Below are 70,360 nucleotides of genomic sequence, written 5' to 3' on the forward strand. Positions count from 1 at the left end.
ATAAATAGTAATCAACAGAGAGAAGGCGCTAGAATTAAGAGGGATTGGGAAAGGCTTCTTGTAGAAAGGACTTCAGCTTGACGTCAAGGGAGGCATTGGTCTTTTCCCCCAAAATGGAAAAGAGTGAATGCAAAGGCCAGGGGCCAAAGCCTGTTCTTGGGGCTCTGCCCTTATGGAATTCTCTCTCTTGGGAGTGGAGTAAAAGCAATGGAGCAGAAGAACAGAAAGAATTGAGGCAGGAGAGATGGCAGAAGCCGCTGGAATGCATCCACCTCCAATCAGAGTGTCTCATTCACCAGGTGGTCAGTTGGCCAGAACCAGTTCCAGAATGTCTGCGCGTACCCCCTAAGGGTCTCTCCAAGAGACTTCCCTTGCATGGCATCATAACTCTCCTCTGAGAAGCTGCTTCTCCATATGGAGAGACTCATTCCAGGCATCTGCATGTGAGCCAGCCCCCATTATAGTAACAATTGACATATGTGTAGTGATTTAAGGGTTTATAGAGAACTTCATTTAGTGCTCACGTAACCCCGTGAAGTAGATGTTATGGACAAAATTATGCCCATTTTACAGATGAGGAAACCGAGACTAAGAGCGTTAAGAGTGGCTTGCCCAGGGGCAGCTAGGTGGTACAGTGGATAGAACACCAGCCCTGGAGTCAGGAAGACCTGAGTTCAAAGTTGGTCTCAGACACTTGACACTTACTAGCTATGTGACCTTGGGCAAGTCACTTAACCCCAATTGCCTTGCCCCCCCCCCAAAAAAAACCCAAAACAAAACAAAACAAAACCTCACAAACAAACAAATAAAAGAGTGGCTCGCCCGGGGTCACATAGCTAGTATATATCCACAGTGGTATTTGAACCCAGGTCCGGTATCCGTTATACAAAGATACACATCACTGGTACATGCGACTAATGTGGAAATATGTTTAACATGACTGTACGTATATAACCCGTATCAGATTGTTTGCTCTCTTGGGGAAAGATGAGGGGAGGGAGGGAGAAGAATTTGGAACTCAAAATCTTATAAAAATGAATGGTGAAAACTATCGTTACATGTAATTGGGGAAAAAATAAAATACTATTAAGGGGAGGAAACCACCCCATAGGAAACTCTAAAAAAAAAAATCAGCTATTACGAGGGGAGAGGATATAGGTGAAGTGGTGGATAGAGTTTTAGATTTGGATCAGGAAGTCCTGAGTTCAAATTCAACCTCAGATACTTACTAGCTATGTGGCCCTGCAAAAATGACTTAATGCCTCTTTGCCTCACGTGTCAATTGAGCACAATCATAATATACCCTTGCCAGGGTTGTTGTGAGGAGAAAATGAGATGGTATTTGCAAAGCACTTTGCAAACCTTAAAGGGATATATAAATGCTAGCTAGTATTAAATGCAAAGGAAAGATCCAGGCAAAGTACTGGGAGATATTTGAGCAGGGAGATTCCTAGGAAGACCCTTTGGAGGAGAGGCCACCAGAGTTGAGCCTTTAAGAAGGTATGGATTTCAATTGCTGGAGAAAGTGGGAGAATCCATTTGAGACCTGAGGGACAGTGGGAATAAAGGGGATGTAGCAGAGGAGAGAGACTGAGATGGAGGGCAGAAAGTGGTCTCATTGGAACACACTAAATGGAGGAAACCAGTCTGCGGAAGGCCTTGAATGCCAGAGTCAGGAGTCTATGCTTTATTCAGTGGGAAACTGGGAGCCTGTTTTTGAGTATGAGAATGACGCGATCACAACTGTCAGCTTCAGGGATGAAATGGCAGGATTAGAACTAGGACAGGCAGGGAAAATTTCTAACCACTTTTTTTTTTTTGGTGGGCGGAAGAGGCAGTGCGGGTTAAGTGACTTGCCCAAGGTCACACAGCTAGTAAGCTTCTGAATTGAATTTGAATTCAGGTCCTTCTGACTCCAGGCCTGGTTCTCCATCCAGTATGGCGCCACCTAGCGACCACTTCTCATATTTCCTTTTCACCTCCAACAAGTGCCAGACACATGATGGGATCTCAAGAATACGGAAGCAGGCTTTGAGTACTGACTTCCCCTAACTTGCTAACTACTGTGTGACCTTGGACAAGTCACTTCTCTATGAGATTTGGTTTTCTCCTTTTAATGTAGCAGTTGTTACTACTCCTTCACTCATGAGTCCCCCAGAAAGGCTTTCCCATATCCTTTGTGGGCCTATCCGCTCGCAAGGAATAGTCCAGACCCCACTAATATCTTTATTCTTACTCCTCAGGCAGAAGACACAATAACCATCCCCCAAAAAAGGACATTTAATTAAAAAACATATTAAGAAAAGTGGCAAGAAAACATTTTGTATCTGGGCCACCCTTTCCTATGATTTCACTTCAGTGGGAAGATATGAAAGGCATATTGATAGAGGCACGCCCCCTTGGAAGGCCCAAGACCCTGGCTAGAGTCTGCATAGATACACAGTATTATGGAAAGCTTTTGAGATACTGATTCAAGGTGCTGGGAGGCCTTGCCCCTGCGAAAATCTAGACTCTCTCTTGGGGAAACAGAGGACCTGGCCTTTGTAGCTAATCAACAAGAAAGAAGCCTAGACTCCCAAGGGACTTCAAACTTGACATAGCCCAACCCATTCCTGAACAGAAATTAATCTACAATTGGTGGTCATCCAGAATTCAGTTCCACCCAAAACCAATCTTAGCTCCATTATTTTGTTTTTGTTTTTTGGGAAGCAACTGAGGTTAAGTGACTTGCTTAGCATCACACAGCTACTAAGCATCTGAGGCTACATTTGAACTCAGGTTCTTCTGACTCCAGAGCCAGTGCTGTATAGATTATGCCAAGCCCCCATTGTTTTAAATTGTTGAATCCTTTCTGATTCTTTGTGATAACGTTTTTTTTTGGGGGGGGGGCAAGGATATTGGAGTGGTTTGCCATTTCTTTCTCCAGCACATTTGACAATGAGGAAACTGAGGCAAACAGGGTTAAGTGACTTACCTCGCTCAGATCACCCAGCTAGGAAGTGTCCGAGGCCAGATTTGAACTCACAAAGATGAGTCTTCCTGATTCCAGGCCTGGCACTCTATCCACTATGGCGCCACCTAGCGACCCCTACTTTAAACTACAGAGGAATAGGGAAGCTAGAAAATGATTCTTTGGAGGAATTGAAAAGTAGCCCCAACAGGGCATAACTTCCTACTTTTCAGAATAAGAACTCAGGTATGAGAATGCATCTCTCCTGAAAGAAGTGGGGGTCTATGGGAGTAAAACACTGCATATACTAAATGTTGGTTAGTTTCTCTGAACTGCTTTTTTTCCTCTCTTTTTATTCTTTGTTACAAGGGATGGCTCTCTGAGTTGGGAAGGGATATACTGAGAAATATATAGAAGATATCAATAAAAAACCTCAAAGTACAACTTGGACAGACTTGAAGAGAAAGCAGGGGAAAAAAAGGCCCATTGTGCTACGGTCCATGGAGTTATGAAGAATCAGACATGACTGAACAACAAAAAGTGGTTTTATTTTACAAAATCTTTTCCTTATAACATAGCTTGTGAAATTAATATCTCCATTTTAGAGATGAGGAAACTGAGGCCCTCAGAAAGAAGGGCCCGGCTGCCGCTGTAAAGAGTGTAAACAAAGAGTTCAGTCAAATGCCAGTAGAGCGTTAACACTCATGGATTTCACAGGCTGGGCTCAACATGTCCAAACCTGAACCCCTCCCCCTCCTGGTAGATCTCCTCATCCTGGAAACCTGCTCCTCCTCGTCCTCATTTCTCCATTTCTGTGGCTGGCACTGCCATCATCTGTTGCCCACATGCCAAGCCAGGGAGTCATCACTCACTCCTCCCTTACTGTCACCCCCACTCCCCACACGAGTTACCAAGAAGCATTGTTGATTAAAGTGACCTCCAACATGACTCTGACATCTGTTCCCCTAATTCAACCAAACAAATGAAGCATCTGGTATGTTTGGATGAAATCCCAGGTGTAGACCCTACTCCCCCCTCCCCCCAAAAAACAAAAACACCATCACAAGATACAAAAAAATGGAGGTCATATTGGAATGGTCAATGCAAAAATGCTGCTGCTGATTTTACAGGATCATAGAGCTACAGACTGAAAGGACCTGAGGCCATGGGACCCAACACCCTCATTTTACATATGGGGAAACTGAGGCCCAGAGAAATAAAGCATGATTGGTTCAAGGGATGGTATACATATAGAGCAGGAGGTGACCTATAGGGCCACTGGACCCAACTCTCTCTTTTTTTTTTCTCTGATGATATGATATGACAGGTGGTTATGCTCTGAAGTCTTCAAAGTGCCTATTTGTTCCTCACACAACAACCCAGAGGAGAGTCAGCCTTGGTATGGTGTTTGGAGGGCTGGCCTTGGATTCAGAAAGATTCTGTTCAAATACTGCCTGTGATATCTACTGGCTGTGTGATCTGGGGCAAACCCCTTAACCTCTCTGGGCCCTTGGCTGTGTGACTTGCCCAGGGTCACACAGCTAGGAAGTATCTGAGGCCAGATTTGATCTCAAGTCCTCCTGACTCTAGGGCTGGTGCTCTATCCACTGCGTCACCTATCTGCCCCTAGATATTGAATAGTTGAAGACAAATGTCATATTCCTTCTCTTCCTTCCAAGTCTTTTCAGAGCAAAACATTCCCAATTCTCTAACTGATCTGTGAAAGGCTGATTTACCAGTTACACCGCCCCACCCCAGGCTGGCCACTGGCTAGAACGCAATCAGCTTGTCAATATCCCTCTGAACCTGAGGATCATAAACTTGAAAAAAATACTTCGAGAATTACATTTTAATAGGTGTGGTTTTCTTTGGAACCCTATGTCTTGTGCAGTTAGGTGGCACAGTGGATGGAGCATGAGTCCTGGAGTCAGGAGAACCTCAGTTCAAATGTGACCTCAGATACCTATTATCTATGTGACCTTGGACAAGTCATTTAACCCTGATTGCCTCAACTGTCCCCCCAAAAAACACACAACAACCCCAACAAACTGTTCTCTTTTATGCATTTAAAAACATGAGCCTGAAATTGGTCCATAGCCTTCATCAGAGACTGCCAAGGCAGGGTCCAGGACACAAAAAGCTTCTGAGCCCCTGCTCTAAAACATGGTGCCCAGACCTGGGCATAATACTCTAGATATGGTTTGGGGAGGGCACACTACAACAGAACTAACATTTTCTTCTTTCTAAACCGTATGTGTCTAGGGGAGGCAGTGTGGGCTCTGAAGTCAGGGGGCTTGAGTTCCAATCTCATCTCTGATGCTCACTACCTTTCTGACTTTAGATAAATCACTTTATCACTGAGATATCTGGGTGGTGGGGAAGTGGATAGAGCTCTAGGCCTGGAGTCAAGGACACCTGAGTCCAAACCTGCCTGCAGACACTGCTTGTGTGACCCTGGGCAAGTCACTGAGTCTCTCTTTGACTCAGTTTCCTTTATCATGTGTAACCGTAGTACCAAAGAGCATTGGTATGGGGCTTTCTTCGTTGTCGGAGATGAGCGCCGGGGGCAGGGCAGAATCTGAGAGTTCCTTTGATTCTCCTGGTATCTCTGAGTTTTCTTCAAGCTCTGTAGTTCACACAGGCCCTTCTGGCTTCCAGCTTCCTGAGGGGAGAAGGAAGAGGCCAACCATAATTCAGGTTGGTGAAGGAAAAGGATCTTTTATAAATGTGTGTAAGAGGAGCTGCCAGTCTCTCTCTCTCTCACTCTCTCTCCTCTCTCTTTCTCTCTCATTCTCTCCCCCCCCCACATCTTCTCTCTCTCCCCTCCCCTCATTCTCTGTCTCCTCTCTCCTTCTCTTTCTTTCATTCTCTCTCTTCTGTCTCCCTCTTCTCTCTCTTCCCCCCCTCTCATTCTCTCTCTTCCCCCTCCTCTCTCTCTTTCCCCCCTTCTCTCATTCTCTCTCCTCTCTCTGTCTCTATCTTTCATTCTCTCTTTCCCTCCTTTCTCTCTCTCTCTCTCCCTCTCTCTCTCATTCTTTCTCTCCCCCCATCCTCTCTCTCTCCCCTCCCCTCATTCTCTCTCTCCTCTCTCGTTCTCTTTCTTTCATTTTCTCTCTCTTCTGTCTCCCTCTTCTCTCTCTTTCCCCCCCTCATTCTCTCTCCTCTCTCTGTCTCTGTTTCTCTGTCTCTATTTTTCATTCTCTCTCTGTCTCTCTCTCCTCCCCTTTCTCTCTCTCTCTCTCTCTCTCTCTCTCTCTCTCTCTCTCTCACACACACACACACACACACACACACACACACACACACACACACACATTCTCCTATGTAAACCTTCTCTGATCTGATTTCTCTTTTGCTGCCGATTTGGATAAATGGATTTTTCTTGGCTAAGTGCTACATATGTTCATTATGGAACTGGTATGGGAAAGGGGTCAAGCCTTGGATATAAAATTTGGGGGCCCCCTTTGTCCCATTAATGAAAGAAGCCATCAGAGTTAGTTTGAACCTGATCACATCCCCTAGGCTAACAACATTTAAGGGAGCAGGGAGCTATGCTTCCAGCCTGGTATCCCCTCTCTCTAAAGTAAACAGAGAAGCCTCTGGTCTCAACTTCCTGCTTCCCTTCCTGGCAGGAAGTAAAGTCTACCTTGCCAAAGGGGGCAGGGGAGGCTAGAGATGGCTAGTTGGCCTCCTTTCAAGCCACACCATGACACCTCTTGCTATGTGTGGGAGGCAGATCTCTCCACATGTAGGTGGGGATAATAGCAGCAACTACCTGGCAGGGTTGTTATTAGAATAAAAAGGAGATAATTTGTAAAGCGCTTAGCACAGTGTCAAACACATAGTAGGCACTTTATAAATGCTTGTTCTCTTCCCTTCCCACTTTACTTCCTTACATTTTGGGGGGAAGGCGATCAGGGTTAAGTGACTGGCCCAGGGTCACAGCTAGTGTCTGAGGCTGTTTTTGAACTGAGGTCCTCCTGACTCCAGGGCCAGTGCTCTATCCACTGCACCACCTAGCTGCCCCCCCACTTTACTTCCTTAGACCTCAGTTTCCTCATCTGTAAAATAAGGGGGCTAGACCTAAGGTCTGACTGGGTGGTTCTTCTGGCCACGATACATGGTTGACTCATCCCTAAGAAACCCAGGTCTTTTTTCACATCAGTTTCTGAAGGTCTTTTTCAGCTGAATTACTTCTTAGTAATTAGCCACATCTCCTCCATCCTGTACTTTCTGTGGACTTCTCAAACCACAGTGGAGGATTTTCTGTTTCTTCCTCTTAGAACATAAGTAAACATAAAAGCTCTTTGCAAATATCTCGTCTTCCCCACACGCGCTCTACCTTTTCTTGGATTATTATAAAAGCTGCTAACTGCTTTCCCTCCCTCTAGTCTCTCTCCTCCCTGATTCACCAAAGCTACACATGCTGCCAGACTAGTAGTATTCCTAGAGCACGCCTCTGATCCTGTCATTCCCCAGCACCAAGGGAAATTTATTTATTTATTTTTAAGCAGTATTTTATTTTTCCCTGTTACATGTAAAGATTTTAAACATTCATTTTAAAAAAGTTTTGAGTTCTAAATTTTCTCCCTCCTCCCCTTCCCTAAAAAGGTAATATATGTGCAATCATATAAAACATATTTCCATATTAGTCATGTTGTGAAAGAAGAAACAGATCAAAAGGGAAAAAAAACACAAAAAAGATAAAGAAAGTGAAAATAGTCTGCTTGGATCTGCATTCAGATTCCATCAGTTCCTTTTCTGGATGTGAATAGTGTTTTCCATCAGAAGTCCTTTGGAATTGTCTCAGATCACTGTATTGCTGAGAAGAGCTAAGTTATTAATAGTTGATTATCACACAATGCTGCTGTTGCTGTATACAATGTTCTCCTGGTTCTTCTCACTTCACTTTGTATCAGTTCATGTAAGTCAGTTTCATGTAAGTTTTTCTGAAATCTGCCTGCTTGTCACTTCTTATAGCACAATAATATTCCATCGCAATCACATAGCACAACTTGTTCAGCCAGTCCCCAATTAATGGGCACCCTCTTAATTTCCAATTCTTTGCTACATCAAAAAGAGCTGCTACAAATATTTTTTGTACGTGTGGGGTTTTTTTGCCTCTTTTTATTATGATCTCTTTGGGGTACGGACCTAAGAGTGGTCTTGCTGGATCAAAGGGTATGCAGTTTGATTGCTATTTGGGCATATTTCCAAAGCAAGGCAAATTTATTAACTATATTTATGCTGGATTTATTTTTATATGTCCCTCCATTGAAATGTAACCTCCTTCCAGGCAGGGATTGTTTCATTCTTTGTACTTGTATGCCCTGTGCCTAGCACAGTGCTTGGCACATAGTGAGAGGTCAATAGATACTTGCTGATTTATTGATTCTATATTTCCAGGGCTTGGCAATGCCCAAATGCCTGTGGTGACACATCTTTTCCACCAGAGGGAGTCATGAGGGCAGTCAATGGCTGTACCATTGGGTGCTGATGGGGCATTGAGAGCTAAGGCGTGTAAGGCAATTCACTAAGTTTCTACTATGTGGTAGGCACTGTGCTAGGGAACAGAATGGTCCCTGCCCTCAAAAAGTGTTTGTTTTACTGGGAAAGACAATACAAGTTGTGAACAGATTAGAAAATACAAAGTAATTTTAGGAGGGAGAATGTATTGATAAATAGGAAATGAAGAAAAGGCTTCATGGAAAAAGTGACTACTGAACTGAACCTTTTGAGAAGGTAAAGATTCTGGGAGGCAGAGATGAGAGGGATCAGCTAGCATTCCAGAAATGGACACAGCATATGCAAAGACTTAGAGGCAGGAAATGGCATGCTGAGTTTGCAGAACAGGAAGAAGGTCATTTTGGACAGAACCTAGAATGTGTGAAGGTGAGTGAAATGAAATGTCTGGAAGCAGGAACAAGATTATGAAACGCTTAATGTAGAAGGTTAAGGAATTTGTAATACCTAGTGGTGGCAAACCACTGTCATCTTCCCAGAAAACTCTTACATTTGAAAAAGATCTGGGGGGTTAAGTGGTTACTAAGAGCCAAAAGTTCAAAATGGCAGCCAAGAAATGAAGAGAGTCGGGGTGTTGGGGAGTGAATTGTTTAGGTAATGTTCTCTTCTTTACTTATCTGGGAATCTGTGCCCATTTTTAATATGGGCATTGAGAGTGATTCTATTGCTTGGTTTTCCCCTTTGCTACTGACCTTGTTTTGTGTTAAATAAAATGCTTTGCTCTTGGATTTATGTAAAGAAACAGAGAGACCAAGATAGAGACAGAGTATATAGGGCTAGGGAGGTGAATGACCCAATGTACTCTATGTTCTGTGCCTTCTTTCTGGGTATTGAAAGGCTAATCTTGGATCTGATGATCTCTGGAGATGGGATTAATTTTAATAACAGCAGGTTTCCATAGAGCATAAAGCATTCTTTCCTCACAAGAGCCTTACTTTGTGGGAGTAGTCTTGTCCTCACCATTGAGAGGTTAAGTGACTTGTTTTGTCACTTTCTCCTGATGTCACTTTCTCTTGACTCTCCAGAGCCATCAACCCTCTTCTTCCAGAAGCAGAGATGTTGTGCAGTAGAGCAGCAAAGGGCAGCTAGGTGGCGCCATAAGTGCACAGAGCACTGGACCTGGAGTCAGGAAAACTCTTCTCCCTGAGTTCAAATCCAGCCTCAGACATTTACTTGCTGTGTGACCCTGGTTAATTCACTTAATCCTATTTGCAGAAATGGCAAACCACTCTAGTACCTCTGCCAAGAAAACCCCAAATGTGACCACAAAGAGCACGACAGGACTGAAACCATGACTGAACAGAGTAGCAAAGGAATAAATGAGTAGCAGGAGCAGAGTAGAATCATCTTCCCTGGGTTCATATCTTGGCTCTGGAGACAGCCCAGAGAACACGAGATTTGGAGTAAAGGACCTAGATTCAAATGAAAATGGTTCAATTGCCTGTGTGACTTTGGGCAAGTCACTTAACCTTGTTGGTCAGTTTCCTCATCTGTAAAACAGGAAGAGGGTTTGGACACTAGATCTCTTCTAATTCCAAGATCCCAGGATCCTAGGTACTTGGACTCCCCGGTGACTTCAGGCCAAGTCACCCCCCCCCCCGCCTTGTGTCTCAACTTCCCCATTAGTAAAATAAGGAAATTTGGATTAGATGATGCGTTTCTTAAGATCGCTCCCATCTTAGCATCCTATGATTTCAATTTCATTATATTGCGGGCTTCCCATCTGTGCTTCTTGCTGTCTACTTGACTCGGGGTTGCTTTTCATAGGGGTGCGTGTGTGCGTGATGTTGGTCATGGTGACTTCCAGTGAGCAAACTCCCTCCACCCGTGCAGATGAGTACATGCTCTCACCAATACCCCGGGGAATTCTAATCTGGGCTTTACACATTTCCTAAGAAGTGCTTCGATGAAAGTCCCATAAAGGCACAAAAAAGGTTGGAGAGGAGGGAGGAAGATAAGGACCAGAGGAGCACAGAGAAAGTCCTGCTAAGGTTGCTTCAGAATGGAGTTCTGCGCTGACCCGCCTCCAAGCATCCTGTGAGGGTCTGCTGTTTTATTCGATTGTTTTTCCTAAACCAGTTTGGGAAGGTAATCCCAGAGCCTCCAGCCTGCCCATACTTTTCTCTGACCTCCCCAGGAGGCTTCCTCCCGGCCCCGAGCTCGCTCCCATTTCTGCTCTCCGCTGCTAACCTTCGCCCCCTGCTGGGGAGGGAGCTCTCTGCAGGCACTTGGTTTTCTCAAAGCCATCGATGCTCCATAAAATATTTGGGACACGAAAGGTGAATAGGGCCGTCAGATCTTTTTTTTTTTAAATTATATTTTAAAAAATGTTTAATTATTTATTTTTTGTCCCTCCCAAGTCACTCCATCAAAAAGAAAAGGAAAAACACAACCGTTGTGGAAAATATGCATAGTCAAGCAAAAAGAAATTCTCCTGTGGAGGGCTGGCCATGGATAGGAGCCCCTTAAAACTTTAAGAGATCTCGTTCAGTGGACTCTGTAGATTATATAGTGTGCCACTGCCGTCCGTGGGGTTTTCATGGCAAACGTACTGGAGGGGTTTGCCATCTCCTTCTCCAGCTCATCCTACAGATGAGGAAACTGAGGCAAACAGGGTGAAGTGACTTGCCCAGGGTCACCCAGCTAGGAAGTGTCTGATGCCGGATTTGAACTCATGTCTCCCTGACTCCAGGCCTGGAGCTCTACCCACTGTGCCACCTTTTTGCTGTTGAAGAGCAGCTAACATTGATGTAGTGTTTACTGTATTCGAGGCACTGCGCTGAGGGCTTTATCATTATCTCATTTGAACTTCACAACAACCGTGGGAGGCGGCTGCTGTTATCACCCTCGTTTTACAGTGAGGAAACTGAGGCAGACTGAGGTGAAGCGCCTCGTCCAGGGTCCCACAGCTAGGAAGTCGACCCGACTGCAGACCCAGCCAGCCTCGGCAGCGTGCATGCGATGACCTCATTCCTATGACAGTTTCCTAAGGCTGGCGTCCACCACCCCAAGAGCCGGAGCGTGTGAGAAGCTGTCAAAGGAAGTGGCTGAGGGGGCGGGTTGGGGTGAGTAGCCAGCCGGAGGTGGGCGCACTGCTGGGTCGGGGGTGCAGCCCGGGCTGGTGGGAACTGGGAGGGGGGCTGTAGGACACAGAGGGGCAGGGCAGGAGGGGGTGGGTTGCGGGAGGAGCCGGGTCACACGTTCGCTAAGCCCCGCCTACTCCTTCCTCCTCCCCCTCCTCCCCGGGGGGCTCCGAGGGGAGGGGGTGCGGAGTGTAGGCGGAGCCGTCGGGGCTCATGCAAATGAGGCTGGCGGTCCCGGGCCAATCGGCGGGCGCGCCGGGGGTCCGGCCGGCGGGCGGCGGCGGCCTGGGCTCGGCTCGCCAGTGCGGTCGCTGATCGTCCGCCGCTCGGGCTGCTCGGGCTGCGCTGCGCGGCGGAGGCGCAGACGGAGGCGAGGCCGAGGCGCGGGGAGCGCCGTGCCGCGCGGGCCCCTCCCGTTCGCCAGCCGCCGCCCGGGCGGGCCTTCGCAGCGTGCTCCATGCATCCGGAGCCCGCCCCGCCCCCGCCCAGCAGCAGCAGCCCCGAGCTTCCCCTCGCCAGCGGCGGCCGCGGCAGCTCCCCCCCGATCAGCGGCAGCCGTCGGAGCCGCCGCCGCAGCGGGGACGCCGCCGAGCCGCCCGGGGCCGCCCCGCCGCCGCCGCCGCCACCGCCACCGCCGCCGCCGCTGCCCGGGGCCGCCGTCTCGTACCCGGAGTGGGTGGGCCACAGCTACCAGGAGGTGATGAGCCTCAACGAGCACTCCATGCAGGCGCTGTCCTGGCGCAAGCTCTACCTGAGCCGGGCCAAACTCAAAGCCTCCAGCCGGACGTCGGCGCTGCTCTCGGGCTTCGCCATGGTGAGCCCTCCCGCCCCGGCCCAGCCTTCCGAGCCCGCACCCGAGGGGACAGAGAGCCGGCGTGCGGGGCTGGGGTGGGGGGGGGAAGATCGGGGGGGGGCATCAGCTGTGCCCTGGGGGGAGAGATCGAGGGGAAGCCACCAGTTGTGCCCTGGGAGGAGATGGGGCCACCAGCTGTGCCCTGGCGGGGAGTCTGCAGGGCGCCACCAACTCTGCCCTAGAGGGTAGACCAAGGGGCTACCAGCTGTTGGGGGGGAGTCCGCAGGGGGCCACCACTTGTGGCGGGGAGGAGGAGGGGAGACCAGGGGGTCAGCAGCTGTGCCCTAGGGGGAGTCTGCAGGGGGCCACCAGCTGTGCCCTGGGGGGGAGACCCGGGGGCCAGCAGCTGTGCCGCCCCCCGCGGGGTGGTGGTGGGGGTAGACCAGGGCCAGCTGTACCGGCTAGAGTTAGATGAAGGTGGGGTGCGGGTCCGGAGTAGACGCGGGTTAGGGACAAAGGGGGAATGGGGCCAGATGTACTCGGCCGGTGTAGACATAAACAAGTAGTTAGTGTTTGTGCCACAGTGGAGAGGAGTGGGATAGATGCGTGGTCTGGATAGTTACGGTTGGTGGAGATGTGGGCCCTGAATTTTTGATGCAGGAGTAGGGCTCGACAGGTGGCTTGAATGTGTGTGGCTGGCTGGGCTGTAAGAGTCCACAAGTGGTCTGTCGGGATGTGCCCTGGGAGAGGTGATGGAGTGGACATCTAGGGGCGGTTCCTGTCCTGCTTTTCTGCCCCCCCCCCCCCCAACGTGTATATGCTGGCAGGTGTGAGCTGCTGAGATGGAGAAGCTTTTGCAGACCCAGAGGAGACATCCGTCTTCCTTCTCCCCATAAGAGCTGGTGCCTCCTCTATTTGTCATCGCTGCTTCAGCGGGGCAGGCTGCAGACAGGGATTTCCAGCCCCCTGCCCACCCCCTGAGCTTTGACAGTTACTCTGTCTCATCCTCACTCTGTCTTCTTATCCTCATGCTAAAAGCTCAGCCCCAAGGCCCAGGCCAGCCAGTGGGCCAGCCAGCTGGAGAGTGGGAAGTGGGCCCAGTCTTGAATCTTGAACAAATGAGATACTCAGATGAAGACCTGCCTGCTGGCGGGCAGAACTCTCTGCTTGGTGAGGGTGGGGGGAGGTGAGATGGGGTGAATCAGAGGCCGGGTCAGCCTCCCGAGGGGTACAGCTTTTTCCTTTGCAGCAAGTGAGAGAGAGGGGAGGAGGTTAAGCTTGCTCATTTCATCAGTCAGATTAAAAAAAAAAAACCCAACCCACAAAAACACTTTCCAGGCAGTGACATCTTATAAGATAACTTGTGAAGAGGCCTGAACAGAAAACACTGAGTTTGGAACCAGATGGTTGTTTCTCTAAAGCAGAGCTCTTTGGGCAAGAGCCTCAGTCTCCCCAAGTAGGGATAGGAATCCGTGCCCTTCCTACTTTATAGGGTAACAGTGAGAATAGAGTGACCTCTGTTGGACCTTTCACAACTGCCTTGAACGGTTAGGCCTTTAATAGATGGTTGTTGGACAAACCTGTTATTTCATTCTGCAGGAAACTTCTGGTGTGGAAACTGCCTTCCACTGACGCAAACACATAACTTCATAATCTTAGAGAACTGCCTTGACCACTAAGACGCTAAGCGAGGAGCCCGTGGTCATACATCTAGTATGTGTCAGAGGAAGGCTTGAACCAAGGTCTTCCTGACCATGACCTTCCAGGGTCTTTTCCCTAATAATTATTTATTGAGTTGAAATAAAAGAACAGATGGACTAGCAGGCAATACTTAGCAGACTTGTTGCTCCCTTATCCCCAGTAGATAACCCGAAGGTAGGGGGCTTCCTGTGGGCCTTTGTGTCCTCTGGTCAGTGATATTGCTGGGATGATCTTTCTCCAGCTCTCAGGCCCCTTCCCCCACCCCCACCCTGATACACCCCTGGTGGAGAGCAGAGATTTGGATGCCAAGGCAGCACATCTGAATTCTGGGCTCTGGGATTTACTAGCTATTCGACCTTGGCCAGGTCACCCAATCTCTGGGAGTTACTTGGCTCATTAAATGAGATAGGGTTGCCGTAGATGATTAGGGAGGCAGTGTGGTGTAGTAGGAAGTTTACTGAACTTGAAGTCCAAAGACTTGGTGGTATCATTACTTTGGAGGAGGAGGAATTTGAGAGTTCAAATCTGGCCTCTAAAATAGACTCCCTGTGACCTTTGCAAATCATTTAATCTCCGTGGGCCTCAGTTTCAGCTCTGAAGTGGGGGAGGGGTTGGTGCTGAACTCATTGGCCTTGGAGATTCTAGATCTCCCATCCAGTGACTTGAGTTCAAATTCTGACTGGGCCACTTTCTAACTGCATGGCCTTCATCTTTCCTTCTCTTGTAAAATGAGAGGGTTTAACCTGATAAATTCCAAGGTCCCTTCCAGCCCTTAATCTCCGCCTGGTCCACTGAGGAGGGGCTTTCAGAACTGAGCTGCTACTTGGAGTTGGAAGGGGAGGGTAAGCCTTGGAGGAGCCCTGGAAAAGGGGGATTCCTCCCCAGCCTTCCCTCCTTTGGGGATGGGGGTGGGGAATGCACACTTGGTGGATTTCAGCCTGGATCTCCAGCCTTTTCCTTTGCAGCAAGTGAGAGAGAGGGGAGGAGCTTGCTGATTTCATCAGTGCCGGATTAAAAAAAAACCCAACCCACAAAAAACTTTGCAGACAGTGACATCTTATAAGTAACTGAACTGGAGGAATGAGAGATTAGGGGATGGGTGTGTGTGGAGGGGAGAATTGGGAACTCAGGGCCCAAGGCAAGAGGGGACCTAAACAGGGGTCAGCCTGGGAGCGGCTGGAACCCGTCTCCTTCCTGCTCTTTCTCTGGGGCTCCTGGTTCCCGCTTCAGGATGGGGGTGGGGGGACTCCCCACATCCTGTCCTTGCCCTGTGATTGATTGTTTCCCTTCATACTTAGAGACCCACTTGCTTTGCTGCCAGGTTGTTAGGATGACATTGAAAGGAAGAAAAGCTTATTCACCCTGCTTGGTATGAGATGGGAGGTGGGTTTTTTTGTTTTGTTTTGCTTTTTGGCCTCCCATATTAGCACAATTAATTGAATTGTGCCATCCTTGATCTCATTGGACTTTCTCTTCTGCCCTATGGGGTAGGCAGGACAGGAATGATCCCCATTTTACAGGTCAGGAGACTGAGGCCCGAGGCAATATAGTAGACTGGCCATAGATCACTTAAATTCCACAAGCATTGAAAATTTTAAAAATAAGTTTCTATTGGTACCTTTTTTTAAAAAAATCACCTATTTAATATATCCTCATCTGGCTGTACTCAGTGGTTAAATGAATGTTGCTCCCCTCTGGATAAGAACAAGACTCTCTCAGCCTCATCCAGCTTCAATTTCCTCATGTGCAAAGTGGAGCTAATTCCCCTAGTATTACCTGACTTTCCCCTTGCCACACTGGCCTGCTCAGCGTCCCCATGTAGGACAGTCCATCTCCTGCCTCCCAAGCCTCTGCTCAGGCTGCTTGCCATACCTGGAAGACCCTTCCTCTTCGTCGCCTTCTCTGGGAACCCCAAACTCACTTCAATCCTCAGCTCAAGAGCTGTGTGCTTCAGGAGGCCTCCCCTGATTTCCCCAATTAGTGCTGCCACTCACCTCCTCACCGTTCTTCCTTCCCTCCCTGTCCCTTGTATTGCATTCTTTCTCGTTGGTTGAATGTAAACTGGGCCTCAGTTTCCTCATCTGTAAAACGGGGTCATGTTCTCTCTGGTTGCTTCCAACTCAAGAGCTCCTTAAGGTCCAGGACGGGCTCACCTAGTGCCTGACACCTGGGGGGTACTCAGTCCAGCTTTGTTGGTTGACACTTGAGTGACCTCAGGAGACTATATATATGATACAATATATAAATATTATATTATGTAAAATTGTATAGTATACAATATACTTCATCTTTAAAAAGTGTAATATTTTTAGTTATAAGTAAATCGCTTTGTGGCTGTCATTATTAGCATTGAAAAGCATAATTGGAAAGGGCCAGGGTATCTACTACCTAAACACAGCTAGGTTATCTGCTCATTTGAAAACAGTGGTTTTTCTTTGGCTCCCCAGCGCTCCTTAGTACAGTGCCTGCCGTAAGTAAGGGCTACGTAAATGCTTGCTTCCTTGATTATGATGAAGGGGGGTCAAGGTCGGAGTTAGGCAATGGGCATTGCCCCATTCATCTTCTCTGCCCACACATCCCAAGAGCGGATCATGATGCGGTACTAGCTGGCTTTTCTGTCTGCCCTACTTACTTGGATCCTTTATTTCCACCAGTGGGATGCTGGGGCAGGGGCAGGGGGACATGGAGAAAGTCCTCTCCTTACCCTCCCTTACTCGATGATCAGATGAATGTCATCTACCCCTTCCTCTGGCTAAAAACAGCAGGCAGGGAGCAGGGGCCCCTGAAGAGTGACAGGCAGCTGTTCCGGTCTCTGCTGCCCCAGTGTGACGGACAAACAGATGGTCTGTCACCAGGGGAAGTTCTCCCTTTTGGACTCTGCTCCCCGCTCAGGGTGGGGAAGGTTTCCTGGCTTCAGTAGTACTGGCTGTGTTGTAGAAAGGATTTAGGTTTAGGGGCATGGTTTGAATTAGATGGGGCCAGACCAGTTAACGGGACTGGAAATGTTTTAGCTTAGGTAGGAGAAGATTCAGGCCGGGGGAGGCAGAATAGCCCCATTCAACTGCTCAGCACTTGGGTACCTTAGTGTTTCAAGCACTGGATCTGGGGTAAGAAGAACTGAATTTGAACCCTGCCCGAGGTACTCCCTGTGTGACCCTGGTCAGATCTAACCTCTCAGCCTCAGGTTCCGCATCTGTAAACTGAGGGTGATGATAATATCTCGATAGTGTGATGAGGATCCAGAGTGATGTTTGTAAAGTGCCTTGTAGACCTCAAGGGTTATAAAGATGTGAGTTATTATTTGAAGCACTGTCATGTTGGAGAGGCGTTACCTTTGTTGTTCAGACCTAGGGGCAGTAAGAGAAGGTTTGAAAGAGACTTGATATCAGGAAAAACTTCCTAACAATTCGAGTAATCCCTAGATGCTGTGGGTGGCTAGAGTTCATTCTCTGCCTGAAGCAGAGGCCAGGGTGGAGAGGGGATGCCTGTTGAAGTATGTGCTTGGGTCAGATGGTCCCTGAGGGTCTTTCTGACTCTGATATTCTGTGATTCTGTCTCCTCTATCTCTGAGAGTCTGTGACTTTATAATGGAATGACATTCCTGGGTTAGAGGAGGAAGGGGTGTGTGTGTGTGTGTGTGTGTGTGTGTGTGTGTGTGTGTGTGTGTGAGAGATGATAATGATGATGATGATGGGGTAAAACTTTGCTGACTCCATGTGTCTAGGGAGAACAGTAATGAAAGGGAGGGTCTGAAGGGAGATGTTATGATGGGAGGAGGTGTGGTGCTGCTCACCTTGCCCAAATTCAACCCGACTTCCTTGTGGTTAAAATCCCTCTTAAGAATAGGGCTGTGGTGGGGGACGGGGATGGTGTGCTTTGGCCCAGCTTGAGATCACCATAGTAACAAGTGCTAGCTAGTCACTTTCCAGGGCCAATCTCCTCTTGCCCATCCATGAGTCAGCAGAGCTGACTTCCCTGAAGGGACTTCTTCCTAACTCCCCACCCTTTGCAGGCCTTGAAGATGGCCTTTGATCTGGGGAAAAGAGGGGAGGAAAGTAGGTCACATGAGCAACCCCACCCTACCCCCAAAACCCATGTGCTTCTTAGACATAGGATTTGGAAAGAGCCTTTAGAGATCATTTAATTAAATGAGATAATAATTTTAAGGTGCTTAGCACAGTGCCAGGCACAAAGTAGGCTCTATATAGATGTGAGCTATTGTTAATCCAAACCCCTCATTTTGTAGGTACACAGTTGTCACTCCCCCGATCAAGAAGTTCAGTGGCTCCCATTTATTTGCCTCTAGGATAAAATCCAGACACCATAACCTGGCATCTGAAGCCCTTCACGATCCAGCTCAAGGCTGCCTTTTCTAGACTCATTCCTTATTACTGTCCTTCACAAACTCAATCTTCCAGCCCACATGGCCTGCGGGCCATTCCCCGTGTAGAACATCCCACCTCCACGCCTTTGCTCGGGTTCCTCACCTCTCCCTCCCTCCTAGGATCCTTCACTTCCTTCTGGGATCAGCTTGAGTACTTGATGAAGCTTTTTTCTGGTGTCTTTAGTTGTCTGAGCCCTCCTTTCTCCAATTAGCTTTACAAGCTAATCTTTCTCTCTTGCCTCCACACCAGTAGAATATAAGCTCCCTGAGGGCAGGAGTCATTGAGTCATTGTCATTGGATCCCTTTCAGTCCTGTTTGACTCCCCCGATCCCATTTGGGGTTTTCTTGGCAAAGATACTGAGGCAGTTTGCCGTTGCCTTCTCCAGCTCCTTTGACAGATGAAGAAACTGAGGCCAACGGGGTTGAGTGACTTGCCCAGGGTCACACAGCCAGTAAATGTCTGAGGTCAGATTTGAATTTGGGTCTTCCTAACTCCAGGGCTGTTGGTCTATCCCCTTTGCCACTTAGCTTACCCTAACACAAAGCAGGTGCTTAATAAGTGCTTGTTGGGTAAATGAGTGTTCAGAGTGACTTGTCCTAGGTCCTACCATATGACTTTTCTCATTTCTGCCTTTTGAAATCCTTCAAGGCCTTGCTCAGGTGCCACCTCCTCCCTAAAGCCTTGCCCAGGCTCGCCAACTAAAAAATGTCCACGCTCCAGAGCTGGAAGGGATTTAGGTGATCACCTAGTCCAGTGGTGGGAAACCTGTGGCCTCAAGGCCGCATATAGCCCTCTAAGTCCTCAAGTGCAGCCTTTGGACTGAATTTAAAACTTCACAGAAAGTTTGGATTCAGTCAGAGGGCTGCACTTGAGGACCTAGAGGGCCACATCTTGCCTTGAGGCCACAGGTTCCCCATCCCTGGTCTAGACCATAGCTCCTCTGATCTTCAGCTTCTCCTTCCGTAAAATGGGTATAGATAGTACTTACGACTTGCACGTTTCTCTGTTTCTTAGGCCTGTACGAGGCCTTCTTTCCTCCACAGACTTGGGGGATGCTTGATAGGTTTGAAGGTTTGGGGGTTTCTGTCGAGAAAACAGAGTCAGCCTCCACAGGGGAAGGGTTAATGGCGTGGTATTTCTCTGGTCAGCCATGTGCCCTCTGGCCGCCCCCTCTTAAGTTTCTGCTTTCTGTCCAGGATGGGCTGGTCAATAGACAGAATTCCTGTTCTGTGCAGGGCCTGGGGGAATGAGCTACTCAGGTCCTGCCTTTGGGAGTGAAGGGTCAGGATGTCCTGGTAAGGCCTCTGGCATCCTGCCCCCGGTGGAGGGCCTCAGAATCAGCACAAATGAAAACAGGCATCCTGGTGTTGACCTGGAAGGCAGCCAGAGACCAAACCCTTGCCCAGGCCCCGAGCTTCGGCTTCCCTCTGCTCACTATGTGGCACAAATGGGTAGCTGGGAGACGGACATCCTTGATATATGGGAAACCCCCCACCACTGCCCCATTGACAGTATAGGTCGGCAACTACTCCTAACTTTAGAAATAGGGGAAGGGATTTGCCCAGCATCATAGCCAGGGTGGATCAGAGACTGGCCTGTCCCCAGGTCTAACTACTTCAGAGGTCACGCTCAGTCAATCAAAGCCATCGAGTGCCTTTTAAGCACTTAATATGTACCTGGCACTGTACTAAAGGCTGGCACAAGAGCGTTAGTCAGGATGAGATAGTGGTTAGGGGGCTGAACTTGGAATAATCAGGAAAACCTGGGTTAGAATTCTGCCCTTAGACACTTCCTAGCTGCCTGCCTCCGGGCAGGTCTCTTAACCACACTTGACCTCGGTTTCTCATCTGTAAAATGGGCCCCGAATGGCCTTTCTGAATCTGTGAGCCTGTGAAAGTCCCCCTCTGCCTGTGATCCTGAGGCAAGCCAGAACCTCTCTGTCTCATCCTTAAAATTAGGGCGATAAGACTGGTATTATTCCCCTCCCAGGCTTGTTGTGAGGATCAAATGAGATCACGTCTGTAAAGTGCTTTGCAAACTTGGAAGAGGTTCAGATCCCAGCCCCGCTGATCACAGCCTGTGTGAGCTTCATCTCCCAGGCCTCGGTTTCTCATCTATAAAATGAGAAGGTCAGTGACCAGGTCACTCATTGTTGGTCAGTCTGCCCCCCTCCCCTAGGCATCCTTGCCTCTGAAGGTACCAGAGGTGCTGCTCAGGGGGTTCATCTGGGACAGTCGAAAGAGCATCAGCTCTGGGGTTAGAGGCCCTGGGTTCGAATTCTAGCCCTGGGACACTCTTCCTCTGGAGGCCTTGGTTTCTGTCTCTGAGAAATGAGAGGGTTGACCTAGATCCCATCCAAGGCCTCTTCCAGCTCTTAGTCTTCAAGCTTATGTTACAACGATGGAAACAGTCCAGTGTTTGGCTAAAGTTGGAGGGTTAGCTCGGGTTGGGGGTTGAGTCCTTATGTTCCTGCATTTTCTCCTTTCTCCCCTCACTCCCTTTGGAAGAAAACCCTTCAGGGGTCCAGACCCCATGGATTACAGAGCAGCCTCCATCCACTGACTCCAGCCTGTGGCCTCTCTTCACTCTGGGCCTCCATTTACCCAACTATAAAATGGGGAGGACAGTTCCCCCTCCCCTGTCCCCACATCCTGGTGAGGGCAGATTTGCCCTACAGCCACCCGGCAGTGAGTGGGTGAGGGCCATGGCAGCGTAAAGGTAGCCTAAGCCGAACAAAATTAGGAAGCGAAGTGCACACATTCCAAACCCCAAACATAAATTACTTTTGGATTATTCTCTCCCTCCCGCCATGGCCTCTGCTCATTCCCAGGGCCAGGTGGGAAGTTGCCTAGAATAGCTTTGAAAAAAATTTAGAAGGGAAAAAACCCTTCAGTAAACATAAGATGGGGGAAGAATGCTAAAAGTGGGAGGTTTGGGACCCTGGTTCAAATCTTGACCTTGCCATTTATTACCCATGTGACCTGCCTCAGGTCACTCAGCTCAAGGCCTCAGTTTCTCCATCTGTAAAATGGATCGGGGAGGGAGGGATTAGCTTAAGATCATAGATCTGATGACCAAAAATCTTTTCTAGTTCTTGATCTGCGGTCCTATGATGGAGCCGGGAGAGGAGGCTAATTAGGTCACACATCATTCTGTTTACATGGGTGAGCACAGGCCTAGGCAGTATTTAGAATGATAATCACAAGGAACCTCAGAGATCAGCTAGTCTGCTGTATAGCCTGAACAAACAGTCCCCTCCAGCACCCTCAGCAGGGGGTCAGTCACCCAAGCTGGCCTTCGGCAAAGAGGCCCCTGCCTGTTCCCCTTGGGGCCAGCCAGCAGGCAGGACCAGGTTTCTTCTCACAAGGTGCAGAAATTTGCCCGTCTTGACATCTTCCACCCATAGCTCTGTGTTCTGTTTTCTGGGGCCGAGCAGATGGGCTTTCCTCCGCTTGACAGTCTCTGAAATGCTCGACGAGAGTTCTGATTCCTTCCTCAGGCTTCTCGGGCTTGAACATTCCCGGTTCCTTCAGCTGATTTCATAAGACATGATCTTCAAACCTTCTGCCCTCCTGGTCACCGTCCTTTGGACACTGCAGCTCAAGCGTCCTTCCTCATCTTGGGTCCCCAGAACGTCTCCCAGTGAGGCCTGCAGTCCAATTACGCTTCTTGGCTTCTATATTACGCTGGTGACTCATAGTGAGGTCATATTGTTGAATTCTTATCGACAGCCGATGCTTCAGTAGTGTGTTAGGATTTAGAAAGCACTCCCTACCCCTAGACCCCCACCCTTGTGCCCTCCCCCCCCCCCCCCCCCCCCCCCCCCCCCCCCGTGCAATGGGCAGTGTAAATGTTGCTATCCCTATCTGACAGATGGGGAAACTGAGGCACCTGGTTATAGGTCGGGTAGGTGTTTTAATCAGGCTAAATTTGGAGTCTCTAAGTTAAACAGAGATCTTAGAGGTCTTCTAGGCTAACCCCTTACATACCTAGCACAATGCCTGGCACATAGTGGGTACTTAATAAATGCTCGTCACTTGATTAACTTTCCTGAACAGCAGACATCCCTAATAAGCACCGTACTGTTCAGTGTCTAGGGGTCAGAGGGTTCTGCTAGAACAGCTTCCTGAGCTGGGACAGAGTCGATTCCCTCTTGTTGGAGGTTCTTCAATCTAAGGATGAATGAGAACTGGCCAGGTGTGGGGTAGAGGTCAAGTACAGGCAAGATGGTGCAGGTGACCTTTTAGATTCTTTGATTCTTGGAAGAAAGGTCCAAGCATTTATAAAGCGCCTGTCACGTGCTAGGCATTCTAGTAGACCATGGGATAATAGTCACTGCCCTAAAGAAGCTTTTAACTTTATATTGAAGAGAGTTCTCAGAGTAGAGCATTTAACACTACCTCAATACACTTTTTATAGCAATTTAAAGTTTGCAGAACTCTTTACATGACTTCGTTTGACCCTCATAACAGCCCCACTTACTATCCCCGTTGTACAGGTGAGCAAACAGGCTCCATAGAGCTGGACAAACCCAGTCTTTTCAGGAGGGAGAGCAGTATGCTAGCTAAGTGGAAAAGATGGACTGAGCCTTGGTCCAAACCTTCCTCTAGAAAAGTTAAGTCTCATCTCCCCCACTGTTCCTGTTTTGGTCTAGATTTTAATACCCAGCAACAAGCCGACAGTCATTGTCTGTATTGGGCTGTATGTAGTAGAAGGAGCTGGGTTCTGGTCCTGCTTCGCCACTTGCTGGTTGTGTGATCCTGGTCCAGTCTTCTCACTCCTCTGAGTGTTGGTTTCCCCATCTGTAAAACGGGAAGACTATCACCCTTCCATACCAAGGCATGGTGCTGGGGAAAACACATTTGAATTATCAGATAGATGGCATTTTTGTTCCCCAAAGATCCTTGGCATCCCAGATTTAGAGATTCTCTAGTCATTGAATGGTAAGATTTAGCACTGGAAGGGGCCTTAGAGGCCGGCGCCTCATTTTACAGGTGAAGAAACTGTAAAGACCACAGAGGTTGACTTGCCCAAGGTAGGGTTTGAATCCGGCACTCTGTCCATGATACCATGCAGCCTCCCAAAAGAGACTTCACCAGCCATTGAACCTGGACCACAGTGGGGAAAGCAAATTCTAACCACTGGGTTAAACAGCTTGCCCAAGATTACCAGGAAGTAGAATCAAGATTGGAACCCAGCCTTTTGACTTCAAATATAACGCTCTTTCCACGAAACCATATTCCCCCCCACCCCGTTTCTCATGATGGGGGTGGATTTGATGTCCCCCCTGAGCAGTCATTTCTCAGAGCCTCAGTTTCCAGTTCTGAAAAATGAGGAGGTAGGAGTGGACAGCCTCCAAGGACCTTTCCTGCTCTAAATCTATGATTTTACGGAGGTCACTAGTACCCGAGGTGCCTGTGGGGAAGAGAGGATGGATGGGGAAAGAGAGTGAGGGGGTAGCAGAGGAAGGGAGTGGTGTCCAGGGACAGCCTTGCTTTCACTGCTTGCAGTTTATCTGGTGGGCATCCCTTGCCAGCGCCTACCAAGTTGGGGCAGAGAGAGAAGAGCATCTTGTTTTGGGGGGCAGTGCCTGTGGGAGCTTCTTCCCCGCCTGAGTGAAGCTAGCTCGGCTCTCAATATGCCTTTGGCTCACTTGGTGGTGTGGGGCTGTTTATTTTGAGTTAATAGGCCCAGTACTCCGGCTATATTTACTTTGTGGAGCAACTCAAGGTAACCTGATCTCTTGGGGACAGGCCAGGATGGGGGGTGGGGTAGGGAGGCCAGGAGCTCTGGCCACTGTGGCTTCCAAGGTCCTTGATCCTCCAACTTTGCCCTGGGCACCATGGAGATCGGTGGGAACTTGCCAGGCCTCGGGGGAATTGGGCTACATTGTTTTGAGAGCCACCTCCAGTCTTTTCCCCATTACCTCCAAGTCCCGATGTCTTCTTGACTCTGTAGAGGAGAGCTTGTCCCCAAGGGCCACCCCCAGCTGGGCCAGAAAGCTCATGGTGGTGCCATGGCCCCATCCAAGGCAGAGGATTTCCCTTAAATAAGTTTGAAAACTTTCTGATGGCTGGATGTGGGCTCCTGAGCTTTACTCCCTTCCCAGGCATTGGCCAGGGTGGGGGTGGGGGGTGGGGGCAGGGCGGAGGGAACAGAATGGGGCGGTGGAGGTGAAAGCCCCCTCTCTCCGGCCTGTTTTCAGGGTCCCTGAGCAACTGTTTCTGCTGTGAGAGCTTGGCCTGCTATAACGGACACCTGGGGGCTGGCCCTGAGCAAGTCTTCCTAGTCTGTTTCCTCTAAAATATGAGGGCATTAGACTACATGGTATCTGATGATGGCCCTTCTAGAACAACCCCAGTTCTAGGGGCCCTCCCAGCTCTGGCATCCCCTCTTCTAAGGCCCCTCCCAGCTCTGACATCCCCTGTTCCAAGGCTTCTCCCAGCTCTGCCCTCTTCTACCCTAAGGGCTCATGCTGTGCTAACATTACTTCTGCAGAATACTCCTGGGCCCCAGTGGATAGAATCTGCTCCCATGGGCCAAGATTACTTCACCCTCTGGGTCTCAGTTTCTCCTTTGGTAAAATGGAGGTAACAGCTCTAATGCCTTCTTCACTGGGCCTTTGTAAGGCTTAAAGGCTTGAAAGGAAGGGGCTTTGCCAACCTTGAAGCGTCTTAGGAACGTCCATCCTTGTCCTTGGCCTTCCGGCTCTAAGGACCCTTGGTTGGCTTAGTGGAGGTGTTCGGGGCTCCCACTTGCCGCCTCTGAGTCAGGGCGGGAGCAGATGCCTCTCTGGCCTCTGGGTCTGTGAAATCGAGGCCTTGCTCCTCCCTGCCTGGCATCTGCTTGTGTCCCGCAGTGCCCTGGGGGAGGCTGCCCAGACACAGGCTCTCACTTGGGATGGACAGGCTTTGCATTTTGTCCCCCTCCTCCCTGTCCTGGTTGCCCAAAGAGAGCCCAGCCGCTGTTGGAGGCCTGAACAGGCCCCTTCCTGGCTCTGTGGGGCTGAGCTATGGGGGAGGGAGGGGTTGGTTTGCTGCTGCTTCTGGAAAGAGGAAGTGCCTGGGGGAGGAGATGACAGAAGTGGGGAGCTGTGGGGACCGGAGTTAACAGGCTGACCCCAGTCGATGGCTTTCCCCATGTTTCTTCTGGTTTCCTAAGAGCCAGGAGCCTAGTCAGGCTGGAGACTCTCCCCCCTCACAGCTGTTCTGGTTTTTTAGTCTTATTCAGTCGTTTTTCAGGCATGTTCGACTCTTCACAACTCCCTTTGGGGTTTTCTTGGTAGAGATGCTGGAGTGGTTTGCCATTTCTTCCTCCAGCTCATTTTACAGGTGAGGAAACTGAGGCAAATAGGGTGAAGTGAGTTGCCCAAGGTCACACAGCTAGTAAGTGTCTGAGACCAGAAATGAATTCAGGGAGATGAGTCTTCCTGACTCCAGGCCCTGTGCTCTATCCACTGCACCACCCCACAAACATGCATATTTCTGGGAGGGCTATCAGGGAAGGGAAGAGGTCCTTCCACTGCTTAGATCAGGCCATGCTCAGCCCCAGTAGCCAGGAGGGTTCACAGTAACTGCCACAGTTCAGCAGGATGCTGAGGGGTAGGTTTGAAGAAGCATATTTGAACCTGCAACCTATGGACCCAGTGGTCTTAGAGTTGGGAAGACCTGAGTTCAAATCCCATTTCAGATACTTCCTGGCTGTGTGACTCTGGGCAAGCCGCTTAGCCTTTCCTAGCCTCAGTTTTGTGATCTGCAAAATGGGGCATAACAATAGCCCCTACCTCCCTGGGGTTGTTGGGAAAACAAACCAGAAAGTGGTCTGCACATGCCAGCCATGATTATTTTCCCCTCTCCCTTCCAGTTAGTGTTGGGGCAGTCTCTGCGTCTCCTCACTTTTTGGGTGAGGGTGGCAGTATGGGTGGCCATGACAGATTAGACGTGCCCCCTCTTGGGGCCCATGTGGCCCACTCCTCCTTTTGGCTTGAGATGGAGTAGGGAGCTTGCAGTTGGCCGACCTGAGCTGGGAGTCTCTTAGCCACCATTTTTTAGGTTGAGGGAGTGGGTTAGATGGGTCATCTCTAAGGTCCTTTCTAGCTCTAGCTGTCTGTGTAAGAGTGAACCCCTCCAAGGGCTGACTTAGAGCTGTGCCCTGGGGCCTTCTTCACTCTCTGGCCAGCTTGTGGGCCCTGGGCCACCAGCCCAGCCTCCCCTGCCTGAGGGGACAGGAAGAGGAAGCAAAGGGGGAAGTGGGAGGGAGGCTTTGGGCCTCTGTGGGTGACCCACTTTTCCCTCTTTCTGCTCATGTGTAGAAGAGATAGGCACGGGGCAGGCAGGTGCAGGAGGGTCAGATTAGAGGACAGGGAGGGGGAGGAGGCCAGCTGCCCTGCCAAGCTAAGAGCACTCAGAACCGGGCAGCTGGCTCAGGACAGCCCTGTCCAGTCTCCCATTGGTGTGGCCTCCCTGGGCTGGGCAGCTCTTCTCAACTCCCCCAATCCTGGCCCCCAGAGCAGGCCAGAAGCCTCTGACTTGTAGCTGATGATCTTAGGGATAAACATGACATTTGTCTTATGCCAAACGGTTTACAAAGCACTGGACACAGGCTGGAGCTCATTGGATCTTAAAACTCCCAATTTGGAGTTCTTGGATTCCAGTCCCAGTTCTGCCCCTCACTACCTATGTGACCCCTGAGGTATCCTCAGTTTCCACTTGGTTTTCTCCCATAGAATGTAAGCTCTTTGAGGAGAGTAACTGGTTCATTTTATTTTTTCTTCATATCCCCAGCCCCTCTCCTGGTGCCTGGCATACAGACGTTTAATAAATATTTGTGGGTTGTTCTTTAAAATGATGAGATTGTACCAGACTGTCTTTGAGGTCCCTTTTGGCTTTGGGTTCCATGGTGTTCGAAGGGGTACATTGATAGACAGCAGTTTACCTAAGATCCAGGGGATAGAAGCGTGCTGTTAGGAGACCACAGTATGAGTAGGTGTGGTGGTCTTGGCGTCCCTCAAAGCTTCTGGAAAGAAGAGAGCAGTCCTTTCCCTAGACCTGCTCTGATCACCACCCCCCATCCCCGTATTGTGTTCAGTGGTTTAGGAAGGGCATTGATAATCTGGAGAGGGGGACCACCAGGGTGGTGGAGAGCCCTGAGCTCCTCTTGTGGAAGGATCAGTGCAAAGAGCTAGGGAGATGAGCCTGGAGAAGAGAAGGCCCAGGAGGAGCCCATGAGAGGCCTCTTCAACGGTCTGAGGGGCTGACGCATGGAGGAGGGTCCTTGGTCTCAGAGAGTAGAACCAGGCCCATTGGGGGCAAGGTGCCCCAGTAGACCTGCTAGACGTCAGTAGACCTGATGTGGGGAAGCCCTGGAGGCCACCGAGGGCCCTTTCAGCTGTAAATTCTGTGCCTGGTCGGCCGGGGGCCTTCTATAGTTGGAATCCTTCATCTCAAAGCCCCTACCCACATCCCACCCTTGCTTTTCTGTCAGTGAGGGGTCAGAGCTCCTCTCCCTTCTCTCCCCCCCACATAAGCTCAGCCTGAGAGACATGGCCTGGGCTGTTCCTAGATCCAGCCCCGAGATAACAGCCCAGATTTGCTGAGCTGGCTGTTTTGGATAGGGGTGTTTTTAAAGGTCCAAGAGAAAGGGAAAGGCAGGGGAGGAGTGGGGCGGAGTGGGGCAGGATGGGCTAAGGAAGGTTCCTGGGTCTAAAGCATGTACCTGGTGACCTTCTGTGCGTGCCTCATCCCAAGAATCTGGAAGCCAGATGATTTGTCTCAGTCTTGGGGAATTGTAGCCCCACTAGAAATCTGATAGCAAGACCCCTGGGGCCATGTTTGCTGCTGGTCTAGTTACTTCCTTGGGGCTTCCTTTGCTGACCTGTGTTGCTGGCAGCAGGTATGGGTAGGTGTTCTCAGAAGCCTCTCTCTTCTCTTCCTGGTTATGGAGAACAAGGAGGGGCCCAGAGCCAGCTGGGGGGCAGTTGCCAGGAGCCCTTTGGGGTTCATACCCAGGGCACCATGCTAGGGGGTGCTTCTCTAGAGCCAGGCCAGCCACCCCCTCCCTCCAGTACAAGGGAAGGTTCTTGAGGAGAGGGATGATCTTGTCCTTTGTATCTCCAGGGCTGACACCTCTCATGTCTGTCATGTTATAGACACTTAAGTGCTTGTTGAGTTGCGGTCACTCCATCAACAAGCATTAAGGGCCTAGAAGTGCTGAGGGACGGAAGGACTGAGGATGAAGCCGTCCCCACTCAGCAGCTGCAAGGGCAGAGCCACTACCCTAGTGCCTGGCTGCTGCTGAGTGGGGCATGATTATATTTTTTAATTAACAAGTCTCTATGGTCCCTCCCTCCTACCTTCCCCTCCACTGGGAAAAAGGAAGAAAAACAAACCCTTGTAACAAATAGGCACAGCCAAGCAAAACCAATTCCCACGTTGGCTGTGTCCAAAAATGTCTGGCAGGGGATGGACGCTGTTCGTCATCAGTCCTTGGGAATCCGTTTCGGTGTTGTCTTATAGTATGGTCTGACTCACCTTCCTCTGCATCAGTTCATACAAGTTTTCCCAGCAAAGTAGGTAGAGGGAAAGACCCAGAGTCAGGAAGATGTGAGTTCCAATCTAGACATTGTCTAGCTGTGTCATCCTGGACAAGTCACTTACCCCTCTTTGCCTCAGTTTCCTCATCTGGCAAATGAACTGGAGAAGGAAATGGCAAACCATTCCAGTCTCCTTGTCAAGAAAACCTGAAATGGGGCCAATGAAGAGTCCGATAGGACTGAATAACCGCGACCAAGTGGGGAGAATAACGTCTATGTTGCAGGTTATTGTGAAGATCAAATGATATTTGTACAGTGCTTTATAAAGCTTAGTGTGTTGGATTTAATGGTAGCGATCCTTCCATTTGTCAATATAACAATCATATATTGACATCACCTTGTATTTATAGAATAGGTATTTTTGTTTATCTCTCTTTTATGTATATAACATGACATCATGACAATGATCGTTCTCACAATATAGCTTTTATCAATGGCTGCTGGGGGGGGAAGTTCATTTATGATTTATGATGGTGGACACACATATGACAGATGGGGAAACTGAGGCTCAGAGGGTAAGTTACCCGTGAGTGGGAAGGAATCTCCAAAGTCCATCTCATTTTGTCTACCAGAGCCTCTGCTTGACGCCCTCCTGTGAGGGGCAGCCCAGTCCCGGCAAGCCTAAATCTGCCCAGAAGCTCCCTCCCATGTCTTCTCTCTAGTTCAAGGAGGTTCTAGGTTCTTGGTTCTTAGGCCAAGGAGAACGGAGCCTATCATCCCTCTTCCCTGTGAGGGCCCTTCCAGTCCTTGGACAGCTCCCAGACACCCTACCACAGCCCAGGAGGATTCATTTCTCCAGCATTTGCAGTGTACAGATAAGCACCCTGTTGTTAATGTGGTGTGCTTCTTGGGTGGGAGGCGAAGAAAGGGCGGCGCCTTGGTCAGGGTCACACAGGTAGTGATTGTTAGCAGGAAGGGCCAGGATTCAAACCCTGACTTCTGTTGTTTTTTTTTTCCATTATGTCATCGGCCCTTTTCCAAAAAGGGAAAAAAAAACTGTTTCCAAGAAGCCAGCTCCCCTTAAATGAGATTGTGCCAAAGATATCAGCACCAGATGTAAGCGGAAGAGCTGTGGGTGGGGAGTCAGAAGCCTTGGATTCGAATTTGCTGTACTCTGGGGCCCAGTGGAAAGGGCCCTGGATCAGGGCTGTCAGCTGACACAGGTTCAAACCCTGGCCCTGCCAGTTACCATCTTCTAACCTCAGGCAAATCAGCCTCAGTTTCCTCAGGAAAAGAAAAGCGAACTAGATTCTTCAGGCTCCTCCCAGCTCTGGATGCCCTTGCTCCCTTGAAGGCACCTCCTATAGGAAGCCTTCCTGGATTTCCTTCCCCCAGTTCTTCGGGCTCCTCCTTCACCCAACTGTAAGAGTTTTGCATTATCTGAATACATTCTCTGCCCCCTCCCCTGAGTAAACTCCCTCAGGGTAGGGACTGTTGAGTTAAGATCCACCTTCCCTCCTCTGATCCTAGCTTCTGGCCAGCAAATCCTATTACTTCTCCCAGCCTCAATTTGGCCTCTTTAAAAATGGGGGTAATAAGGGTCTTCACGAGGGTTAAATGACAGGAGGCTGTGTGCGTGAGCCGTTGCTTCATCTCTCGAGTGCCGGGCTCTGGCCCTCTTCCCAAGCAGAGCCTCTCCCCTGGCCCCCCTCACCCTGTCTCTCCCCAGCGAAGCCTCTCCCTGGCCCCGCCCCCTCCCCAGCAGAGCCTCTCCCGGCCCCCCTCTCTCCTGCCCCCCCCCCCAAGCAGAGCCTCTCCCCTGGTCCCCCTCACCCTGTCTCTCCCCTGCAGAGCCTCTCCCGGCCCCCCTCTCTCTCTGGCCCCGCCCCCTCCCCAGCGAAGCCTCTCTCTGGCCACCCTCCCAAGCAGAGCCTCTCCCCTGGTCCCCCTCACCCTGTCTCTCCCCAGCAGAGCCTCTCCTGGCCCCCCTCTCTCTCTGCCCCTCCCCCCAAGCAGAGCCTCTCCCCGGCCCCCCCCCGCCCCCTCCCCAGCAGAGCCTCTCCCTGCCCCCCCCCAAGCAGAACCTCTCCCCTGGTCCCCCTCACCCTATCTCTCCCCAGCAGAGCCTCTCCCCGGCCCCCCCCAGCCTCCTCCCCAGCGGAGCCTCTCCCCAGACCTGTCTCTCCCCGGCCCCCCTGACCCAGCTCTGTCCCCGCAGGTGGCCATGGTGGAGGTGCAGCTGGACGCCAGCCACGACTACCCCCCAGGGCTGCTCATCGCCTTCAGCGCGTGCACCACGGTGCTGGTGGCGGTGCACCTGTTCGCGCTCATGATCAGCACCTGCATCCTGCCCAACATCGAGGCGGTCAGTAACGTGCACAACCTCAACTCGGTCAAAGAGTCTCCGCACGAGCGCATGCACCGGCACATCGAGCTGGCCTGGGCCTTCTCCACCGTCATCGGCACCCTGCTCTTCCTGGCCGAGGTGGTCCTGCTCTGCTGGGTCAAGTTCCTGCCCCTCAAGAAGCAGCCGGAGCCCCCCCAGTCCAGCAAGGCCCCTCCCCCCGCCGCGTCCTCTAATGCCAGCTTCACCCCGGGCCAGGAGGCGGCCATCGCCTCCACCACCATCATGGTCCCCTTCGGCCTGGTCTTCATCGTCTTCGCGGTCCACTTTTACCGTTCGCTCGTCAGCCACAAGACCGACAGGCAGTTCCAGGAGCTGAACGAGCTGGCCGAGTTTGCCCGGCTGCAGGACCAGCTGGACCACAGAGGGGATCACCCGCTGCCCCCTGGCAGCCATTTCGCATAGTGCCCCTCCTGCACCCCCCCACCCCCGTGTCCCCGAGCTGGGGGACGGGGAGGGAGGGCAGTTTGGGCTGGCCTGTGGCAGCCGCGTGCCCCCGGAGGTGTGGAAGAAAACCTGTCCTGCCTTAATATTATAATCTGACTCCTCTCTCTGATGCAGGAACCTGGAGGACGTTGGGACCTGGACTTGGGGGAGAAAGGAGTTTGTTTTTAAAGCCTTGACTTAAAAACATTTTCCAGCCTTTCTCAGCCCCGAATCCCTCCTTATGATGGGGGAGGCCCTGCTGGGCTAGATCAGGAACAGTTCTCCCTCACCCTTTTTTTTTTTCCTGACTACCATCCACCAAGTGCCATCTGGATTCCTTGCCCCTAGACCCTCCTTGTTGAGCAGTGAGAGGGAGTGTGTATGTGTGTGTGCGTGTGTGTATGTGTGTGTATACACACAAAATATACACTTAAGGGGACTTGGCTCCGTGTGTCCATGTTCATTGGGCTGGGGGAGGCCAGTTTTCTCCAGTTATTCCCCTCCCCCCTTTCCATTCTCTCTCTCTCTCTGCTCACTCACACGCTTCTACCAGTGCCCAGCCGTAGGAGGGCTCTGGGTTTCTCTCAGGCCATCCCTTGGCAGAGTCCTGTGGGCTGGATGGTGGGACCAGTTCTCCGGCAAGGATGGAAACTTCTTAGGTGAGGAGGAAGGGTTCTGAAAGCCTGGCACAGGGGCTGCAGTGCTACATTTTGAGGAGAGACCAGGGTTCTGGTCCCAACTCACGAGTGATCTTGTGCTACCTTTCTTGGCCTCATTTTCCCCATCTGTAAAATACGAAGGGCTTGGACGAAGGTCCTTTCCAACTCTAAGATTTGATATCCTCTGTCTCATCTCTCTGAGCAGTGGTCAGCCTTCCAAAGTGTTGGGTGATTTTATACCTTTTTCTACGAAATGCGCTATTTTACAAAGAGTCTTTATTTTGAAATAAACCCCAGTCTACAAAGTCAAAGTAGTGTGTGAATCTTGGTGGGACTGAGTGAATCCCTAGGGAAAGGCTACCTCCCCCATCCTCCCCATGTGAGTCTGCCCCATCCTCTTCTCATGTTACAGCCCAAAGAAGGGAGGAGGAAGCTCTTCCAACATTAGTTCAAGCAGAAAGGCAGAAAGGAACAAACATTTATCCAGTGCCCACAGCATGCCAGGCACCTTGCTAAGGGCTTTACTCTTGATCCTGAGCTGGGGCTGGTGGTATCTGGCTGGTCCTAGAGCTGGGCATGATTCTGGATGATTGGCTCATGTGAAAACGATCTTGGAGTCTCAGTGGACTGCCAGCTCAGTCTGATTCATTCAGATGACATGGCAGACCAAAAAAGCTCACGAGCTCTTCTTAGGCTAAGTTATTAAGGGGCACAGGGTCCAGAATGTGGGAATGAGAGCTCCCTTGCTTAGCCCATGGCTATGTTCTAGCTTTTAGGAAGGATACTGGTGTACTCATTCCCAGAGCAAGCCCACAGGAGGGTAACGTATTAACCTGAGGGGTCTGGAGTCCATGCCCTACGAGAGTCATTGGAGCGGACTGGGAACGTGTAGCCTGGAGAGGAGACTTGGGGGAAGGATTATAGCTGGCTTCAATGTTAGCCTAAAACTTGGGAGACTCGCACAGGTATTTTTGGTTCTGGTCATTCTGAGGGGGCGGGTCATTCTTTGCCTGGCACTGGAGCAGGGGAGGATACAGAGGAGGACAGGGCATTGCCCCTGCCTTGGGCGAGGGGAGACGTAAGCTCCCAGCCAAGTATCGTCATTGATGGCACTTAGTGCCAACACAGGATCCCAGAGGAAAGGGGTGGTGGGGATAGCTCTGCTGGCCAGGGCGGATCAGAGGCAGCTCTTTGAAGGGCAGGGGGTACTCATTCCAGCCTGGGGTAAGTCTGGGGAATATTTCTGAGATGACCACAATCCCTCCATTGTGAGGATTAAGCATTTCCTTCAAAACTCTGAACCGATCTTCCGGCCTGAACAAGCCCAGCATTCTCTGACAATTGATTTTCAGAGCCCAGGATGTATTAGGAAATTTTGATGGCCAGATTTTTACTCAGATTAAAGAAAAAATCCCACAAAACACTCTTTGTGTAGCACTTTCGAGTGAAAAGGGGTGGCAGGAGTGGATCTCTTGATGGTCAGTGAACAAGGGTCCCCAGATCGGGCGCCAAGAGCCTGGTGCTCCTGTTCTGTCCTCTGCCGCTAACTTGCTGTGTGACCTTGGCAAAGGAAGTGCCCTCTCTGAGCCGTTCCCTCATCTGTAAAAGAAAAGCTAAGACTGGATGGTCTCTAAGGTTTCCCCAAGCTCCAACATTCTCTGTTCTAAAGCTGTTCTGAAAGTTACTGTTCTAAGCCTCCTCCCAATCTTGATCTGTGCTCTAGGCCCCAGCCCAGCCCTGACCTGTGTTCTAGGCCCACTCCTCCCAGCCCTAATCTATGTTTTAGACCCCTCCCAGCCAGCCCTAATCTATGTTCTGAGCCCCCTCCTAGCCCTGATCTGTGTTCTAAGCCTCCTCCCCAGCTCTGATCTGTATTCTAGAACCCCCTCCTAGCCCTGACCTGTGTTCTAGGTCCCCCTCCCACCTGATCTATGTTCTAAGCCCCCTCCCAGCCCTGACCTGTGTTCTAGGCTCCCTCCTGGGCCAACCTCCTGTGTTCTAAGGTCCCTTTCAGCCCCAGCCCTGGAAGAAGGAAGGCATCAGTGGGAAATGGTAGATAGAGCTGGGCAGATATCCCCAACAGCCATGCACGGGGCAGGTTAGTCTTATAAGAGGTAATCTACCGGAGTCACCCAGTGAGGAGGCCCAGGTTATCTCACTTCCTGGGCTCTTTCCTTTAAGACTGGAGAGCTGTTGGGGTAAAAGAGTTTCAGGCCTAGGACTCTACCTTAGGTGAAGCGGATGACCCCCAGATGCTGTGCCGCCAGGGAGAAAAGGCCAACCACCCTCTCTGGTCCAGCTGCCCATTCCTTTGGCAGAATGTTTGGCTGGAGGGAGAGCGATTTGCCAAATGTGTGTTCCGGGCCATTTAACAGAAGCAATAGCCCTGTCCTCAGCAGAGAGCTTGGGTCCTCAGCTGCTTTCAGTCTGCACAGCCCCATCCCAGATCTGTCTCCTCCCCTCCCTGCTCCCCAAAGCCTGTCAGAGGAAATGAGGTGACGGCAGACACAGGGCCCCTCGTTACACCTTCCCTTTATCAGCTTGACCCACCCTGCATGGCCTCCCCCCAAGGGCCCTGATGACTTGGCCTTGGGGAAGGGGGAGCTCCTGACCAGCCCCACCCTATTGCTTCCACTGATTCAGCCCCTGTCGTTTCTACCCGATGGTTTCAGTCTTCCTCCTGGATGAACGTGGCAACAGCTTCCTCCAACACCTTATCTGGATTCAGCAGTTCAATCTGGAGGGAAGTGAGGAGCCCTTGGTCAGTGTGAACTTGGGACAGGTGAGGAGGGAGCGGGGTTGAGTTGCCCTCTCTGCCAGCCCCTTGCCAACCCAACCTGTCTGGGGGAAGGCCAGCTGGCCTGGTCTGAGTCCTCTGACAAAAGGCTCTTGTTTCTCCCTTGGCGGCCTGGCCCAGATCTGGGTGTGTCCTGTCTCCCTCCCTGTGGGAGGAGGGATGGGGCCGGGCAAGAAGAGAGACAGGTGACTTCTGGCTTTTGGCAGCCCCTGCCAAGGGCTCACAAGGTGAGCAGCCGACAATTTAGCAGCTGGGATTCTGAGCCCCAACATCTGGAACAGGTGAAACACTCTGAAGGTTCGTTAAACTTGATCCTCACAGTAGCGCTAGAAGTTATGATTTGCCCAGGGTCATAAATCTGTCTTTTTAGGCAGGATTCGAACCTAGGTCTTCCTGATTTGCAAGCCCAGTGCCCTAACCACTCCCGTTCTTCCTTCCCACCTTAAAGCATCACAAAATCATAGGCCCAGGGCTGGAAAGATCAGGGGCCTTCTAGAACAACCATCTCAACTTGTAGATAGGAAACTGAGACCCACTGGGGATAAATGACTTGCCAGACATCCCGCAGGCAATAAGAATCAGAGTCTGGATCTGAACCCAGGCCCTCTGGGTCCAGAGCCAGTGCCTGTCCATCCCCCTGTACCATGCTGTGAGGCAGGTAGTATAAATATTTTATGTCTCTCTTTTCCGTGCTAGAGAAATGAAAGTGACTTCTCTGGGTCTAGGAATCGAACCCAGGTTTTCTGGGAGGTTTTGTTTGTTTATTTTCCCACTGTAGCATCCTGATTGTCCTGTATCCTGGGAGGGTTGCTAGGCCTTCTAAAGAGGTATGGATACTCAGGCAGAAAGGGGGTGCCAGAGGGATCAGCCTCCCTTCACAGCACACTTTGGGCGCCATTTCCTAAACAAGACCTTTCCCCAACATTGGCATTTTATTTTCTTGCAACAACTTTGTCATACTTGGTAGAGTCTATATTGGTGCTTGTAAATGCCGAGGGCTAGAAATGTCTCTTCCTCTGTTTTTGAACCCCCACTACCAAGAGCGTGCCTGGCACATTTTTATGGTGGGGGGAGGCCTGGGTATGTGATTTTTATCCCTCTAGGGAGCTTCCTTTGAGAAAACTCCCTCCATCAATGCAGTCTGGCACCCACTCTACAACATAAGAGTCTTTGAGATTTGTCTGAGACATCAGGATGTGCCTGACAGACTTGAACCCAAGTCCTTCTAAACTCTATATACCATGCAAGGGTTGTAGAGGCTTAATAAAATGTTGGATTGATGCTTTTTGAAAAAAAGGGGGAAGGAGAGAGGATGTGTGTGGCCAACTGACCTCTGGGATGGGATACTTGGTGGGCTCAGGGGCTTCATCTCGACCAAAGTCGATCATGGTCCCACATTTGGGCACGTCATCTACCCAGAAGCCCTCAAAGAGCTGCCCGTGGTCCAGATGGAAGAAGCGGCCAGTCCCATTCTTCATCCCATATTGCCAACAACCTTCATAGCGGTTTCCGTTGCCTGTGGAGAAGTAAAGAAGAAAGGGAGGGGGGATGTGGTGGGGGGTGAGGCTGGAACCTTGGCCTTTGGCATCCAGCCTTTCTAGAAGACATGAGCAACCAAGAGCACCTGAACAACAGAAATCAGTCAACCAGTAGTTGGCTGGCCCAGCCCTGTGTTAGGTCCCATGAGGCCCACATAGAAGCTTATAGTCTAGCTGAAGAGAAACAACTCCCTTATGATACAAGAAGGTAAGTGAATGGCAGGTGAGTTCCGAGAAGGAAGCCTTGATCACTCTGGACTGAGGTGATGAGGGATGGAGGGGGGAAGTGCCAGGCAGAGTGGGGAGGGTCCCAACTGCCAATCTAGGGAACTAAGACCTTCAATAGCTCACTTCCTTCTCCTTGCTTCTCATGTAAAAATGAGTGGTGGACTTTTTGCTGTAATAAAGAATAACAGATGAGCAAGCTGTGATAAGTGAATGTAATTGTACCACAAACAAAGATGTGTATGAGGAATTCAGAGAAACCTAGGAAGACTTAGGTGAACAGAGGCAGAGCCGAGCAATCAGAACCAGAATGGTTTACTCGATGACCACGAAAATGTAAAGAAAAGCATTCATTTTCAGATGTTGCGAACATCTTGACTTCTTTTGCTTGAGCATACTTATCTGTTACAAGGGAGAATGGGGAGGGGGTGGGGTTCATTGGGAAATGAAAGAGAGATCTTTACATAGCATCCATGAAAATAATTTTTAAAATTGGTGTTGGACCAGAGCAAATGCTGGACTTAAGAGTCAGAAGAAACTTGAGTTTCACTAGTTGTGTGAATGTGGGCAAGTCATCTATACTACAGAACCTCGCTTTTCTCATCTGTAAAATGGGGGTGAGGATACATCTAATATCTACCCTGGGCTTGAGAGACTCGAAGATCATGGATATGGAGCACTTTGCAAAACTTAAAAGCACCATGTAAATGTCAGCTCTTAGCATCATGGAATCGGAGGTCTGGGCAGGAATTTTTAATTGTGGGGTGTACGTGTGTGATTGGACCCCCTTTGCAGTCTAGTGAAGCCTATGGATCCCCTCCTCAGATTGTTTATAGGTGCATAAAATGAAATACATAGGATTACAAAGGAAACTAATTAGATGTCACCAATTTTTTTTTTTAAATTCATGGACCACACCTCCCAGTTAAGAACTCCGGCTCTATAGCTAGAAAGGACCAAAATGACCATCTAAGTCAACTTTCTCATTTTACAGATAAGGAAACTAAGGCCCAGTGAGGTTAAATAAGTAAAGACTTTAAGTGGTATAAACATGTTTTCAAAGAAATACAGGTATGATTTAAAAAGAATGAGCAGCTTGCTCACATAGCAAGGGCAAGGGATGACCCATGGAGAACATGAGTTCTTCATGGGTAGGCTTAAGAAATCAGGAGGACCGAAGGAAGCTGTCCAGCACACTGGTGCTATGGTGAACTGATGGGAGATGACAGGGACAAGAGTTGCCCAGGCTGGGCAGGCACGGATAGGTTGGGATCTGCATCTTTGGAGGGAATATTACTCATATGGATGAGATCACATATCCATTGGTATGTTGGAGTACACATTGCCTTACAATTCCATGCCTAGATGGCTTCTAAAGCCAACTTCTAGCTTGATTGTTCTGTGTTGTCAGGACATGCTGGGCTGCCGGAGGGCAAGACCCACATATTTGTGTAACTTCTATTAGGCAATTCGGCAAATGTACAGTTTTCTAAAAGTGAATTCACTGGTTAGGGGCAGAGCCCAGTGAAACTTACTTAGGCGGAGCATGCCCTCCCCATCTCTCAGGCCCTCACTCCACTGGCCCTCGTAGATGTCCCCATTGGCATAGTACATGCGGCCCCATCCACTTCGAAGGCCATTCTTCCACTCTCCTTCATAGTATTCGTTGGGTCCATAGTACCGGATACCATAGCCCTGCAGGAGGCAGAGGGGTCAACCTGCCTCAACACCCCATCAAGCAATCAATTAAGTCCACGACCTAGTGAAAGGATAATCACCCCCATTCTAGAGATGAGAAAACTGAGGCTAAGAAAACATTAAATGGGCTAGCCATTTAATGTTACATAGCTAATGTCAGAACTAGGATTTGAACCCAGGTATTACTGACACCAAACTGGACACCATTCTCACAACACAGTCCTGCCTAAGGAGGGCAGAGTGGGCTAGAGTTTAGGGAAGGCTCATTCATTTTCCAGGCCTCTTCCCAACTCCAGGAAAGGAAGCTAAGGATTTGACTTTTGCTCTGGTTGGCCCTGGGCCCCCAATCCTGCATTTTTTCCAGCCCCTTTTCTCACCACCCATAATAGCATGGGAAGTTTTTAGTCTATGGGAAGCCCAGAGGTACCTAGGACCTACAACAAAGGCCCCCAGTCTAGAAAATAAAGCCAGGAAATGAGAAACCTAGGGTGTGGGTGGCACAGAGGCTAGGCCCCTTTTGGGAGGAGAGATTTCCTAGTCCACCCCCAGTTCCAAAGTAGGAGGAAGCCCTAGCCCCATGGCCTCTTTGCCTCCCAATCTGTCTGGGTTGGCACTTAGTTGTGGCTCCCACCCCCATATCTCTCCTTTCTCCTGCTTCCTGTTTGCTAATGGTTTGATTCCTGTGATACTGAGGGGAGCTGACCCTGAGACACCCTTTGTCACCCTCTCTCAGACCTCTTCTCTTTTTCCCTGGTTTCTGAGTCCCTCTTCCTCCTTAAGTCTTGGGGTTCATTTTCCCTTAACCTCCCCAGACAGGCAGCAGCCTCTGGGGTCCCCCACGCCCAGTATGGCCCTCCTTCCCTCCAACCCTCACCTCAGACCCCCTCTTCTCCTCTTGCTGAGGAACAGCCCAAACTCACAGCTTTTTTGCCGTTTGCCCACCAGCCAGAGTAGACCTTCTTATATTTATTCACAGGATCAGGAAGGCTGAGGATCCCATAACCATCTCTCTTCCCAAACTTCCATTCTCCCTGGTAGATAGCTCCACTCTTTTTCCATCTCTGGATTCCTCTTCCTGATGGGGAGGGACAATACCAGACACGGCTCAGATCACTTTGCTGGAAGAACAGCTATCTTCTCCCTGATGGGGCTCTCAGTTTGGGCTCCCAATGGGATTTCCTTGCCCAGCACTTTTCTGAACCCCTTTCCCGCTTCTGAGACAACATTCAACAGCAAACTCCACTTCCTGGGTCAGCATTCCCGTTCCTTGTCGTTGGGCTCTCCTGAGATGCCAAACTGGTTTATTCTCTTGGAGACAGGGTCTAGGGAAGAGTGACTACGGACTCAGGATGTCTGAAGTTGGTCAGGCCTGACCATGTAACTTCCGTACTCACGGAATTCCAGTGGCCATCGGCTTTTGAAACCCTTCGCAACCTGGCCCCAACCTAGCTTTCCAACCTCATCATACATTATCCCCCCACTTCCTGTACACAGCAGTCCAACTAAACCAGCCTGCTTGTGGTTCTTCTCTCACTACACTCCATATCTCCCATCTCCATCCATTCCTCGGCACAGGCTAGTCTCCATTCCTGGGGTGCCCTCCTTCCTTACCTCGGCCTCCTAGAATCCCCAGCTTTTCCTTCTACAGGAAGGTTTTTGTGATTCCCTCCCCACCTCTGGGCACTGCTAGCGTTCTCTCTCCCAAAACTAAGGTATAGCTCAAATTTATTTAGTGCTTAATGCTTATAAAAACACTTTAAAATATCTCGTTTTAGCAACCACCCTGAGACGTAGGTGCTATTATGATCCCCATTTCACAATAAGGGAACTGAGGTCCCTTATCCCTATTCCTTCCTACTTCATTGGGAAGTTAAGTGACTTGCCCAAGGTCACATGGCTAGAGGTGTCTGCGGCCACATTGGAACTTGGATCTTCCTGAGTTCCAGGTCCAGCACCACCAACTGGCCCTTATTTTGTATTATATTTTTAATAGGCTCACCTAAGTACATGTTATCTCCCTTGATAGAATGTCAGCTCCTTGAGGGCAGGAACTGTTTCACTGATGTCTTTGCATCCCCAGCACGCAGTACAGTGCAGGGCATGTAGTGGGTGCTGAATAAACATTTTTCAATGGATAGTTATGGCTTGGTCCCTAAGTCACTGGGTAGTCTTGCACAAAGATCCTTAAGTCTCATACTTACCCAGTCTAAGAGGAAGGAGCTGGTTTTTCTTTTGAGGGGGGAAGGCTGGGCAATTGGGGTTAAGTGACTTGCCCAAGGTCATGCAGGAAAGGAGTTGTTTTGAGGGGATATGCTTCTAGCATCAATCTAGAGCTGAAAGGAAACTCAGAGGTCCATCTGGTCCAACTCCCTCATCTTACAGGTGAGGAAACTGAGGCCCAGGGAAGTTAAATGACTTACCCAAGGTCACACAGGTAGTAAGCTTTCTCCTTTCCCTGCTGGAAATCCCTAGGAAGCATAAAAGCTAGACGATCAACCTGGTAAGGAATCAAGATTGCCAGGTTGGGGGCCCATACTCTAGGTCATATGTGTGTGTGTAAGGGACTTTGTGTGCCAGGAAGAATCAATCATTTATTTATTTATTAGGCGCCCACTGCGTGCAAGGCACTGTGTTCAGTGCTGATGATACAAAGACTCCCTTCCCTTGAAGAGTTTATATTTTATTGGGCGGGGGATGGACATACATGTACATGTAAGTCTAAAGTCATTTGGGAACAAGAGATCAGGAAAGGGAGGTGAGAGATAGTGTTTGGCCTGAGCTGAGGTTTGAAGGATTCTAAGGGGCAGGAGTGACAGATTGAGAGAACTGGAAAGTCAGGAGGGATTAAAGCTTGTTCTGCTTGGCCCCAGCTTGCAAAATTGGAGAGGAAAGCTGTGGAAATACAGAATGCTGGCTCACTGGAAGGCAGGTATGACGAGGCAGAGGGCGTGGTTCAGTCCAAGGTCCTGGATTCAAATTTGCGTCTGAAACTTACTACCTGATGTGACCCTAGCAAAATCACAACCTACCTGGGCCTCAGTTTCCTCATCTGCAAAAACGAGGAGTTTGGAGACTCAGTGTTTTTGGAGATTACTTCCAGCTTTTCAGGGATGAGTTAATGATCAGCTGGAGGATGGATGCAGCCATTTGGTGGAGATTCTATAGAAGACAATCTCAGTCAGGTTTCAGTTCAATTCCATGGCCACCGAGGTCCCTTCTGAGTGTGTGAATCTGGTAATGAGCAGTTCTGTATGTTGTGGGCAAGCAATTAATAATTAAATAACTGAACAAATGAGTGAATGAATCAGGAAGCCATTACAGAATCACAGACTGAGACCTGGACAGGACCTCAGAGGCCATTCTAGTCCAATCCCCTCACTTTACAGATAAGGAAACTGAGTCCCTGAGAGGTGACTGCTATAGGCAGTAACTAAATGGCGGTAGGATTCAAACTCAGGTCTGTGACTCCAAATCTAGTGTTCTTTCCACCGTGCCATGAAGGAAGGTGGAAGATCACTCTGACTTCTCATATCTTCAGCATTTAAGGACAGTTTCTTCCTTTATGAATGGTCAGGAATTGGACCAGATGACCTCTGGGTTCCTGGCTACTCTCTATTATATGGTTCTCTAACATACTTTGACATGCATCAGTTCCGAGTTTCTTCATGAAATGGGCATGTTTTAAGTCTTGATCTAACCTTTTAGGGGGTGCCTCCAGAGAGTCACGATGACCCCACCGGCCTGTTGACCATCCTCAGAAGGTCCTTACCGTGTTTCTTGTTGTCCTTCCATTCCCCAACATAGCAGTCGCCATTGACAGCATAAACCTCGTGTCTCAGGCCATTCTTCTGGGCCTTCCGATCCCACTCAACCCACAAGGGTTGGGTGACCTTAGGGATCTTAGTGATAGGCATGGTGTTCTTAGCCTCAGTGGAGGACCTGAGAGAAGGAACGGAAGCATTAGAGAGGGAGGGACCTTGTCTGATGTCAGAGTCAGTGTTTGCTTGGACCCAGGGTCCTTTGGGTCCGGGGACTTTTCCTAGATGTCAATTTTGTTAGACAGCTTCAAGGTGTCATTTCAAGATGTTTTCAGTCCCCGGGGGTGATGTCCTGCCCCGCTGGTACCTTCTTCTGCTTGACTGACTTTGAGGTAACCCTGACCCCCCCAAACCCTTCCCAGGGAGCCATGATGACACAATAGGTAAGCCAGGGTGGGTGGGCCCACAGCGGGGGTTGTCATGGCATCAGAGCCTTGGGACACTGGTCCTTATTTGGTATCCTGCAGCCAACCCTTGGTCCTTGGAAGCCACCAACAGAAGCTAAAAGAGGTCAGCTGTAGGGGAAGGGCACAGAAAGGGCAGGAGAGATAAGTTGGGGTGCACATGGTGCAGGATAGCAGGGCCAGAGACATCCCTTTTATGCAAGTCATTTGGAATCCCCAGCCAATCCTCTGAAGCTCTGGAGAGACCAGGAGAGGAAGAATCTGGAGGGTACATGTCTGGGATCCCTGAATCCAACAGGACCCTAGCAGCAGGCACTCCATGGGATCTGGGGACCCTAGGTCTCTCTTAGACTAGGGATTCCTGGGTGGAATGTTGAGGTGTCTTCAAACAGACACAGGGGAGATTAGGTATTAGTGACATTGAGGTGAGGCCTACTGGAGTCATGTTATCTTCTGTCCAGATTGGGTGTAAGATCAGTAATGGAAACGCCCAATGGTACAAGGAGTTTTAAATAGGAGAATGTCAGAGCTTGAAGAGGCTGTAGAACATAAAATGTCACGGCTAGGAGGTGGCCCAAAGCACAAGAGCAGTGCCAGCAGGAAGCAGAGGACAAAGGACAGCAGAATTGGAAGGGACCTCAGAAGTTAGAACACCAGATGGGGGAAGGATCTTAGAACACAGCAGGCCAGAGATAGGAAGAGCCTTAGAATACTGACCATCTGAGCTGGTTGGGACCATAGAACACAGAATGTTAGAGCTGGAAGAGGACCATAGAATGTCGAGCTTTAAAAGCTGGAAAAGACCTCAGAGCAAACTCAGAAACTGATCCCAGAAGACAATGTTGACTTAGAAAACTACAAATGAACATTATCTGTGTTGTATTGTATTTTTGTTTTGTTAAATATTTTCCAGTTGTATTTTTTATCTGGTTCAAGCCACACTTGAGAGTTTTACATATGGCTTATCTCAACAGGCTTGGGAGTTTTGAACTTTTGCCTTACAGCATGTGATTTCAGGGCTGAGAGGGAAAATATCAGAACCAGGTGAGACCTTAGAACACAGAATTTCAAAGCTAGAAAAGACCTTAGAACCTATTACCTCAGAGTTGAGAGGGCTCTTAGAATATAGAATGTTAGGGCTATAAGGGCCTAAGCTTAGAACAGGTCAGAGCTGAGAAGGCCCTTAGAACACAGAATGTCAGCTGGGAGAGCCCTTAGAACACAAAATGTCAGAGTTGGGAGAGCCCTTAGAACTTAAGAATGTCGGAGTTGGGAGGACCCTTAGAACACAGAATGTCGGGGTTGAGAGGGGTCTTTGAGACCATCTAGCATAACTCGCTTGTTTTACAGAAGAGGAATCTAAAGAGGAGACCTAAAGAGAGGAAACCCACTTACTAGCTGTGTGACCTTGGGCAAGTCATTTAACCAGGATCACCTCCCAAAATATTTTTTTAAAAGAGAGGAAACGATACCTCTCCAAGGTCACACAAGGGGTCAATGGTAGGACAGACACTAGAACCCAGACTTTCCTACTCCTAGTCCAAAGTCTTTTCCTCTCCTGTCCCTCCTCCTTCCCCCACCTCTGCAGACCACAGTAAGCATAATTTTGCCTCCACTACTGGCCTTGAGGGGAGATGAGGCAAGGCAAATCTCTTGGCAGAGGTCAAGGATAAGATTTCTGACTCAGAGATTTCATGGATCTGTTACTTTCTGGAATTTTTTTAAAGTGCTAGGATAATAAGAAATTTGATCAAGTTGGGAGGTGGGGGAAGAGGGCACCCTTTGGGGGAGGGGTGAGTAAAGCCCGGAAGCAGACAGCTCATGTAACCCCTCATCCCCCAAACTTTTACTTTCTACCTCCACTGGAGTTTCTATCATAGTTAATTGTTCATTTCTCCTTCCTATCCTGTTAAATTTTCAATTCTTTAAAAGCAGCTTTTTTTTTTCTAAAGAAAAAACCCAACACATCTTTGTATCGGAAATGCCTAGCCCAGAGGCCCTGCACTTAACAGAAGCATAATAAATGTTTGATGTATTCAGTGGAATTAATTGAGGTAAAGTATTGGATGGGGAGAGGTTTCCATCAAGATGTCTCTCAGTTCTCTGGGTCTTCATACAGTAAGAACAGCACAGTAAAAAAGGAAGCACTTTGAGAGACTTAAGAACTCTGAAAAACAGCAAAACACCACCCAAGCAGGATTCCAGAGGACCCCTCCCTTTTCCCTTTCCCTTCCCCTCTGCCCCGCCAGGTGATGGACTCATGGTCCATACATTTTTTGGACCTGAACAATGTAGGATTTTGCTTTGTTTGACTCTGCATTTTTGTTGCAAAGGTTTTGTTTCTTCTCAATGTCGGGGGGCGGGGAGGCAAGAAGAAAAAGTGATTGATAATTGAAAACTAATTTTAAAACAAATTTTAAAAATTTCTTGGGGTCTGGCTGTGCATCAGGAAATCCTCAGGACTTCTAGGGACAGGAGAGGATTAATCAGTAATAATAGCTGATAATTCTGGGGCTAAGAAGTCACAAACCACAACATTCATTGTCTCTTGGTGATCACGTAGCTCTGAGAGTAACAAACACACAGCAGGTGTTATCCCCATTTTAAAGAAGAAAAAACTGAGACAGGGAAAGGAAGAGATTTGCCCCCAAGTCACCTAATTCTGGATTCGCAGAAGTATTCTGAGCTTAGATTTCTCCAGACTCCAAGGCAGGCTGAAGTCCAATGAAGCGAGTTGCTAATACAGTGCCTGACTACAGAATGGGAAGAATTTGGAGGTAATTTACCAAGCCCCTACTATGTGCAAAGGGCAGCTAGGTGGCACAATGGATAGAATACTGAGCCCAGAGTCAGGAAGACTCTTCTTCCTGAGTTCAAATCCAGCTTCAGACACTAGCTGGGTGACCCTGGGCAAGTAACTTCACTCTGCCTCAATTTCCTCATATGTCAAATGAGCTGGAGAAAGAAATGGCAAACCACTCCAGTATCCTGGCCAAGAAAACCTCAAATGGGGTCACCAAGAGTCGGAAATGGCAGATAAAAGCCTGATCAACAACAGATGCGAAGCATCGCAGGGGTTGCAAAGACCAGGAAAATCACAGTCCCTGGCCATAGCCAGGTTATATTCTTTTAGACGACGTTTGCACGGATGAGTGAAAAACGAGATTTTAGAGCTAGGGGAGCATCCATCGGCGGTGCCACCTGAGAGGAGCCTCGACAAAGAAAAGAAAGGAGGGCAGGGGGGCCAGGCGGGGGGATGTGTGAGGAGGGGGGCCAGGCGCAGGGGTGACCAGGCGGGATTGATTAATCCCACGCACCAAGTGGAAGGGAAGCGAGTGGAAGGAAGCAGCCCATCTCCAGCGTGCCTGAGTTTTGTTAGAGTCCTAGAAAGACTCCGTGACCATCTTAGTCCCAAATCCCCCATAATACAAAGTAGAACATTTGGCCTCAGAGAGGTTAATCAATTTACGTGGTAATTAAGGACTAGAAGGCCGGTGTCCTGACTTCAAGGTTCTCCGGAAACTCCTGCCCAAGGAGGCATTCATCCTTGGGGGGTCGGGTCCCCCACCCTTTCCTCTCTGGGAGCCCCTCCCCCCAATATCTCCATGGCAAAGTAAGAGGGCGAGAGGCAGGGCTGGGGGAAAGCGGGGGACACCTCACGGATCGCTCCAGGTGGTGGTGGAGAGAGTGGGGGGTCGGAGGAGGGACAGGGCTCCCGGGCAGGTGCTCTGGCATCTCTCTGGCTTGCACAGCCTGGGTCCGCGCCTGCACGGAGGTTCAGACGATTCAGGCAAGTCCTTCCACCGCAGCCTTCTGGAGACACGCACTCACCTCGAGGTGCCCTGGCCCCGCCCCTAACTCCCAGGAGCCAAGGAACTGTCGGTCCAAAACTTTGGCCCGGCCTCCGCCTGACAGCAGAGCAGCGCGTGCACTCAAGCCCAGGACCCAGCCGGGGTCACCCTGGCAACGCTAGGACAACTCAAGAGCAGCCTGGCGTGTGCCTCCCGGGCCAGCTTGGGGCGGAGCCCAGAGGTGGTTGCGATGGTGGGGAGCCCTGGGGTTCTCTGAGCCCAAGAAGCATGCCCCTCTTCCCTGCCCCTCCCTCCCCACTGAGGCAGAGATATGGGGGAGGGGAAGGATGGGGCAGGGTGTGGGGGTGGGAGGGTGGGAAGGGACCCTTGAAAAAGGCCTAATATTCCTCTGGAGGCAGTAGCTTGGCCTGGCTCGGTGCCCACAGGACTGCCAGGGGTGAGAGAATAAGCTTTGGACTGTGAAGGAGAGAGGGAAAATGGTTACCAGGGAGTCAAAGCTGAAAAAAAGGAGTCAGAAGGTGGTCAGCAGGCATCTAATAATAATTTACAGAGTTCCCGAGTTGGCAAAGCACTTTACCCACATGAAGGAGGCAGGCTGTTCTATCGAGAGGACTTTGGCTTAGGAGCCAGAGGCCCTGGCTGGGAATTCTCACCCTGCCACTTAAGCTGTAGGACCCAGGGCAAATCACTGACCTTTTGGGGTCCCAGTCTGTAAAACTTAATGACGTCTTAGGTCGCTTCCAGCTCTATACATCAGTGAATGCTATAACTGTGTAACCTCTAAAGTCTAGCTACAATCCTAGGATCCCATTTGCATCTTACCCCATCTATTGGGGAAACTGAGGTTCAGAGAGGTTAAACAACTTGGCCACAGTCATAGAGGTTAGTAAGGGGCAGAGACAAGATTGGAACCCAGCTCTTGTTGCCTCCAGGTCTAGCTTTCTTTTGGTTCTCAATTCAACAGGGTTGTGTGTTGAACATCATCTTGGCTGCTGACCAGGGGAGAAACAAAATTTAGAGAATATGGGGTCCTGCCTTCTTCACAGAGCTCAGTCTAGTAAGGTAGAAGACACAAATGCAGATCATTAAAATGCATATTGTGTAATAATTTGTTTTTAGAGAGATAGCATGGCATAATGTGTAGATTGCTAGACCTGCTTTTAGGAAGCCCTGTGTTCAAATGCTGCTTCTGACATTTACTAGCTGTGTGACCATGGGTAAATTGCTTATCCTCTCAGAATCTTTAGCTTCCTCATTTGTAATCTCTTTTGTATCTACCTCAAAGGGTTTGTGAGGCTCAAATTAGATATTGTATCTAAAGCATAGCTGAGATTGGGTATCAGTTAATGAGCATCTGTTTGTACTTTTCTACATTTCCCAAATTCTAAGCAAGTTACTTAACCTCTATGGGCCTCAGTTTGCTCATCTTTAAAATGAGAGAGTTGAATATAAAAAGAAAAAATTTTAGAGTGGAGGACAAAATGGGTGGTGGTGGCAGCTAACACTTGAATCTCACTCTTGTCGAAATTGGTTCAAAGAGGGAAGAATACACACACACACACACACACACACATACACATATACCATTTATTTGGGTTTAGAAATGTATCTTATCCAACAGGGAAGTAGGGGCTGAAAGGGATAAAAGAAAGAATAACAAGAGGGAGGGAAGATTAAGGGAGGCAGTGGTCAGAAGCAAAATAGACTTTTGAGGAGGGACAGGCTGAAAGAAGGGTAAACAACAAAATAGGATGGAGGGAAATAAATAGTAATCATAACTGTGAATGTGAATGGCATGAACTCACCCATAAAATGGAAGCAGATAGCAGAATGGATTAGAAACCAGAGTCCAACAACATGTCATTTACAAGAAACACTTGGAACAGAAAGATACACACAAGAGTTAAAATAAGGGGCTGCAGTAGAATCTATCGTGCTTCAGTCGAAGTGAAAAAAAAAAAGCAGGGGTAGCAATCATATCTCAGTCAAAGCAAAAGCCAAAAGACCTAGGGAAATTACATTTTGCTAGACGGTACCATAGACAATGAAGTAATATCAAAATTTCTCACAGCAAGTTTCTCTGATAAAAGCTTAATTTCTCAAATATATAGGGAACTGAGTCAATTTGTAAAAATAAGAGCCATCCTGATTGATAAATGATGAAAAGATATGTACAGGTAGTTTTCAGAAGAAGAAATCAAAGCTATCTATAGTCAGGTAAAAAAAGTGTTCTATATCACAATTGATTAGAGAAATGCAAATTAAGTTAACTATGAGTTGCCACCTCATATCTGTTAGATTGGTTAACATGGCAGAAAAGGGAAATGACAAATGCTGGAAGGGATGTGGAAAAATAGGTACACCAATGTCTTGTTGATGGAGTTGTGAACTGGTCCACCCATTCTGGAGAACAATTTGGAGCTATGACCAAAGGGTTATGTGCATACCTTTTGACCTATTGATACCGTTATTAAGTCTGTATCCCAAAGAGATTTTAAAATAAAGAAAAAGGACCTATACGTACAAAAGTATAACAGCTTTTTGTGATGGCAAAGAATTGGAAATTGAGGGAATGCCCATCAATTAGGGAATGACTGAACAAGCTGTGGTATATGAATGTGATGCAATACTATTGTACTATTAGAAATGATGAGGGGAGTAGTTTCTGAAAACCTGGAAAGACCTATATAAATTGGTGCATATGAAGTGAGCAGAACCAGGAGATCATTGTACAGCACATTATAATATGATTAAATGTAAAAGACTTAGCTACTCTGAGCAATAAAACGACCCAAGACAATTCCAAAGGACCCATGATGAAAAATGTTACTTACCTCCACAGAGAAAACTGATGAACTCTGAGTGCAAATTAAAGTATAGTTTGTTCATTTTATGTTCTTGCTTTCTTTTTTTTCCTGGTAACATGGCTCATATGGAAATATGTTTTGCATGGTTTCACATGCATAATTGATGTCATATTGCCTGCCTTCTCAATGGGTGGGGAAAGGGCTGGAGGGAGGAAGAGAATTTGGAATTCAAAATTTTAAAAGAAGTGTTAAACATTAAATAATAAAAATTTTTAAAATAAAATGAGTTGAACAAGAAGACCTCTTTGGCTCCTTCCAGATTTAAATCTATGATAGTATGATTTGAATTAAATTTATCTGTTTATGTGTCATACTTCCTTCTACTAGATATTATTTGTGTTTGTGTCTCTACCAATATTTAGCATAGGATTGTATACCATAGGCATTTGATAAGTGCTTTCTGGATGAATGAACTGATAGCCTATAAGTCTACCCTCCATGCAACTGTTGAAGTGATCTTCCTGAAGCCCAGGTCTGACCTAGCTTAAAATCCTGCAGTGATTCCTTAATACTTCTAGAATCAAGTTCTTGTTTGGTACTTAAAGCCTTTTTCAATCTAACAGCAGTAACATCTCTAGGCTGTTTCACACATTCTAAGTTTCAGTCAAATTGGCCTAGTTGCATTCCTTGTATAAGACATTCCATTTCTCTTCTGATAGAATGTAAGCCCCTTCAGGGCTGAATTCATAGTGCCTAGCACAATGTTTGGCACACAGTAGGCTTTTAATAAATCCTTGTTTGTTGACTACTTAACCTCCATGCTTTAAACATTCAGTCCTCCAGATCTGCCCCATTCTGGTTCCCTTTCCTCAAACTTTTGGAATCCCTGACTTCCTTCAGAGCTTGACCCAAGCACCCCCTTCTACAAAAAGCTAGTGCCTTCCCTCCTCAAAACTCCCTGGTATTTACTTTGTATGGATAGCACCCCCTCTGGAATTAACCTGTGTTGGGATTGGGATGCCAGTTCCTAATGGTCAGTTGACTACTCTCAGGGTTCTGGTATAACCATGAGAAGCTGTACTGTTGCTCACAAGCCTCTGCTTATGTACTCTCCATTACCACCTTATGTACTCTCCATTACCAATCAGCTAGTTGACTCAATGAGCTTTTTGGTGATTGTTGGTCAGTCATTTCAGTTATGCCTGACTCCTCATGTCCCCATTTGAGGTTTTCTTGGCAAAGATAGCGGAGTGGTTTGCCATTTCCTTCTCCAGCTCATTTTATGGATGAAGAAACTGAGGCAAATAGGGTTAAGTGACTTGCCCAGGGTCACCCAGCCAGTAAGTGTCTAAAGTCAGATTTGAATTCAGGAAGATGAATCTTCCAGGCTCCAGGCCCAATGCTCTATCTACTCAGACTCCTAGCTGCCCTCAATGACTTTTAACAGAAGTTATTTAATAAGGCAGTATAGTAAGAACAGTCGGTATAACACATTTCCTCCTAAAATCCTGGACCACACACTCATAGATACCTAGCTGCCCTCAATGAGTTTTAACAAAGGTTGTTTAGTAAGGCAGTGTAGTAAGAACAGTTGGTATAAAACATTTCCTCCTAAAATCCTGGGCCACACACCCACAGGGTTCCCTTGAACCTTGATGGGGAGATGTAGCCATTCTGGCTCTGGGAATGAGAGCCAGAACACACACCTTTCTTGAGTCGATGGTTGACATTCTTCTCTAGTGGCTACTTCTAGAAGCTGCCTCCTTCTGTCAACCATTTGCATCCCTTCAAGCTCAGTATTCTACTGTGCTCTTCGCTGGATGTACCGTCTCCTACTGATCTAGCCTCCCTGGTGCCATGGTCAATGCCGGGAAGGGGGAATAAAAGAGGGGAGAGAAAGCGCTCCTCCCTCTTCCCCCAAAGGCAATTCCCTCTTAGAGCCCTGGCTCTAACTCTCAAATTGTATCCTCAGAGCCGAAATCTCCTCCACTGGGACAATCCAACCATTGGACTAAGGAACTGCGGAAACTCCTCCAGCCATTTAATGCCCCCCAGAGGCACCATTAGCTTGTTTGGTTAGCCAAAGGTTATTCACTTCTTCACCCAATCAAAGTGGTTTATACCTTGTAAAGAGATCACTGGGGAGAAACCATTTTGAGCATCAACATTTAAGGCCATACTCTGGGATTACATTAGTTGAGCTGAGAGGCAATCACATCCCCCCCCTCCTTACATATATATTTAAAATACACTTTTCTCTGTACTGGTTGTCTACCCTATCACAATGTAAGTTTCTTGAGGGCAAAGATACACACACACACACACACACACACACACACATTCATTTGATTTTAGAAATCTATTATACCCAACAGGGAAGCAGGAGAGCAGGGGATAAGAGAAAAAAGGAATGGTAATAAGAGACAGGGCAGATTAAGGGAGGCAGTGGTCAGAAAGAAAACATTGAGAAGGCAAACAATATGATATTGATTATACCTATGAAATCATGCAAAACATATTTCCATATTAGCCATGTTGCAAAAAAAATCAAGAAAAATAAAATGAAAAAATTATACTTTAATTTGCACTCATATTTCATCAGTTCTCTGTCCGGAAGTAGATAGCATTTTTCATCATGAGTCCTTCAGAACTGCGCTAGGTTTCAGCACATACATAGTAGGTGCTTAAGAAATGTTTATTGACTGACTGACTAACCGTGTCCCTGAGCCCCGCTCAGTAAGTCCAATGGCTCTCTGTTACATCCAGGACCAAATGTAAAGTCCTCTGTCTGGTTTTCAAAGACCTTCATAACCTGACCCCACTCCTACCTTTGAGGTCTTCTGACACTTTACTCCCTCCCTCCCTCCCACTTATTCTCTATGATGCTGTGACAGTGATGTCCTGGCTCTTCCTCTTCACACCAGTCCAGCCAGAGTGAGGCTGCTTGCTTCTCCTCATACTGGACACTCGATCTCCTATGCATACCTTTGTAATCACTTCTCCTCATATCTGAAATGCTCTCCTTCCTCACTTTTCTTATTTTATTGACCTTTATGAGGGTGTGGGAGTAATGGTATCACCAGGGCAAGGGGTGTAGCTCCAAATTGCTTTCCAGAGTGGCATTTCCAATTTATGGTGTACCAAGCAGCACATCAATGTGCCTATTTTCTCACATTCCCTCCAACAATTGTCACTTTCCTTTTGATAGCCTTGCCATTCTGATGGGTGTAAAGGTAGACCCTTGGAGTTGTTTTAATTTGCAATTCTATTAATCCTGGATTCCTTTTAGACTTAGCCCAAAAGACACTTTCTGCAGAAGTGCTTTCCTGGTTCCCTGTTTCCTTCTGAGGTTTCCTTCCATCTGCTCTGTATCTTAAATGTAGGTGATATAGGGGTGTTCAGGAGGACCAGAACCTCTGGTGTGAGGGCTCCTGAACCCTTTTCAGGGGTTCTCATCCACCTTTGGTGTCCACCTGCCACCCAACTCTCACCTGTGGCTCCAAGAAGCTGTAGCATGTATAGCGGCCACACCCCAGTAAACTGTCTCAGCAGACGGGCTAAATCAAGTTGAGGGTAACCTACAGGCCTCAGACCTATTGGTGAGTTAGGAGGATGTCTATGTGAAGATTTCTCCCAGTGGAATGGGCAGATGAGAACTTGTTCCAAAGACCATTAAGGCAGAAGAAGCAGGCACTGTGGGCGCCTAGAGCTTGGCCAGACATCAAAGATGCCAAAGACATCCGTGGCATCTGGGGCCATCACCAGTCATCCTGACTTTTGTCCTGCCACTGGACCTGGGTGACTCTGGAAGAGAGAGTGAGGCTGGAGACTTTGTGCAATCCTGTCTCACTTAAGTCCAAGTCAAGATATCAACCATGATGTCATTGGTCCTCTTCAAAAAATGAAGGACCAATAACAACATTTTAGATGTACCTATTTACTGTGTTTATGTGTTCTCTCCTCCTTTGGAATGTAATCTCCTTGAGGACAGGAACTGCTTTTTCTTTTTCTTTGTGTTCCCAACTTTTAGAGCAGTTCTTGGTATAAAATAATTACTTAATAAATGATTACTGATTGACTGATGTTACCCATATTATTCCAGTATCTGCTTCACGGGGTCATTGTGACGGTCAAATGAGCCGAAGTGTGTACAATGAAACTTTGAAGCGATATATGTAGATATATGGATATAGTTCTCTCAAACGGAATCTCACTGAATAATCAATCTGGTCCCTCCTTCAGTGAGAAGACTCAAGATCCCAAATACTTCATTGCCCTTGGGGATTCCAGCCACCTTGTCTACCAAGCTCCCTGTAAGATGCCAACATCAAGGTGTTTATTGCATAAGGGAGACCAGCCATTCTGGCCAGCCACCCTTGCCTCTTAGGTTCCTTAGACTGTAGTTGTGGTCATCGATTGTGCCTGCCCATGGACTCCCACAAGGTTGGGAGAGGAAATAAAAACTCCCGTATATCCACTCACTAGAGCCCCTGGGCCCTGTCCCTCCTGCTGGCTCCATCTCTATGAGATGCTCTAGTCAGGACCTAGCTGGCTTACTGAGCAGGCCCTAAGGCCAGAGGAGGCTGACAGTGCCCTACACCCAGGAAGATCTGGGCCAGATGGCGGCCTTATCTGCAGGTTGACCAGCCTCATTACAGATCAGTGGCCTTGTTCTCCCAGCAGGTCAAGGCACCTGCTACGTTATTCATAGGTCCAGTCTGTGCTTAGCACAGGGGCCTAATACCCCTTGCCAGGGTGGCTGCTCGGGTGCCAGGTGTATCAGATAATTTCCATCCACTGGCTGTCTCCCACTCCTGTTGAAAGGGCTCCTTCTCACTCACTTGCCAGCTTTGAATGAACTGTCCCACTCATCCTTCGAGACTAGGCTCAAATATCACAACTGTTCCATTCCCGAGTCAGTAAATCTGCCCTTCCCCTGTAATGTCAACTTGAAAAACCTAAGACGCTGACATTCACAACCCCTTGGGGGAATAGGTTAGTGCAAGCATTGTGATCCCCTTTTCACAGATGAGAAAACTGAGTAAGGTTCAGAGAAGTTACATGACTCGTCCACAGTCACACAGTGAGCGTCAGAGGCAAGATTGGAGCCATGGTCCTCCTGACTCTGGGTCCAACATGCTCCCCAGTGTACGGTAGAAACTTTTGATAGACAGGGAATGATCTGAAGACTTGGTTTCTTGCCCTGACTCTGTCTCAAAGCCATTGGGCTTTGAGTAAGTCACTTAACTTGGGCCTCAATTCACTTAGGTGTCAAAGGAGAGGGCTGGATTAAGCCTTCTGTAGGGTGCTTGGCACATAGGAAACCCTAAATAGATACTCTGATCTTTATCTATTTCTCTCTTTCCTTCCCCCCCTCACTTTCTCTCCCTCTTTCCTTTCCTCTCTCTTTAATTTTCTTCTCTCCCTCCCTCTTTCCCCTCCCTCCCCTCTCTCCTTTGCCTCTTTCTTTCTCTACATCCCTCCCTTCTCCCCTCGCCTCCTTTCAACTCCTCTTTTCTCTCTTCCTCTTTCTTTCCTTCTCCCCATCACCCCTCTCTCCCTCCCCTTTCTCTCTCTTTCCTTCCCTCCCTCTCTTCCCTCTCCCCATCACCCCCTCTCTCCCCCTCCTTTCTCTCTCCTTCTTTCCTTCCCTCTCTCTCTTCCCTCGTTTTCTCTCTTTTCTCTCTCTTCCCTCTCTCCTCTCTCTTTCCCCATCCCCCCCTTTGAGACTCTTCCCAGTTCTGACAGTTCTTCGGTTCTGTCATTCCAAGCCATTAAAATTACAAAGAAAAAAAAACCCTAAAAAAGTCTGTCCCTGAAGAATCTGAAGGAAAGAGTTCTTGTCTCTTTAAAAGAATAACGGGGAGGGGAGAGGGCTGGGGAGGGAGGGGGAAAGGAGGAGGTCCTTGGGGTGGAATAGGGAGGCGGGGGGGAGACACGTAAAGGACGTAATGAACGCCGGGAACCAGACTGCTCGTCCCCCTTCAATTGAGCATGCGTGGAGGCATGAACTGCAATCCCGGCCGAAGGATCCTCTGCGCATGCGGGCCTCTGGGCTCCAACAAAAAGGCCTTCTCAGGCGGGCGGAGACAGCCACGGAGCTCTTCCGTCCCACGTTCCTCGGCGCGCTCAGAGGCGACTCCGCCTTCTTCCTCTCCCTCCGCCCCCTCCCCCACAACCTCCTGCGCACCTGCGCACAAATACCCGCTGGCCTGAGACCTGCCGGTTGTTCGTAGGGCTCTCGAGGGGAAGCCCCTTCTCCAAGTTCATGTCTCTGGGAATTGAGGCTGGGGTCAGGAAGTGAAAACGAGGCCCTCCAAGCCCTATAATCCAATAAGAGGCAAAAAATGAATTTTCCTGGTTTATTTTTCTAAATAACGTCCTCCCTTCCCCTCCCCACCCCCCAAAAACAGCAATAAGAAAAACACCCAGGAATAGACATTCTCTCCTCAAAAACAAAACAAAATAAACAAAAAACAAAAACTCTCCCGCCTCTGGACGTTTTTCTTTCAGGGGAGACATCGTAGAGGAGGGGGCTGCATTTGGGGCCACGCGTTGTCCAGGGTCCTGGCTTTGCTTCGGGTCCTCTGCGTGCCTTGGGCCAACTCTCTCCCCCTTGGGGGTCTCAGAGGGGGTCGGACTAGAAGCAGGGGCTCTTAACCCTTGGTCATCCAATATTTTATTTTATGTCTTTAAACACGTGACTCTGAGCAGGGGTCCCCTGCTTCACCAGACCACCAGAGGGGTCCCGGGCACCTGAAAGGTTAAGAGCCTATAGACTTGATGTTCCAGTCTTGTGATCCCAAGCTCTATCCCTAAGGGGAGCTGCTGCTTCCCATCTCTCTCAATCAATGAACTAGGATTAACTAAATGCCATTACCCCTTTTGCCTAGCTGAGGGCTTTCCTAGACACAGCTACCAAATTAATCTTCCTAAGGCCACGACTAAGATCCCACCGTGGTCCTCTACTGCTTAAAAAAACTTCAGGGCCTCCCTATCTCTTCTAGGATTATTCAGACATTCTGTGGCTTTTAAGACCCTCCACAATCTAGTCCCACCCTAACTTTCCAGGTGTATTTCACTCTCTGCTCCCTGCTCAAACCGAGCTGAATTCTGGGCTACTTCCGACTCTTCTCTCTTGACTCTGTGGATTTTGCTATCTGTATGGCTCCACCTCTGGAAATCCTTGTCCTTCAAGGCCCAGCTCAGATGCCACCTCCTCCATGAGGCCTTCCATGATCCCTGCAGCCGAAAGGGATCTCTCTTCCTCATCAGATTTTCCTAGAGCGCTTTGGAGCTCTCCTTTGTCCCCATCATAGTCTGCCTTGAATTTCACTCATTTTGGTACAGAGTAGGATAGCCATAAAAGCTGGGCCTGTGATTTCATGGGTATAGGCAACTCCCAGGTGAGGAAATTCCTTTTGCTAATGAAGGTCAGCCCCACCTCTACAAGATTCAGTGGCAGAAAGTTGCTTAGAACACTGAGAGAGGTTAAGGGACTTAGCAAACATGCATCAGAGGTGGGACTTGAGCCCACCAGTGACACAGAGGCCACACAGGTTGGCCTGGTAGGCACTTGATAAACGATTGTAGATTGATTGGTCTGTGTACCCCTCCCCAAATTGCAATGTTAAATCCTTAAAGGGAGAATCTGTGCTTCTTGCTTTTCTTCTAACCCTAACCTTGCTTCACAGGGTTGTAATGAGGATCAAATGAAATAATATTTGTAAAGCACTAAACTCAATGCCTGGCACATAGCAGTCACTTGGATCAACTGATCAATCAAAATACATTTATTAAGTGCCTACTGTGTGCCAGGCACCGTGCTAAGTGCTGGGGAGGCAAAAGACAGTCTCTCTCATCAAGGAGTTTGTTGTTGTCGTTTGTTTCTTGAAGAGGACCATGACATCAGGAAGATGATGCCATGACTAGCAAGTGAATTGGATTTCAGTGAGGGAGGGCTGTGTGAAGTCACCAACGTCACTTTCTCCTCCAGAGCCATCTGGTCCAGTGACAAGATATGGATCAGGACGAGATGGCCCTGGCCATGAAGGAGTTTATAGTCTAATGGGAGTCACAACATGCTGACAAACACATACAAAGTAAGCTACATGCCTGATAAATAGGAAATAATTAAAAGAGGGAAAAAACTGGAATTAAGAGGGGTTGGGGAAGGTTTCCTTCCTGCTTTCTTTTTTGTATCCCTAGAGCTTAGCACAGGTTTGCGGTAAATGTCTATTAAACTGAACTGTCCTCAATAAAACTGCAATCCATTTGGGGAAACAAGAAATAAATAACCCAAATAGTAAGAGAGTGCACATAATAATCATGTCAGAGTGTGTGGTGCAGGAAATCAATACTATGGCAAAGGTGGAGAAAGAAAATATCTTTAGTATGTATTTCAGTATTCAGAGTTGTGGACTTGGAGTGAGGAAGACCAGGGTTCAAATCTAGTCTCTGACACTAACTGGTGGTATGACCCTGAGTCAGTTTCTTAACCTCTCTGGGCCCTAGTTTCTTCATCTGTAAAATGGGGGTGATTCTAATATCTGGGTTATTGCTACAGAGGGTTGTTGAGGGAATATATGTAAAGCACTTTGTGAACCTTAAGGCACCATTCAAATGTCAGTTATAATTATTATGCTTAATTATATTTAATTCAGTTCAACAATCACTTATGTGAGCAATTATCATGTGAGGCACAGTCCTAGGTACAAAGACAAAAGGAAAATAGTCCCTCCCCTCAAGGAACTTCCATTCTACTAGGGGAATACTTTTACCCCACAAGTAAATGCAAAGCTATGAAAATAACTTCAGGAAGGAGAAAGCTTCTCTGCCAATGGCTTCACAGAGCATCCGTTCTCTTGTCAAGAATGAAGCTGAGACGTGAGTTAGGAGTTCAGACCTTGCTAGAAGTGGCTAGGAAGCTCCTTTAGACCATATCTTTTAAATCCTGATTTCCGCCAGGAAATGTACTTTAAGCCACAACTTGAGAGGGTCACATGAAGTTGGAAAGGCCAAAGAATCTCAATGGGAGTGGAGCCCAAGCTAGATTTGGGAAATTTGCCCAGAGCTTGAACATTGTGTGAGGGGAAACAAGCCAACTGGTGATAAAGTTATGAAATTTTGTATGTGAACAATTTTATATTTTAAACCCTAGATGGAGCTGAGAAAACACCAGGAGGCAGAGATCCAGAAATGCTCCTGGGTATGGATGCCAACCTACCTTCTCAATGGAACACAAACAACTCTGAAGTATTGAGAATGAATATTGCAGAGGGCAATGAAATTTTGTATGTGAACGACTTTATATTTTAAACCTTAGATGGATCTGAGAAAACACTGGGAGGCAAAGTCCAAGAAATTCTCCTGGGTATGGATGCCAACCTACCTTCTCAAATGAACACAACCAGCTCTGAAAAATTGAGGATGAATATGGCACAGAAGGCAGCAGAGAGGTGAGTGTTGGGTGTGAATTGACTCCAACATATAACCCGTGAGGAGCTGTAAAGAACAGGAATTGTATAAGGAAAAGAAGATGGGCTGGTCCTGAGGCAAGAGAGAGAGATGATAGGTGTGTGGTCAGGGTGTATTACTGGCATTCTCCTAAGGTCAGGGGAAAGTGAAGATGGTTCAGTAGGTTGAGTGGATCCCTGTGGCAAACATAGGGGAGAACACGGACAAGAGACACACAGGGTAGGCAGATGTGGATGAGTTGCAATCTGCACTGTTGGAGAGAACATCCAAATTGATGAGATCTCAGACTTATTTGAGAATCTGAATGGATGTATGATAGATAGATAGGAAGATGATAGGGAATAGACAGATAGATATAGATAGATGTGGAATAGATAGATGATAGATAGGGAATAGACAGATAGATGATGGACAGATAAGGGATAGATAGATGATAGATAGGCAATAGACAGATAGATGGATAGATGAATGGCTGGGTATAATGATGAATGAAAGACTCTGAAAGACAGAGTTTCTGGTTAATTGATAATCAATTTATTAATTAGACTAGCCAGTAATCAATAAAGCAATGGTCAGTGCTTTCTCTCAGTAACCAAAAACACGAGGAGCCTGAAAGCCTTAAATACTTTTTTTGAAAGGGAATGCCCCTGAGAAGTGAAAATCTTTTTCCTATTTTTTATTCTTTACATTTTGTTTCACTACTTCTTGATGCCTCATAGAGTCATTAGCTACCACTTGCTCAACTCTAATTTTTAATGAGTTAGTGTTTTCATTTTGCTTTTGAATCTCCTTTTTCAATTGGTTGATTTTGCCTCTCAGGGTGTCATTTTCTCTCTCTAGATTCTGAATCTCCGTAGCCATTTCGCCAATCTTATTGTTTAGGGACTTGATTTCATCAGTGTATTTTTTTTCCATTTTTTCCATTCCTTCTTTTAGTTCCCTAGTTTGGTTTTTAAAATCCTCCTTTAGCTCTTCCAGCAGTGCTTTTTGGGCTGGAGACCAGTTCACATTACATTTTGAGGTATCAGACACGTCTATAGTGTCATTACTTTCCTCTTCCATGTTGGTATTTTGATCCCACTTGTCTCCATAAAAAGAATCTATTGTCCTCGTTTTTTTTTGTGTTCTTCTTCATGTTGTTTTGCCTTTTCCTGGCGTTACAACGAATTTCTACCTTTGGGCCTCAGGGCTCTCTGTCCCAGCTTTCTTATTCTGGGGGTTGTGAGTCTAGAATTATAGCCTTCAGTTTCCTGAGGTGTGGGGGAGGGGTCTGGCTCCCTGGCGTCTCACTCCCTATGGGTGCTCTCCAGCAGTGTTGCTGTTCAGCAATGGTCTCAGCTGTTTGTTGTTTGAGCTGATCTCTGGCACTTCCCTGGGGGAGCAAGATTACATCTGGGCTCCTGGTGTTGACCCCTGCCAGCTCTGCCCCTCTGGGACTAATGAACTTCTACTATTTGACCAGTGAAGCCCCACTTCTTTCTCCTCTGTTCCAGCGTTCTTTTTTTTTTCCCCGAGGAATTCTCTGGGTGAGGGGGAGGGGAGGGATTAGAGCCGTTTACCTGGCCGGTATGTGTCCCGGAAGTTCAGGACGCCGAGTTTCATTCCTTCGGGCTGCAAGCCTTAGGAGTAGGTGTTTTCCCGGCCGGTGGCGTTGCGCTGCCTCTCCTCGCTTCCACAGACTGCCGTCCTGCGCTGGGAGGCCTGGGGATCTCTGCCGGTTTCGAGCGCCCGGCTTTCTCCCAGCCTGTCTCCCACGTGGATTTCGCAGCCGGCCGCTTCCGCTTTGGTCTGCAGCAGCTCCGCATTCCGCACACCCCACACTGAGCCCTCTCCGAGCCTACAGATTCGTGCCTTCTGTCCTTCAGACTCTCCCGGCTCAGAGATTTGCCACACGCACACTGCTCGCGGTTTCTGACTCTCTCAAATCTGCTCAAATTCACTTCTTTATGGGAATCTCACCGACCTTGTGAGAGAGCTCCAGTAAGACACTGCCTTCATGCAGCCATCTTGCCTCCGCCCTGAGAAGTGAAAATCAATGCTGATTGGTGGACACTTAATGAGGAGGCAGGCTAGAAGTCTTCAGCTCTTCCTGCTGAGACTCTGCTGCCTGCAGCAATCCGGACAGGGGAATCCATTTCCATCCAGCCCACTCTGGTTGGTTTTCTCCCTCATGAAGTGGGTCTCCCTAAACTCTAGGGGAGGGGTACAAGGATGGGGCTTCCCATCCTTGGGGTAAGAACTCAGCCATACTGCATTCTGTTTACACTCTAAATAGAAGGTCTCCTAGTTCAAGTTCAAGATCAGCCCAAGATGGAAGAGCATGTTCCTGGAGGGTTAGGGTAATGTCAATCAGTCATGTTCTTCAGAGGCACTCTCCTCTTCCACAGGAGCTGGGCCTCAGTGAAGAAACAGAGGAGGAAAAACCTGGATCCCAATTTAACAACTGGTTATTAATATAATAGGAAAATAATTCTATTTATGTATATATACCACATATGCACATTTACATACAGACATACATGCATACATATATACATATATAAAATCAGCCGATTAATCAGCAAAGCATTTATTAAATGCTTACTGTGTTCTGGCATATTTATTGCAAGGGTTTTATTGTTTTGTTCAACTGGGAGGGGGGATTGGAAGGTGAGAGGGAGAGAGAAAATAAATGCTTCCTATTAGAATAAAATTAAAATTTAAAAAGAGAAAGTTGGAGTATGAGTAAGTCAGAGGATGTGGAAGGGCTTGATGGAAATGGTAGATGTATGTTAGGGAGACCTATGGCCACATGCTTCCTTAGTCCAAGAGTCTTGTGAGCTTAAAATCACTGAGCTCTGGTCATAGTGCAGTGTGTCTTGACAGAGTGTGTCTAACCACTCACACCCTCAGAGGTCTTTTGGGAAAAAAAAAAAGAGATTGAAAATTGATGAAGCTGACAATGTTAAAATATACATGATTATACTGGTGAAATTTTAGCCTACAGAGAAATGGACAAATCTTTATTCGCCAAAATGGGGATTTGCCCAATCAAGTAACTACTTTTTATTAGGAATTTAGCTTTTTGTTCATTCATTCGGTGAGCCTTTCATTGTGGTTGTTCAGTCATATCCAACTCTTCTTGAACAGGTTTGGGGTTTTCTTGGCAAAGATAATAAAATGGTTTGCCATTTCCTTCTCCAGCTCATTTTACCAATGAGGAAACTGAGGTAAACAGGGTGAAGTGACTTGACCAGGGGCACACAGTTAATAAATATCTAAGGTCAGATTTGAACCCAGGAAGATAAGTCTTCCTGACTCCAGATTGGTGCTCTATGGACTATGGTGCCACCTAGAGGCCTCTCATTGATCCTTAACAAATTTTTATATAGCCTACCTTCCACAGGCTGGTGGAGAAAACACAAAAAGGAGATAGAGGTGGCCAGGTCCTTGAAAGGATCAGAAGATTATTGCTATAAGAGAGATTTTAGTGGCTGTGTAATCTAATCCCCTCACACAGACATAGAATATTAAGGACAGAAGTGGACACTGCAGCTCAAAATGAAGCTACCTCCAGAAGAGGCAGCTATGGGTAACTCACCAAGCATAATGAAGTGCCTACAGTCAGAGGACCTGGGTTCAAATCACAGCTCTGCAAATTTAGTGTGATCTTCTGTAAAATGAAGGCGTGTCAGTAGGTGACTACCAAGTTCCCTTCCAGATCCAAATACTATAATCCATAAATTGGGGGGGGGAACTCCAAAACAATAAAGAAAGCTCTTCTAGGGCCCATTCTTTCTTTTAATGTTTTAACAGTTATGTACTTATATATTTTTGACATTCACTAAAAAAATTTTGAGTTCTAAATTCTTTCCCTCTCTCCCTCCCCCCATCAACTGTGAAAGCAAGAAATGTGATATCAATTATATGTGAGAAATCATGCAAAACATATTCCCATGTTAGCTATTTTGGAAAAAAAAAAGTCTTTCTTTTTTTCTTTCTTTCCTTCTTTCTTTTTTCCTCCCCCTCCTCCTCCTCCTCCTCCTCCTTCTTTGTTATGAGTGAAGGGAGGAAGAATAGGATTCAGGAGTGTGTTGGACCCAGCTTAAACCAGCTTGTGGGAGTCGATTGTTAAATTTTCAGTGAGCTTTTACACTTCAGATATTGGCAAATGGTACAAATCAGGGCTTGATTTTATTTACTGATTTATTGTTCATTGTCTAGATTTAAGAAAGTGATGGAGAAAATATGACCAATGCACATTAAGCTTAAGGGTGTCATGTGTATTTTTTCTCTCAGAGATTCAGTCGTTAAACATTTACCAGTATGCTCCTGATAGGAGTCATTCGGGAAGTAAAAGCATCATATAAAAAAGAGCATCAATAAAACATTAATTTTTTAAAATTAATAGCTAAACTTTCAGAATTCTTTCTGTCTTCCTTTTCCCATTTCAAAGATCCTAAGCCTGAGTCACTGCCCAGAATAAAATAATACTACAAAAAAGCAAGTAATTTGGAAATGCAAAGGGCCTGGGGTTACTCTCTTCTAACTGATTAATCCACTATATAGTTCGGTTCACGGAATGATATTTTCAATAATGTATTTTTCTTTCTTACTTGAACTAACGGGATTCATTATAACAAATCTTTATCAGGATATTACTTATTCAAAATTCTGACATGAGAAACAACGGTGAGATTGATTATGAGTTTTTAATCTGCATTGTTAAAATTGGCTGTTCAATATCTTCCACTGTTTATATTTTAAAGATAAGGATGTCAGATATTGAATACAGTAGTAATTAAAAAGAAACTATATATGAGGGTATCACACTGAGCGATAGTTCTATTAGCTAACGAGAACAAACGAATGGACTAATGTACAGATAGCGTGTTAAATGGAATTCGAGAGATAGTGGATTGGGACTGGCTGTGTGATTTCATTAGTCAGGGAACCCTTGATGAAGGAACTCCCTCTACTGATGCAGGTCAGTACTTTCTCTGCAATTTACAGTCTTAAGAGAGCTTCCCAGAGCACTGAGAGATTGAGTGATTTGTCTGGGGTCACACAGTCAGCAGAGATCAGTATGGTGGAACATGCACCTAAGTCTTCTGGTACCAAGGTCAGCTATGCCACGCTGCTTCTCACCCAAGGGACTCACTAGCTTCCAGACCCTGACAAGTCACTTAACATCCCACAGTCTGTTTCCTAATCGATAAAATCGGGAACATAACACACTATCTACTGGTAATGGATTCAAAGTCTGCTGTCTATGGATTGTTTTTGCCATGACCCTTGGCAGGTCATTGACTTCTCTGGGCCTCAGTTTCTTTATCTGTAAAATTAAGGGCTTGGATTCGATGACTTCCGAGGTGTCCTCCAGCTCTATAACTATAATCCTAAGATTCCCTAAATGATCTCTAAGATCAGCTCTAAATTCTATGATCCTATGAACCCTTTGATGTGATAAAGCCTTTACCTGTTTGTTGAAAGGAAGAGAAATTCCAAATCTTGCCAGGAGATGGCATCATGAACGAGGTTAAAAAACTTGGATAGAACACCTACCTGCACGTGTGTGTGTGTGTGTGTGTGTGTGTGTGATTTATTCTTAATAACTGCTGTATTCCTGCCCCATGTTCCTTCAATTGCATCACCCAACACTTGAGGTTCTTTCCTTTTGAAAAATAACATGGTACTTGGGGTATCCTTGTAATATGAGTTGCCAGAGTTGAGGTGGTTACAGGATGCATCTAACAGCGACAGCCACCAAAGAGGACGTTCAGAACGCTCTTTCTTTTTGAAGTTAGACGGCAGTCCAAGAGTACTTGGTTTGGGTGTCATGAGAGTGTAGCTTGCGGGGCATAGTGTAGCCTATGGTACCTTATCTCTACTCATTCCTTTCTCTTCTCTCTGGGGTGAATTGCTCATCCAGTCTCCCTCTTGCTGGCAGGTTGGGGTTCTCAGAGTGGGGTGGCCACATTGCTGCAACTCACTTTCTGGGTCCTAGAGGGTAACCCTGTTGGGTGAATAGATACCTATTCCTCATAACTGTAGTTCTTGGATCCCTACCAATGTACTTCCCAACAAACAAAGCAACCAGGATGACCACTAACTCTTAATTAGAAACATTAAAAACAGAAGGCAAAAGGACAATAATTAAAATGTAACATTACATCTCTCCACCTGGGACACACCATCTCATCAATGCCCGTTGTGTCTGTGGGGGAAAGTGGGCATATGCTAACAAAATCATCGTATGGAGGCACATGAGTAGGGACCATACTCACCACCTGGACTGTAGGGGCTGATATCTTCGGTCTCCTTCAGGTAAGGTCTGTATTACAATTCGTGGATGGAAGGGGGTGGGTGCTCCTTTTCTGGCACTTTCTCTCTCTGGGCAGGGCCACATCTTACCTGACTGCTCTCCTTTTGCGATATGTTTCAAGCATTTTAAGCAAAAGAAACCCCAAGTCTGAGATTTTTTTCAGAGCCTTTCCATATCTGTTCCCTTGGCTGGGTTCCACCTCTCTGAGAGCAGACAGCAGTTGAGAGAAAGTTAAAGTAGAATTTTCCCCCTCCGATCATCTCTACTGCACATCAAAGCTTTCCCTTCTCAGGTGGCAATGCAGGCTCTGTGACTCAGGTCTGAAGTGCCTTTTTGAACCCAAGCAAGTGGACTTTTCTCAGATCCCCTCTGGGGTCTAATCTTGATCCACTCTACCACTTTATGCTTGTAATATATTTTTAGTTTTTTTAATGAATGAATGGAAAACAAGAAGAAGAAGCATCATATTAAATGTTTACTATATGTCTGGCATTGTGGTAAGTGCAGGACTGACCCTGCCCTCAAGAAGCTTGCTCATGGGGGACATAACACGCAAACAGTTATTTACAAATATGTATTGCCTTATTAGGGCAGCTAAGCAGTGCCACAGTGCATATGGAGCGCCAGGCCAGGAGTCAGGAAGACCGGAGTTCAAATCCAGCCTCAGATACTCACTAGCTGTGTGACCCTCGGCAAGTCACTTAACCCTGTTTACCTCAGTTTCCTCATCTGTAAAATGATCTGGAGAAGGAAATGGCAAACCACTCCAGGATCTTTGCCAAGAAAAGAGTCAGATGTGACTGAAAAATGACTAAACAAAATTATTGTTTACTACGTACTAGATATTGGGTTAACTCCGGAGATACGAACACGAGAAGCAAGACAGTCCCACCCTGAAGGAACATATTCTTTAATAGACAAAGCCAACACATGCAAAGAATGGTAGCTAGCCATGGAAGGAGTTTGGGTTCGGGGAGTCACAGGGGTGGTGCGTGGAAGCATAGGACAATTCATCGATGCCTCATTTACAGGAATAGTAGTATTAATGCGATTACTGGTTTTGCCGTTAGAAGGGACAGGGAGAGCGAAGGGAACTGGCCTTACAAAGGCAGCTAGGTAGGCCTACATTAGGATAGAGATACTGAGCTCTTGCCAATCAGAAGCTCAGAGCTCCCGGGTGGGAATTAGGGCACCAGGCAGGATATGGAGGCTGAAACCCAGGAGCATGACAGACACGGCCTTCAGTCAAATTTGTTAAGTCACCCTCTCCAGGCAATACCATCTTTCTACGAGAACAGTGGTAGAGGGGTTTGAAATAATCAATATCTATCTTCTTTTAAAAAAAATTGGCATAGACTTATATTATCTTTCCAAATATGGAGTTATATCTACCATTTCCACCCTCCCATCTCCCCTACCTAGAGAGCCATCTCTGGAAGCAAGAAACAAAAGAGAAACAGATAAAACCTATGCAATACATCAACTATCTGACAGTGTATTCAATATTCTGTACCCATAATCCCCATCAATGTAAAGAAGAGATGGAGGTACATTTTAAAAAAATCTCCTCCTCAGGGCCAAGCTTGGTCATTATAATTAGACAGAAGCCAATATGATTTTCATTCAATTTACTTAGGGAGACTCACTGTCAATATGGACCTGAAGACAAAGATGTGACCACCATTCTCATCCTCCTCTGACTCTGCGTGTAGCATTAGGCCAGGCACAAGGCCAACCAAATTAGAAAGCTCCTGTCCCTCCAGATGCTGGGAAGAAGTAGAGGGCACACTGATAACTGAACAGTAAACATCAGATGGATGAATGAAAATTACAGAAACTGCAAGAGAGGAGTAGGAACGAACTGACTGTGGAATCGGATTCCTAGGTTTGGATGCTGGTTCAGCTCCTTACTACTTGCAAATCTTACTGTGCTAGATAAATCATTCCATTGATAAGAATTTATTAGGGTATTTAGGGTAGAGCCTGGCACATAGTAGGTGCTTAATAAATGTTTATTGATTTGATTTTTGATTGTTGTATGCTAGGCACAGAGCTATTTACTAGAGATACAAAGAGGAAAACTAATCTCTGCCTTCAAGGAACTCATAAGCTACAGGAGGAAACAAGATGAATCTGTAATGTTTTATCTGGGTTACTTTACAGCATTTATTTAATAGTTGAGTCCCTTTAGGGGAGACCAGCCCAGCTTCCAGGTACTCTGTGGATCTGTAATCCTAAAACTGTAGCACAAGAGCCCCTATCTGTGTTTTTACCTTTAGTAGTCAGCCAGAGGAGACAGTTAACTCAAAGCAGAGGTATTTATTGAGATGACAACCTAAGGCCAATAGCTACAAAAAAGTCCCCCCATGAATATGGGGCAACATCTGCCACAAACATACAGTCAGTGAGACAAGCAGGCATACACACATGGATAATATTTTGTTTTTCCCCCAGTTATGTGTAAAAACAATTTTTAACATTCATTTTTTGAAATTTTGAGTTCCACATTCTCTCCCCTTCCTCCCCTCTTCCCTCCCTGAAAAGGTAAGCAATTATACCTGTGCAATCAGGGCATACACATATGGTACACTTGTTGTTGTTTGTCCTTCATTCTCAAAGAGGACCATGGCATCAGGAAGGTGATGCCATGACTTGCAAGTGAATTGGATTTAAGTGAGGCAGGGCTGTGCAAAGTCACCAGCCTCACTTTGTTCTCTGGAGCCATCTGGGTCCAGTGGCAAGATATGAGTGAAGATGGCCTCAGATCCAGTGGCCTTTTTAAGCAAAGATCTTTCCTAGGACTCACTTTGACTGAGGCAATGCCCATTCAGTGATTAAGGCTAGGTAAGAAATGAGGCAAAAAATGGCCTCTTTTACCTAGTCAAAAAATCATTCTGGGAGAGGAAGACCCTCAGGGTTTCTGGCCAAAATAGAAAAAATCGTTATTTACGTTTATTCTGAGTCAATCAGGACTCAAACAACGACTGCTAAGTGGGGCTTGGGCTGGGACCTATTATTTGCCAATCAATGACAGCCAGGGTGAATTGATTTTAGAGCATGGTCCTTAAAAAAGAAATCTAGCCCACAAACCCTAAGATATCTTGCAAGATTTCAGAGATCAAAATTTACATTCTTTTGGGTAGAGCATCCAAAGGTATGCTATGTGGACAGAGGGAGAGGAAGGAGGAAAGAGAAGGGAAGGGAAGAAAAGGGAAAGGAAGGGAAAGGAGAGGAGGGGAGGGGAGGGAGAAGAAGGAAGGGAGGGAGGAGCTGCATTGCCCAACTGTAACTGGCCAGTTGAATCCCCAGTGGGGCAGCAGGTACTACCCACAGGTTGTGGTTAGTCCTAGGTTCTTGAAAAGGACCATGGCATCAGGAAGGTCATGCCATGACTTGCAAGTAAATTGGATTAAGTAAGGGAAAACTGTGCAGTGTTGCCAGCCTCATTTTCTCCTCCAGAGCCGTCTAGGTCCAGTGGCCAGATGTGTCAGGATGCAATGGGAGACCTTGGTACACTTGCAGAGAGGCACAGGCTTAGGGAACACACATGGCCAAAAGCAAATTATACCTTCAGGGCCTTTTCATGATGCACTCATTCTGCTTTCCTTTGGGACAACATCTTTGCCAAGCACATCACTCAGTTGAGCTCCCTGAGCTTGGGTCTCTGTGTATCCTGATTGTCAGCAGCCAGGGATGACTCTCTTTTAATTTACCAAGCTCCTCTGGCCTCATGCCTTGACTCACTAGGCCTGCCCTCTGCTGTATGTGGTGTCTTGTATGGGATAAGCAGCTCTACCTCAAGATGCTTTGGCAGAAAGGTATCTCCTAGTCCTTTCTCCCCATCCACCTGTTTGTAGAAGGCCCAGAAAAAAGACAAAAGCAATTCCTTCTCATGAACTGCGTTCTTTCTCTACATCTGGCTCTCTTCTCTGCTGCCAGAAGAGGCACTTTACAGGGTTGCCTTCTGCCTTGGCTCACTCCTTGAAGTGTCTCACTCTTTAGAGGGACACAGGACCACGGCCTACTTACCCAGCCAATGGCTAGCTGCCCTTTAATTTCATCAGTTGATCAGAGAACTTCACAAGTTGTAAAGAGGTAACAGTATAAGTAAGCCTTTCTTTATATTTTATTGAAGAACTTAACACTTCAGCGTCTTGTTACCTGTCCCTTCTCTTTTGTGATTTCATCAACTGGTTGGTTGAAAATCAGTGGATCAAGGGAGGCCTAATCAACTTCCCCTTCCCAAATGCATGAAGATATGTGTGATCTTTAGGGGACACCAGCAGGACAGATAGATTCTAAAGGAAACAGGGACATCTCCTGATGGAGAAACATGGTGGAACAGATTACCACCCTGACCAAAGTAGGAGAAAGCCACTGCCATTTCTATTGGAATTGAAATGGGACTGCTACTTATTATAGACTGAATATTTTTTTCCTCTCTGTGATATTGGAAGGATGCCCTGTAGATCTACTGTACAAATGGCTTTAGGATACAGCTGCTTCCTGGACCTTAACCAGTGTAGCTGGAGAGTTTTAATGTTAGTTTGCTATCTTTCTCTCTCTCTCTCTCTCTCTCTCTCTCTCTCTCTCTCCCTCTTTCCCCACACCCAAATCCATTCAATAAATGTGTTGTAATTTATAATAACAGCATGTATTCCTTTGGGTCATGTGAAGGGAGATAAGAATTTTAATGGCCATGGAAACTTAAGCCAATTTTGAGAAACTTGTGAACTACCGAAAGATAATGATCTTTGCATTTTAAACCTGCAAGCACTGAGGTTGATTCTAGGAGGCTGGGAGCATTTCTTGACTCTCTAGTCGAGATGGAGGCAGGCTGCCTGTACCTCTGTAAGTGTAAATGAAGTCTGGGCTGGCAGCTGGAGCTCAGAGGTCACCTTTTGAGACCAGCTCCCGGGAGATGAGTAGGTGTGGTCAGCCCATACCCCCCTCTTTCTACTTCCACTGCCTAAAGGAAAAAATGACCTGCCATGTTCACCACTGACATATTTTGTATCCATCTG

General features: G+C 47.7%; 2 protein-coding genes across 5 annotated transcripts; one reads left to right on the forward strand and one right to left on the reverse strand.

Moving 5' to 3' along the window:
• The first annotated feature begins 11,946 nt into the window (after nucleotides 1-11,946).
• ORAI1 (ORAI calcium release-activated calcium modulator 1) lies at nucleotides 11,947-33,746 on the forward strand. Its single transcript, XM_036741061.1, has 2 exons — nucleotides 11,947-12,370; nucleotides 31,186-33,746. Exons 1-2 carry the CDS (start codon nucleotides 12,014-12,016, stop codon nucleotides 31,774-31,776), a joined length of 948 nt encoding a protein of 315 aa, XP_036596956.1. The 5' UTR covers nucleotides 11,947-12,013; the 3' UTR covers nucleotides 31,777-33,746.
• Nucleotides 33,747-33,819: 73 nt separating this feature from the next.
• On the reverse strand, nucleotides 33,820-46,747 carry MORN3 (MORN repeat containing 3). 4 transcript variants are annotated; one of them, XR_005009327.1, is made up of 8 exons: nucleotides 46,592-46,747; nucleotides 42,484-42,653; nucleotides 39,635-39,789; nucleotides 38,552-38,711; nucleotides 36,585-36,769; nucleotides 35,116-35,193; nucleotides 34,416-34,478; nucleotides 33,820-34,055 (listed from the first exon to the last, which is right to left on the reverse strand). XR_005009327.1 is itself a non-coding variant. In XM_036741062.1 (7 exons), exons 1-6 carry the CDS (start codon nucleotides 46,669-46,671, stop codon nucleotides 35,125-35,127), a joined length of 819 nt encoding a protein of 272 aa, XP_036596957.1. In that variant the 5' UTR covers nucleotides 46,672-46,747; the 3' UTR covers nucleotides 33,820-34,055; nucleotides 35,116-35,124. The 4 variants fall into 4 exon arrangements, 2 of the variants coding, with proteins under 2 accessions (XP_036596957.1, XP_036596958.1); XR_005009326.1 differs by lacking the exon at nucleotides 34,416-34,478 and adding an exon at nucleotides 34,684-34,783; XM_036741062.1 differs by lacking the exon at nucleotides 34,416-34,478.
• Between the last annotated feature and the right edge of the window lie 23,613 nt (nucleotides 46,748-70,360).

This window comes from Trichosurus vulpecula, chromosome 1 (genome assembly GCF_011100635.1).
Source record: "Trichosurus vulpecula isolate mTriVul1 chromosome 1, mTriVul1.pri, whole genome shotgun sequence".
NCBI lineage: Eukaryota > Metazoa > Chordata > Mammalia > Diprotodontia > Phalangeridae > Trichosurus > Trichosurus vulpecula.

Bases quoted from the DNA above. Each gene is read 5' to 3' on its own strand.
- MORN3 (XM_036741062.1), bottom strand. From the start codon at position 46,671: ATGCCAGAGCACCTGCCCGGGAGCCCTGTCCCTCCTCCGACCCCCCAC. The intron at 42,654-46,591 runs GTGTCCCCCGCT...TCCTTCTCTCAG, and splicing joins CACCTGGAGCGATCCGTGAG to GTCCTCCACTGAGGCTAAGA. The intron at 36,770-38,551 runs GTAAGTTTCACT...ACTTCTCCACAG, and splicing joins GGAGGGCATGCTCCGCCTAA to GCAACGGAAACCGCTATGAA.
- ORAI1 (XM_036741061.1), top strand. From the start codon at position 12,014: ATGCATCCGGAGCCCGCCCCGCCCCCGCCCAGCAGCAGCAGCCCCGAG. The intron at 12,371-31,185 runs GTGAGCCCTCCC...CTGTCCCCGCAG, and splicing joins TGCTCTCGGGCTTCGCCATG to GTGGCCATGGTGGAGGTGCA.